The sequence below is a fragment of the Sciurus vulgaris genome (assembly GCF_902686455.1).
Source record: "Sciurus vulgaris genome assembly, chromosome: 2".
Taxonomy (NCBI): domain Eukaryota; kingdom Metazoa; phylum Chordata; class Mammalia; order Rodentia; family Sciuridae; genus Sciurus; species Sciurus vulgaris.
The window spans coordinates 150,465,411-150,537,499 of NC_136462.1; the positions used below are offsets into that span (position 1 = coordinate 150,465,411).

The 72,089-nt window shown below is 39.0% G+C and overlaps 1 protein-coding gene across 3 annotated transcripts; it reads right to left on the minus strand.

Moving 5' to 3' along the window:
* Nucleotides 1-19,335: 19,335 nt before the first annotated feature.
* BNC1 (basonuclin zinc finger protein 1) lies at nucleotides 19,336-47,521 on the minus strand. 3 transcript variants are annotated; one of them, XM_079126447.1, is made up of 6 exons: nucleotides 47,368-47,475; nucleotides 43,806-43,880; nucleotides 31,366-31,465; nucleotides 29,942-30,177; nucleotides 26,046-27,910; nucleotides 19,336-21,545 (listed from the first exon to the last, which is right to left on the minus strand). In XM_079126447.1, the coding sequence occupies exons 2-6, from the start codon at nucleotides 43,809-43,811 to the stop codon at nucleotides 20,861-20,863; spliced, it is 2,892 nt and encodes a 963-aa protein (XP_078982573.1). In that variant the 5' UTR covers nucleotides 43,812-43,880; nucleotides 47,368-47,475; the 3' UTR covers nucleotides 19,336-20,860. The 3 variants fall into 3 exon arrangements, with proteins under 3 accessions (XP_078982573.1, XP_078982574.1, XP_078982572.1); XM_079126448.1 differs by lacking the exon at nucleotides 47,368-47,475 and adding an exon at nucleotides 46,220-46,460; XM_079126446.1 differs by lacking the exon at nucleotides 43,806-43,880 and having other exon boundaries at nucleotides 47,368-47,521.
* Between the last annotated feature and the right edge of the window lie 24,568 nt (nucleotides 47,522-72,089).

A 72,089-nucleotide genomic window follows, 5' to 3' on the forward strand; every position in this document is an offset into this window, starting at 1 on the left:
ATTTATTTATTTTAATTAAAAATCATAAATTTACATAGGGCAATATTGTTTGATTCATTCTGTTATTTTTTTCCTTCCCCCACCCCTTTTCCCTCTATACAGTCCTTCCTTCCTCCATTCTTAACACCCTCCTTATCCCTAACCCTAAACCTAACCCTAACACTAACTCCTCATAACCCCCCTTATATGTCCTCATCCGCTTATCAGCGAGATCATTCGTCCTTTAGTTTTTTGAGATTGGCTTATCTCACTTAGCATGATATTCTCCAATTTCATCCATTTACCTGCAAATGCCATAATTTTATCATTCTTCATGGCACAATAATATTCCATTGTATGTATATGCCACGGTTTCTTTATCCATTCATCAATTGAAGGGCTTCTAGGTTGGTTCTACAATCTGGCTATAGTGAATTGAGCAGCTATGAACATTGATGTGGCTGTATCTCTGTAGTATGCTGATTTTAATTCCTTTGGGTATAGGCCAAGGAGTGGGATAGCTGGGTCAAATGGTGGTTCCATTCCAAGCTTTCTGAGGAATCTCCATACTGCTTTCCAGAGTGGCTGCACTAATTTGCAACCTCACCAGCAATGTATGAGTGTACCTTTCTCCCCACATCCTCGCCTACACCTATTGTTGCTTGTGTTCTTGATAATCGTCATTCTAATTGGGGTGAGATGAAATCTTAGGGTGGTTTTGATTTGCATTTCTCTTATTACTAGAGATGTTGAACATTTTTTCATATATCTGTTGATTGCTTGTACATCTTCTTCTGTGAAGTGTCTGTTCATTTCCTTAGCCCATTTGTTGATTGGATTATTTGTATTCTTGGTGTAGAGTTTTTTGAGTTCTTTATAGATTCTGGAAATTAGCGCTCTATCTGAAGTATGAGTGGCAAAGATATTCTCCCACTCTGTAGGCTCTCTCTTCACATTACTGATAGTTTCCTTTGCTGAGAGAAAGCTTTTTAGTTTGAATCTATCCCAGTGGTTGATTCTAGCTTTTATTTCTTGTGCTATGGGAGTCCTGTTAAGGAAGTCTGATCCTAAGCCAACAAGTTGAAGGTTTGGACCTACTTTTTCTTCTATAAGATAAAGGGTCTCTGGTCTGATTTCAAGGTCCTTGACCCATTTTGAGTTTTGTGCAGGGTGAGAGATAGGGATTTAGTTTCATTCTGTTGCATATGGATTTCCAGTTTTCCCAGCACCATTTGTTGAAGAGCCTATCTTTTCTCCATTGCATATTTTTGGCACCTTTGTCTAGTATGAGATAACTGTACTTATGTGGGTTTGTGTCCATGTCCTCTATTCTGTACCACTGATCTACCTGTCTATTTTGGTACCAATACCATGCTGTTTTTGTTACTATTGCTTTGTAATAGAGTTGAAGATCTGGTATTGCGATACCCCCTGCTTCGCTCTTTCTACTGAGGATTGCTTTAGCTATTCTGGGTTTCTTATTCTTCCAGATGAATTTCATAATTGCTTGCTCTATTTCTGTAAGGTACATCATTGGGATTTTAATTGGAATGGCATTGAATCTGTATAACACTTTTGGTAGTATGGCCATTTTGACAATATTAATTCTGCCTATCCAAGAACATGGGAGATCTTCCATCTTCTAAGATTTTCTTTAATTTCTTTCTTTAGTGTTGCATAGTTCTCATTGTAGAGGTCTTTCACCTCTTTTGTGAGATTGATTCCCAAGTATTTTATTTTTTTCAAGGCTATTGTGAATGGGGTACTTTTCCTAATTTCTCTTTCTGAAGATTCATCACTTATGTATAAAAATGCATTGGATTTATGAGCATTGATCTTATAACCTGCTACTTTACTGAATTCACTTATGAGTTCTAAGAGTTTTCTGGTGGAATTTCCAGGTTCCTCTAAGTATATAATCATGTCATCAGCGAACAGGGATAGTTTGAGTTCCTCTTTTCCAATTCGTTTCCCTTTAATTTCTTTGGTTTGTCTAATTGCTCTGGCTAGAGTCTCAAGAACAATATTGAATAGAAGTGGTGAAAGAGGGCATCCCTGCCTTGTTCTAGTTTTTAGGGGGAATGCTTTCAGTTTTTCACCATTTAGAATGATATTGGCCATGGGCTTAGCGTAGATGTCCTTTACAATGTTAAGGAATGTTCCCACTACCCCAATTTTCTCTAGCGTTTTGAGCATGAAGGGATGCTGTATTTTATCGAATGCTTTTTCTGCATCTATTGAAATAATCATGTGATTCTTAACTTTTAGTCTGTTGATATGGTGAATGACATTTATTGATTTCCGGATGTTGAACCAACCTTGCATTCCTGGGATAAAACCCACTTGATCATGGTGCACTATCTTTTTAATATATTTTTGTATGCGATTTGCTAAAACTTTGTTGAGAATTTCTGCATCAATGTTCATTAAGGATATTGGTCTGAAATTTTCTTTCCTTGATGTGTCTCTGTCTGGTTTAGGTATCAGGGTGATATTGGCTTCATAGAATGAGTTTGGGAGGGTTCCCTCCTCTTCTATTTCATGGAATACTTTGAGGAATATTGGAATGAGCTCTTCTTTAAAGGTTTTGTAGAACTCAGCTGAGAACCCATCTGGTCCCGGACTTTTCTTTGTTGGTAGGCTTTTGATGACCTCTTCTATTTCATTGCTTGAAATTGATTTATTTAAGTTGTGTATGTCCTCCTCGTTTAGTTTAGGTAATTCATATGACTCTAGAAACTTTTTGATGTCTTCGAGGTTTTCTGTTTTGTTGGAGTATAGATTTTCAAAATAGCTTCTAATTATGTTTTGTATTTCACTCCTGTCTGTTATGATCTTTCCTTGTTCATTCCGAATTTTAGTAATTTGAGTTTTCTCCCTCTTTCTTTTTGTTAGTGTGGCTAAGGGTTTATCAATTTTGTTTATTTTTTCGAAGAACCAACTATTTATTTTGTCAATTTTTTGTATTGTTTCTTTTGTTTCAATTTCATTGATTTCGGCTCTGATTTTAACTATTTCCTGTCTTCTACTACTTTTGGTGTTGGTCTGCTCTTCTTTTTCTAGGGCTTTGAGTCGTTTATTTGTTGATTTCTACTTCTTTTGTTGAATGTGCCCCATGAAATAAATCTTCCTCTAAGTACTGCTTTCATAGTGTCCCAGAGATTTTGATATGATGTGTCTTTGTTCTCGTTTACTTCTAAAATTTTTTTTATTTCCCTCCTGATGAAAGACTGAAATTTTTATCAAGTATCTGCTTAGACCATAGTGCAATGAAACTAGAAATAACAAAAAAAGGAAAACACAAAAATGTGCAAACTAAACAACACACTCTTAAACAAAAAGGAGGAAATACAAAAGAATAAAAAATAAATAAAGAAGAATTTTAGACAAATGAAAATAAAACTTATTAACTTAACCAAAACTTACATGTTGTAGCAAAAGCAGCACTATGAGGGAAGTTAATGACATTAAATGCCTATGGTAAAAATGAAGAAAGATTATAATTAAACAAACTAACTTTACAACTCAAGGAACTAGAAAAAGAACAAACTAAACCCAATGCTAGCAGGAGAAAGGAAATAATAAAGATTAGAGCAGAAATAAATGAAATAGAGAACAGAAAAACAATATTAAAAAAATCGGTGAACCAGAGGTGGAATTAGAGAACAATATGATAAGTGAGATAAGTCAAGTAGAGAAAGACAAATACTGCATGGTTTTACTTACCTGTGGAATCTAAAAACAACTGAACTCATAAAAGCAGAGGGTAAAAGTGGTTATAGGGATAATGGGTGGGAGGAATGGGGAGATGATGTTCAAAGGATTCAAAATATTAGGATGAAAAATTCTTTTGGAGATCTATTGCATAGTGTGGTAATATAGTTAAAGTGTACCATACATTTCAAAATTGCTAAGGGTAGATTTTGAATGTTCTCATTATAAAAATGATAAGTATTTGAAGTTATGAATATGTTAGTTTGATTTAATTATTCCACAATGTATTAATAAATAATATAAATTTCTACCTCATATACACCTGCATATACACAGACAATTATAAGTAATCAATTTGAAAAAATATAGAGTTGACAATGGCTACTTCCAGAGAATAAGAATGGGGTGGGGAGGCAGTAGGGGTCAGGGACTTTCAATGATCATAAAAGCTTCCTAGTGCTAGTTGACTTTAAGAATTATGTACATCTACTACTTCCATAAAGATGAAAAATAGATGATTAAACAAATCCTTTTTTCTTTTAGCAAAAGAAAGGAAAAATGACGGAAGGATGTTGGCAGGATGATAGCATTACAATGGGATCTTTTTCTAGTTTTGGCCTTTTCTGTGTTTCTGTCAAGTTTCCCCCGTCCCCACCTTCAACAAGTTGTATTACTTTGCATTCAGGAAAAAAAAAAAGTCACTATTTAGGAAAAGCTAACATCGTATTATTTTCTCAGGTACCTACTCTGGAGACTTGGATCCTTATTTCTTTAATGAAAGTCATACTCCCCTATGTATTTTTTAAAAATATTGCACAAAAGCTCCTTGCCCTTGTCCTTCAGGAAGCTACATGTTCCTGTCAGTGACCAGCAGAGTCCTCCCTCACCTGAAAAGCTCTAGAAGAGTCAAGTGGAGTTGCAGCTGTGGGCTATGGAAGTGGAGCTGAGGAAGGATACCTGGCTGGGTTGAATGCCCTGGGGCCAACAGGCCAAGGAAGATCCCTGATCCACAAACGCAAGAGAGCATCCATGACTTGGTCTTGTTGCGAGAGAATAGATGTCTCAGGTGAAGGGCGTGAGGAGTTCCCAGAGGAGAGGGGGAACTCAATTCAAGATCAGAGGGGTTCTTGGCACACATGAAGGAAAATAATCGCAGCATGAGCCAGACAAAGGCATAGACAGAGGTTTATTTAGGAAGGTCATTCAAGGGAGAACACAGGCTGTCTGCCCTGACTTGGGTTGGGGGTCCAATATTTATAGAAGGGCTGTATCAGGGGCTGGACTGGAGGTTGAGGGTGGAGCTGCATAATTTCGTTCCAGTTTTCCTGCACTTGTGTATTTCCCCCATTTTACAAGGGTGTGAGCCAAGGGCATGGACCAGGTTTACAACTGGGTTTTCTGCATGTCAGTGGTTTGATTCTGCATTTCAGTCACTTGAGGTTGTTTCCCTTAATATTCTGTATTTCTCTCTTCTTATCCTAAATCCTTATATCAGTCTCACTGGCCCAAATCGAGAAGAGGGGCAGTTGAAGATGAAGGTGGAAAGGACAGGGACTGGATCTGGAAACTGGGAGAACAGTTGGCTGAAGCTCTCTCCTATTGAGGCCAGAAGTCATACGGGATAGTGGGAGAACACTAGACATGGGAACTGTTTGAACCTACAGCTCTGTGCAAGTCTTTGCCTGTAAAATAGAGCTGCTCTTGCAGGGCTGATGCAAAAATTAACTGTGTTAAGTGGTCTGTAAATTATATGGTGCTTTTAAAAAATACAAAGAATTATTAATCAATGTAGTTTAATATTAATCAAGAAATAGTGTTGCTGGCTCAGTTTATCCTTGAGCTTTCTGCCTGAGATCTTTTAAGTATTTATCATTGTGGTTTTGTCTCATGATTAACACAAGTAGATTTTTCCCAGTAGCTACTATTGATTCAATGAAAGAATTTCAACAGACCTAATATTAACTTCAACAGAAGTTATTTCTTTAAAAACTCATCAGCCCTAAATCCTCACTTTTTTAATAGTAGAAAGAGAATAGATAAGGTCTAGAATGGAAGATTAAGCAACAGTGGTATAGAAATAGAGATAAAGGCATAAATACTTTCATAGGGGTTTGAACCAAATTTCATAGTGCCTAGTATTTAGTCAGCCATTATGTCAAGCTTAAATTATTATTATATTTTTGGGTACTGGAGATTGAACATAGGGAACTCTTTACCATTAAGCTACATCTCTACCTCCTTTTTATTTAAGGGAGGGTTTAAGTTGCTGAGGGTCTCACCAAATTGCTGAGGCTGGCCTTTAACTTGATCCTTGTACCTCAGCTTCCCAATTCACTGGGATTACAGGTGTGTGTGATCATTCCTGGCTCAGGCTTAATTTTTTTTTTTTTTTTGAGGTACTTGGGATTGCCTTAGGGTTTGCAAGGCAAGCACTCTACCAATTGAGCTATATCCCCAGCCCTTGGCTTAAATTTTAAATGTGAAACTTTGGGAAATGTTCTCACAATGGAGTGGACCAGCCTCCCCACAGAGGTTCCTGTTACACCAAGCCTTACTGACCAACTCCAGTGAGGTTATATTTGAACTGGACCAAACACAATTTCTTTATAGAGAAGACAGAATAAATTTGGAGTCCATGACAAGTTAATGAGTTTGTAGTGAGAAAATCAAATATGGAGGAAGCCACTATCATCACACACACTGAGCACCTGGATGGGATTCAGAGTAGAAAACTAGGGCACCCTTAACCCTTCCCATTCTTTTTTGCCTAGCTTGAAAAGCAGGGAATAGGGGAAGCACAACAGAGTGACTTAACACATAGATACACTTAAAGGGCAGGAATCAGAGAAAGCACTGGATGTAGAATTTTCAAAGGAAAACCTCTTTGTTTTAGTCAGCTTTTTCACTGCTGTGACTAAATGATCTGACCAGCACAATTATAGAGGAGGAAAGGTTTATTTGAGGGCTCACAGTTTCTAAGGTCTTAGGCCATAGATGGTGGGCTCCATTCCTCAGGGCTCCAGGTAGGCAGAACATCATGGCGAAGAGCATGGCAGAGGGAAGCAGCTTGCATTATCAGGAAGAAGAGAGAGTCTTCACTCTCCAGATACAAAATATATACACCCAAGCCATGCCCCAATTCCAATCTCCCCCAGCCACACCCTACCACTTCAGTTACTACTCAGTTAATCCCATCAGGAACTAATTCACTGATTAGAATAACTCTCACAACCCAATCATTTTTCCTCCAAGCCTTCTTGCACTGTCTCACATGTGAGCTTTTGGGGTACACCTCATATTTAAACCATTACTTTCTTTCTTTCTTTCTTTTTTTTTTTTTACCAGAAGATCGCAGAACAAAATATTAAAGTTTAATCCAGACAGTCCCTATCTTTTGATAGTTTGACTTAATTTTTTGACTTTCAGTACAGTATTCAATAAATCACAGGAGATATTCAGCACTTTGTGATAAAATGGATTTTAAGTTAGATGATTCTGCCCAATTGTAGGCTAAGCATTCTGAGTACATTTAAGGAAGGCTAGGCTAAGCTATGATGTTCAGTAGTGTAGGAGCATTAAGTGCATTGTCAACTACGTGTTCACCTTTTGATGTTTTTTTCAGGACATCAACCCATTATGAATTGAGGAATGTTTGAATATAAAACTGGAGAGCAAGAAGAATGAAAAGAGATTAGATAAGGGGCATCAAAACACAAATAGGAGGACTTTGTTCTGGTATTCTATAGCCTAGTAGGGTAACCATGGTCTACAACTAGCTATGGTATATTTCAAAATAACTAGAAGGGCACAAAGTTCCCTCCAAATAGATAGAAATGATTGAGAAGATGAAAATGCTGATTACCGTGACTTGATCATCATGCATTGTATACATGTATCAAATTATCCTACTGCACCCCACAAGCATATACAAATATGTGTCAAAACCAAAAAACAAAACCCCAAACCCAATGAGATAGAAGTAGAGTGAACTGTGGTGGCTGGTGGTTATCCACATGCCTACTCCTCACATCAGCTTTGGCTGAGCTTCCAAAAGGGTTTCTTTTTTTGGCATTTCTGCAGTTCCTGAGAATACCTCCAACTACAAACCACCATTTTACAGATGGAGGAATGAGGCCCCAAAAGCAAGGGATGTGCTGAGGAGATGAAGCAGAGAGGGCATATTCTTTCTACCACATCATTCCTCTGCCTGTGGGCTGGTTGGAGATTCTCCGTGGCTCTCAATTCAGTTTCTGTTCCAGGAAGGCAAATGCCAAAGTAGGGAGTTGTAAAGGGGAGCCCATGGGAGGCCTACCTTGAACCAGGGTGAGGAGCTCACCTTCTAGAATCAGGCTTAAGATCATTCAGGAAACAAGACCTCTTCTCAAACAGCCTTAAAATTGGAGGACATGGATGGGGTCCTGAGGGACTCTAAACATGTTTCCTTCTTCTGACAGGACTTGGTAGCACACAATGCCAACTGCAATAGCAAGAAATTCCAGCAGAGGGCACCATTACCCAACAATCGGAAATGCCCACCAGTGTCAGCTTGGAAAGCCAAGAAGTTTCTTTACAAAATGTTTTTCTTGCCCCCAGTATTCTTAGTTCTCTGAAAGAACATAAGAATAGTCATTCTGACTAATTAAAATGTTTCAATCACACAGAAATCTTCTAAAGTGTAGCTTTAAACATCAGGTGACCACTAGACATTACTTCTTCCACACAGTTTGCTTGTAGTCACTTTTCAACTTTCTTGACAAATCTGGTTTTAATGACTAGCCAGAGCTTACCTCTCAGAAGAAGGAATTTTGAGTGAAGGGAAGGTGAGAGCGGCTGAGCTACCTGCCCAGCTGGTGTCTAGGGACTGTCAGATACTTTTCTTCTAGTCCCACCATTGCCAGAAAGCCAGGAACAGAGTCTTGCTTCCCCAGGGGAAATCTGGGTTCAAAGGGATGCTCCCAGAGATCTCAATCTCCTTTGTAGATGTCCTATAGTCTAAGGGGTAGGAAGGAGAGGTGGAGAGAGGTTGCCTAAGCCGGTGGCTGACTCTTACACTTCACATGAATGGGACAAGTGACAGGACCCTTCCTTTTAAAGAATGGTTTAGACCAGTGGTTCTCCAGTGGGGGATATTTTATCACCACCCCCATGAGAAAATGTTTGACAATATGTGCAGACATTTTTGGTTGTCACAATTTGTCAGATGCAACTGACATTTAATGAGTAGAGGCTAGGGAAGCAGCTTAACACTCTACAATACAGGACAGTTCCCCAAAAGACAGAATGATCTGATCTAAAATGTCAAATAGTGCTGACTTTGAGAAACTGTTGTCTAGACTTGGGATCAGTAATTCTCAAAGTGTGGTCCCCAGACCTAGTGTGTCAGCATCACCTGGGGACTTATTACAAATGTAAATTCTTGGGCTCTACCTCAGACCCACTAAATCAGGAGCTCTGGGAGTAACCTGTGTTTTATGCACCTTTCAGATGATCTAATGCAGGCTCAAGTCTGAGAAACTTGTCTAGGGAATATACTGCTTGAGACTGGGAGTCCAACACTGTGCTTCTAAAATAATGTGCTTACAGTCACTGAAGGTTTGTGAAGATGTAGATTATGATTTAGTTGTAGTTAGAATTTACATTTCTTTTTTGGTACCAGGAATTGAATCCAAGGGTGCTCAATATTGAGCTACATCCCTTAGCCCTTTAAAAATTTTTTTTTTTTTTTTTTTTTTTTTTTTACATTGGAAACTGCGTTTCCCTAAGTTGCTTAGGGTCTCACTAAGTTGTTGAGACTGGTTTTGAATGCATGATCCTCCTGCCTCAGCCTCCCAGGTTGCTGGGATTACAGGCATGTACTTCTGCTACAGGTTAGAACTTACATTTCTTTTTAAAAAATAATTATTTTTTGATTATTGTACACAAATGGGGCACAACTTTCATTTCTTTGGTTGTACACAAAGTAGAGTCACACCATTTGTGTAATCATACATGTACATAGGGAATGATGTTTGTCTCATTCCATTATCTTTCCTTCCCCGGCCCCTCCCTACCCCTCATTTCTGTCTACACAATCCATCCTTCCTCCATTCTTCCCTTACCCCTCCCCCCATTATGTATCATCATCCACTTATCAGAGAAATCATTGGGCCTTTGGTTTTTGGGGATTGGTTTATCTCACTTAGCATGATATTCTCCAACTCCATCCATTTACCTGCAAATGCCATAATTTTATTCTTCTTTATGGCCGAATAATATTCCATTGTGTATATATCCATTCATCTATTGAAGGGCATCTAAGTGGGTTCCACAATCTAGCTATTGTGAATTGAGCCACTATAAACACTGATGTGGCTGTATCACTGTAGTATGCTGATTTTAAGTCCTTTGGGTCTAGACCACAAAGTGGGATAGCTTGATCAAATGGTGGTTCCATTCCAAGTTTTCTAAGGAATCTCCATACTGCTTTCAAGAGTGGCTGCACCAATTTGCAACTCCACCAGCAATGTATGAGCACACCTTTTCCCCCAACACCTACTGTTGCTTATATTTTTGATAATAGTCATTCTAATAGGGGTGAGATGAAATCTTAGGGTAGTTATGATTTGCATTTCTCTTATTACTAGGTGAAAGACCTCTACAATGAAAACTACAGCACACTAAAGAAAGAAATTAAAGAAAACCTTAGAAGATGCAAAGGTATTCCATGTTCTTGGATAGGCAAAATTAATATTGTAAAAATGATCATATTATCAAAAATGCTATACAAATTCAATGCAATTCCAATTAAATCCCAATGACATATCTCATAGAAATTGAGAAAGCAATCATGAAATTCATTTGGAAGAATAAGAGACCCAGAATAGCCAAAGCAATCCTTAGCAGAAAGAGCGAAGCAGGAGGTATCTCAATACCAGACTTCAACTATACTACAGAGCAATAGTAACAGAAATGGCATGGTATTGGCACCAAAATAGACAGGTAGATCAATGGTACAGAATAGAAGACACAGAGACAAACTCACATAAATACAGTTATCTGATACTAGACAAAACTACCAAAAACATACAATGGAGAAAAGATAGCCTCTTCAACAAATGGTGCTGGGAAAACTGGAAACCCATATGCAGCAAAATGAAAATTAAACCCCACTCACCCTGTACAAAACTCAACTCAAAATGGATCAAGGACCTAGGAATTAGACCAGAGATTCTGCACCAAATAGAAGGAAAAAAGCTCAAGAAATAAAAGCAGGAATCAATAAATGTGATAGGTTTAAACTAAATAGCTTTTTCTCAGCAAGGGAAACAATCAACAATGTGAAGAGAGAGCCTGCAGAGTGGAAGAAAATCTTTGCCACATACACTTCAGATACAGCACTAATCTCAGAATTTATAAAGAACTCAAAAAACTTTATATCAAGAATACAAACAACCCAATCAATAAATGGGCTAAGGAATTGAGCAGACACTTCACAAAAGAAGACCTACAAGCAATCAACAGATATATGAAAAAATGTTCAACATCTCTAGAACTTACATTTCTTACAAGTTCTAGATGATGCTGACAATGCTGGTCCTGGCCAACACTTTGAAGGTATAAGATAATGTTTCCAAATTTGTCTGTATAAAATACACCTGAAGTGCATTTTGAACTTCAGATTCCCAGGTTCCCCATAAGACCCACTAAAGTAGGACATCTCCATAGGAAGGGCCTAGGGATGTGTATTTTAAATAAATATCCCAGGAAGATATGATCAAGCAGATCTGAAAACACTGACTTCAGAGTCCAGTTTTAGGAGTTATTGATCAATGACATCATCTCTGAATCATTCATGTCTAAACCAAAAGTTCTAAAGTCTGAAGACAGTCACCTGGGGAACTTTGAAACTCCCCATGCCCAGGCCGCAGACAGATTACATCAGAACCTCTTAAGGTGGGACCTAGCAAATAGTGCTTTGAAAAGCTGCCCAGGTGATTCCCATGGGCAGCCATGTTTAGGAATCAGTGATCTTAGAAAACAGTCTGGCAGTTCCTCAAAAATCAAACATAAAGTTACCATATGATCCAGCAATTTCACTCCTAGGTATATACCCAAGAGGATTGAAAACATATGTCCATGAAAAACTCATATACGAATATTCATAGTAGTGCCATAAAGTTGAAGCAAACCAATGTCCATTGAATGATGAATGGATAAACAAATTTAGATGTGTTTTATCTACACAATGGAATATTATTTAGTGATAAGGAATGATATAACATGGATAAACCTTGAACACATTATGCTAAGTCAGAGGCCAGATGCAAAAGATCACATTTTGTATGAATCCTTTTATATAAAATATCAATAATAAGCAAATTCATGAAAGCAGAAAGTAGATTAACACTTGTTAGAAGTTGGTGTGTGTGTGACGTGGGGGATGTACAGTGACTGCTTAATGGCTACTGGGTTTAATTTTGGGATGATAAAATGTTTTAGAACTAGATGTGGTAGAATACTATGAATGTGCTAAATGCCACTGAATTGTACACTTAAAAATGATTAAAATGGTAAATTTTATGTCAAGCAAGTTTCATCTCAAAGACAAAAAAATGAAAGAAGTGATTTATGGACTTTCCTAATAGAGGTAGATTTTAAGAAATCAGGCAAAATCTAGATATATTAGTTCAGTCAGGAAAAGGTACTCTAAAATAGGCAATACACCATATCTATGCTCTCATGGTCATGGACCCTTGTTAGGATATGGAGTAAACATATCTTGATTTGGATAAATATTAGATCCTACAATAAGAGCAAAGAAGGTAGTTTTCATTTGCCAGTTGAAATTTTGTTGGTTTGAGTTTGCTTCCCAAATCTGAAAGGTTTGTTATTTTATGTTCAGAGGTTGATGGAGAAAATTATTGTTGAGACCAGTTTTTGTCAAGTGTAGGGTAGAGGCTCAGGTTATTATATTCAGGAGAAGCCCCTCACAAGGCTGGAGGCATTTGACAATTAGGTCACATTTAGGTAACTAGTCATCTGGGAGGGAGGCTGCAGTGCCCAACCTTGAGGACACATGGAGATCATAACCCCATGTCCTCAGTCATGCAAATGAGCCTAGTAGGAAGGGAAAATAGGGTTTTCTTCTGGAAATTCAGATTGTTTAATTTTTATTTTTTGTTTAATATCTGTCCCCACTTGCTGGGTTTTAAACTTCACAAGGACCATGTCTATTATATTTACCACCATATATTCAGAAGTACTCAGGCCATAGTAGGTGGGTTCTCAATATATCTGTTGATTGACAGCTGGAGGCCCTAAAATCAGGCCTTGGTAAGTAGTAAATGCTGACAGCAGGACTGCCAAACAGGTGGTAGGGTGGGTTAGGACAAATCTGAGCAAATCTTAAGAACAGTTCTATGGGTATAGAGAGTGGGCTTGCTCAAACCTGAGGGTGAAGGAGTAGAAGTCCCAAGAGGCTTCCTGAAAGTGATGGTTCCTGAGTTGAATCTCCAAGGAGAGCCAAGGGTTAGTGAGACTAGAAAGGCAGTTCCTGTGGAGCTGGCAAAATATGCAGGGCCACAAAGGTTGCCCAGCCCTGGGACTGTGGGGCTACTGTGGAGGTCAGCCTGCTGAGACCGGGTGGAGACATGAATGGTAAGGCTGGCCTTGTTGGGATTCTACCTTAATGGGAACAGGAAGCAACTAGAGGAGGGAAGGCATAGATGTATGCTGTTGTAGAACTCACGAGGGCTGCTGTAGGAAGGATGGGGTCTGAGAGCAAAGTAAAGTAGCAGACTGCTGAAATAATCTTAAAGAAGAAGGGAGGATAGGACTGTCTTGTTGAACTGACACTGATTACGCACATGAAGAGGGGAAAGATTTGTGTTTGGGGTCAATAGACAGTTGTTGAGATTTGGTGACTGCTGACTTTTGAAAGTGAGATAAAAGAAATTTAAAGATAGCAATGCTGCTGCTGCTGCTACTGCATCCCACCTAAAATCTGTTGAGTGCTTGTATACATAGCCCTGTGCCAAGTGTTTCCCATGTCATTGTGTCTTGTCAGTTGAACCTCAACACAACTCACTGAAGTAGAGACTATTTTTATCCTCATTCTCTCTCTCTCTCTCTCTCTCTCTCCATATATATATATGAGGAAACTGTGACCCAGAGAAGCAATTGCTTGGCCAGTGTCACCCAGTTAGTTTATGGAATAGCCAAGCCATGACCTTGGGCAATTGAACTTGAAAAGTCACTTTTTTTTTTTTATTTTTTTTAATTTTTTTTAATTTTATTGTAAACAAATGGGATACATGTTGCCTCTCTGTTTGTACATGGCGCAAAGGCATACTATTTGTGTAATCATAAATCCACATACAGTAATGTTGTTTGATTCATTCTGTTATTTTTCCCCTTCCCCCCACCCCTCCCACCCCTCTTTACCCTCTATACAGTACTTTCTTCCTCCATACTTGCCCCCCTCCCTAACCCTAACTCTAACCCTAACACTAACCCTTCCCTCCCCCCCATTATGTGTCATCCTCCACTTATTAGCGATATCATTCGTCCCTTGTCTTTTTGAGATTGGCTTATCTCACTTAGCATGATATTCTCCAATTTCATCCATTTGCCTGCAAATGCCATGATTTTGTCATTCTTTATGGCTGAGTAATATTCCATTGTATATATATACCACAGTTTCTTTATCCACTCGTCGATTGAAGGGCATCTAGGTTGGTTCCATAGTCTGGCTATTGTGAATTGAGCAGCTATGAACATTGATGTGGCTGTATCTCTGTAGTATGCTGATTTTAGATCCTTTGGGTATAGGCCAAGGAGTGGGATAGCTGGGTCAAATGGAGGGTCCATTCCAAGTTTTCTAAGGAATCTCCACACTGCTTTCCAGAGTGGCTGCACTAATTTGCAGCCCCACCAGCAATGTATGAGTGTACCTTTCTCCCCACATCCTCGCCAACACTTGGGAATCAATCTCACAAAAGAGGTAAAAGACCTCTACAATGAGAACTACAGAACACTAAAGAAAGAAATCGAAGAAAACCTTAGAAGATGGAAAGATCTCCCATGTTCTTGAATAGGCCGAATTAATATTGTCAAAATGGCCATACTACCAAAAGTGCTATACAGATTCAATGCAATCCCAATTAAAATCCCAATGACGTACCTTACAGAAATAGAGCAAGCAATCATGAAATTCATCTGGAAGAATAAGAAACCCAGAATAGCTAAAGCAATCCTTTGCAGGAAAAATGAAGCAGGGGGTATCGCAATACCCGAACTTCAACTTTATTACAAAGCAATAGTAACAAAGACGGCATGGTACTGGTACCAAAATAGACAGGTAGATCAATGGTACAGAATAGAGGACACGGACACAAACCCAAATAAATACAACTTTCTAATACTAGACAAAGGCGCCAAAAATATGCAATGGAGAAAAGATAGCCTCTTCAACAAATGGTGCTGGGAGAATTGGAAATCCATATGCAACAGAATGAAACTAAACCCATATCTCTCACCCTGCACAAAACTCAACTCAAAATGGATTAAGGACCTTGGAATCAGGCCAGAGACTCTGCAGATTATAGAAGAAAAAGTAGGTCCCGATCTTCAACATGTCGGCCTAGGACCAGACTTCCTTAACAGGACTCCCATAGCACAAGAAATAAAAGCAAGAATCAATAACTGGGATAGATTCAAACTAAAAAGCTTTCTCTCAGCAAAGGAAACTATCAGTAATGTGAAGAAAGAGCCTACAGAGTGGGAGAATATCTTTGCCAATCATACTTCAGATAGAGCACTAATCTCCAGAATCTATAAAGAACTCAAAAAACTCTACACCAAGAATACAAATAATCCAATCGACAAATGGGCTAAGGAAATGAACAGATACTTCACAGAAGATCTACAAGCAATCAATAAACATATGAAAAAATGTTCAACATCTCTAGTAATAAGAGAAATGCAAATCAAAACCACCCTAAGATTCCATCTCACCCCAATTAGAATGGCGATTATCAAAAATACAAGAAAAGTCACTTTTAACTCTGTCAGGTATTGACCTAAAGTTCAGTTTTTGTTGCCCGGTGGGCACCTCTCCTCCATTCTGAGGATATAGGAGGAAAATGGTTGATGGAGGGGAAACTGAGTTTAAGACAAGTTGAGCTGGAGACACCGTGGATTATTCTGTGATATCCAATGAGTATTTATTTGTTATTCCAGAGGGCTGGGGATGGAGTTCAGTGGTAGGTACTTACCTAGCATGTACAAGACCCTGGGATTAATCCCTAGAAACACTCATGGAGTTTTTTATTTTCATTTTTTTAAAGAAGACAACTCTTGGAGATACTGGAATACAGACAGTAGTGGAAGTCATGGGGATGAATGAAACAATCTAGGAGAGAGCATGAGAGTAAGAAGAGAAAAAGGTCAAGAATAGGACCAGGAGACACCAAAGAACCAAACACGTCTTTTGGCTATGCTTATCAGAAAGTTCCTGGGAATCTTGGTGAAAGTGGGGCCCTTAGTAGCATAAAGGAACAAACATAAGTTCAGTGATTAGGGGAGAGGCAAAAATATACTATTCTAAGGACCTTGGCAATATTAGTAGGGGGAGAGAATACCAAGAGAAGGGGATCAGGAGTATATAAAGCCTTTTCTTTTAATCATTAAGGTGAAAGAGATAGCAATGTTATAAAGAAATGGAGTTAGTAGAAAGGATGATTAATAATAAGTAGGAAAATGAGTACAACCACTTTGGAAAGCAGCTTGGAGATCATTCAAAAGACTAGGAATGGAACTATCATGTGATCCAGCTATTCCACTCTTTGGCATTTATCCAAAAGATGTAAAATCAACATACTGTAGTGATATATGCACACTAATGTTCATAGCAGGCAATTCATGACAGTCTCTTTATGGAACCAGCTTAGGTGTCCATCAACATATGGATAAACTGTGATGTGTGTGTCACACACACAAATAATGTAGTTTTACTTCAGTCATAAAGAAGAAATTATGTCATTTGTGGGTAAATGGATGGAAATGGGGAACATTATGCTAAGTGAAATAAGCCAGACTCGGAAAGTAAAGGATCAAATGTTTTCTTTCCTATGTAGAAGCTAGAGAAAGAGAGATGAAGATATATACACATACACATATGAGAAGAGAGGGACAGAAAGGTAATACTAAAAGAGTTGGGGGAAGCTCAAAAAATTGAAGGAAGACCAATAGAGTAGAGGAAGGGAAGGAGGAGGGGAGGGCATGGGGAAGTACTGGGGAATGTAATCTACCAAACTATGCTGTGTCTATGTATGAATATACCACAATGAATCTCATATATGTGTGTAATTATAATGCACTAATTAAAAGTAATAGAAAAGAGAAAGTAGAGTAAGCGAATCACTGGAAGATGGGAAGAAGGGGAGGGAAAGGGAAGGCACCAGGGAATGAGATTAATCAAATTATGTTAGGTACATGTATAAATATGGTATAATAAATACCACTATTATGTAGAATTACAATGTCCCAATAAAAAAATAACAACTGGGGGAGAAGAGATGGAGTGATATCCCTGGAGGGTAAGGGTATCAGTTTTCAGAAATAACAGGAACGATTTGAGTCCAGAGAAAAGTATAGGTTTGAACCCAATTCAAACAATACACAGGGGCTTCAGAAAGGTGATATTTGGTCAACAGCTCCAGGCACCATGTTCTGATACACATTGCTGTGCTTGCACTAAGACACCCTTCCCATGGGTTGCCCAAAGTCCATGACTGAGCATGGTAGGTGTACAATTCCCAAGGAGCCCACTTCTGGGAGATGCAGGGCTGACTCAAGGACTTCCTAGTGGCTTTGCTGAACCTTCTGTAGACTGCACAGTGATCTTGGGTACTTTTACCCAAACTTCCTCTCCTCTCCTCTTCACTGGGAGGTCAGAACTGCATTATCTGTTGGCTCACTCAGAATCTCTGGCTTTTTCTTGTTTATATCAAAGGAATTTTTCTTAAAATCCTTGTACATTTAGTCTGCTTTATAGAGAATCTAGACTCACATAGCCACTCATAGGCACAAATGAAAAAAACCCTAATGGTTGAGCTAGGGAAATTTGGATCCCTCAATGATAGATGTTGGCTACAGGGAGACTATGATGTGTCTGAATGTGAGAGTAAAACAGGTGGTACAGGATCCTGGTTACTTTATCCCAGAAGTTTGCACTGTGATCCAACACAGGTACAAAGTGGATTCTTAGGAGGTCTAGGCAGACATGGTCACATGAAGATGGGTGGGAATATAGATATGGTGATAAGGGGGTGACAGGCAATTGGGGAGAAGCCAAAGGTGTTCCTACAGAATTATCTGAGTAGGAAGTGAAGTCGCTACTGAGAAGATAGTCAGTGGGGTGGTATCTTGCGAAGTGGAAGAAAATGGTTGACTGGAGGGGAAATGACAAAATGAGTTTAGGACCAGCTGAAGTGGAGACACTGTGGATTATTGTTATCCAATGACCATTCGTTTGCTACTTAAAGAGGATAGGGTTCCTCTAGTTTTGAAAGAATTACTGTGGGGAAATGAAGCCAAAGCTGATAATGGATATAATGAAGGAAGGCAAGTGGGAAAGATGGAGAAGTAGCAGGGTGGGAAAATACTGCAGGGCCTTTTATAGAACCTGGGATGATCTTTGGATTTTATATTAACTGATAAGGGAAGTAACTGGATGATTTTGAGGTGGGACACTACAAGATCTGGCCTACATCCGAGAAAGGCCATTTTGGTCACTGTAATATATAAGAACAGAAGAGTGAGGAGGCTACTGTAGTCATGTAGAAAAGAGATGATAAAAAGAGATGATATGGTTTGCAGTAGAGTGGGACTAGTACTGATGCTGGTACATGAGTAAATTTCCCTCTAATGACTTCTTTTCTGCCAGTAAAATATGAAATAAGGGCATCAACTTAGAGGGGAGCTGGATGCATAGATGGGATTGTGTTTTTATCACACAATGGACACTAGCCCACTGTTATTCACTGATTATCAGAAGTTAGCATGTACCAGGAAAGCCAATAGTCGTGGAAACTGGGAGTATGCAGTTCTCAATTTTACCATATGACTGACATGTAACTTCCTGTGCCTCATCTATAGAGAATGGCCAGATACTTATATTAGGCCAGTTTAACTGGGACACTGGACCTATAAAGGTAGGGAAAAAAAGGGGAAGAAATTAAAAGTTATAAAAATTAAATTTTAAAACTGCATATTTAAGAAAAGGCTTAAATGTTTCATTGCATTCTATTTTGAGCACTGGCTATAAGACTTATCATTGACCCCACTGTATTTTTAAAAATCACTTTATGTACTTTCTTTGGTTAAAGATCAGTACTCAGTTTATCTTCCCAATAAAGTAACTACTTTCTTTCTTTTTGAACTCACTAATTGCTGCAATTTCTATTTTATAGTAGTTGCTGACACTATTCCCTGTTCACAGACTGTCCCTGGTTTTTCAGTTCTGTCAAATTCTGTGTGTGTGTGTGTGTGTGTGTGTGTGTGTGTGTGTGTGTGTGTTTGAATATACAGGCAAATGCACTCATAAAAAGACAGTCCATATAACTGTTTTCTTACAAATATTTGCCTTGTTAAACAAAAGATGTGCCATATATTTTTATTAAATCATAGAAAACATTTGTATACAAAAATTTCCTTTTGGGAAACTGGAATATTAAACATCTAGGTAACAAAACAGCTGAAAGATACATCTTGCTTTAATCTGAGACAAATGTTAAGTGGTCACGTATATTAAAATTTTTTTAAAAAGTTGAAATAATCCATAACAGGTTCTTGGCTTTTTCTACTTTTAGGCTAAAGGAATATTATCTATTATAACCCTCAATTTTCTTTAAGGATGTTTTCATTACTTAAATCAGCATGAGTTTAAAAGACAACATGAATTCTGAATACAAAATCTATTTTTTAACCTATGCAGGCTTTTAGAATACTATAAATGTTAATTTCAGGAGATGGTCTCATTCCACAGGGCTAAGTTTCCTTTCTACAATAGCAAAAATGTATAATGTGTAGAATATATTTCAGAATAAGTTAAATATTAAGACACATAGTATGGCAATAATGTCCTACTTTTTTTTCTACCAAATAAATTTCAAAGTTCATCCTAATCTTATACATTTACAAAATGGTGAAGACTGAGGGATCCACTGATACTGAAAATATACAAAAACCATCAGAACCATGTCCTGTAAATGCTTTGGCAGAATATATTCAAATAGTCCTGCCAAAATCATGCTTATATTTATTCCACAGGGAATCAAAATGAATAGACTCTGAAGTTCACCAAATGAAAACGGGCAGTGGTTTTGAAATGTTAGTTGTCACTTGTTCTGATTCTGAGACCCAGAGGTGACACTGACATATCTGCACTCACAGCAAATAATTACATAACATAAACACAAGTTAAATATTATCAAAATCATTTTAAATTAAGTTGAAGACTACTACTTTTAAGTGCATGAAATACTCCCCCCCCCAGCTTCTTAAATGCACATTACAGATCAAGAGTCAACAAGGAACACATTAGAAGTCAACCTGCTTCTGCTGAGAAGTCCCAGGAGTAAGATATGAGATCTTTGTGGGAGGGAGGGAGGAATTATCCACTCCAAATGGAGGCATGGTCTCAGAAAGTCATTTTTCCAAAATCAAGTCTGGATTTCAGACTCATTAAAGAAGGAACTGAAAATGGAATCTTTGGGACTGGTGTCTTGCCCATGGTGGCAATCTTTTCCAGGTGAACATTTCTTCCTCAATGCTCTTAAAACTGCAGGCCTCATTTGAAACCACCCCCAGATCCTGAGCCCTCATTGTTGATCTGCAGACCTAAAGCTCTCACAGGAAATGTGTAAACAAATTTGGGGAATACTGGGTTTCTCCAAGGTTTCCTTCTATTACTGAAAAACCTCTGAGCTAGGAAAAATTATAATAGGAAGGGCTACCCCAAATTGTTGACTTTCCACAAGGTTTGTCTTTTGTTTATCCTGCTACAGAAAAAGACATAGGCAAATCAAATACTTTTAGAGTATTAAACAGTTAGAAACATTTCTTTGGACTACCTTATCCCTGAACTATGACAAATGCTTATCAGAGATTTTGGTCTACCACTTTGTTACTGGAGGTGACTTGGAGACAAGGCCAGACTCTTGTGCAGGTTGGGATTCTGGCTGTGTCTGTTTCTACTGCGAACAGATGAAAACATGGTGTTGCAGCCTGGCACTTTGCATTTGTGGAGCTGGCGGAGGTGCACAGTTTTGTAGTGGGCCCTAAAGGTTCCTTTGTTACTGTAGGTCTTTTGGCAGAGGTGACAGGTTATGGGCAACCCAGAAGGCAAGCTGGCAAGGCTCTGGTCAGCCTTCTCCATCAGGACACAGATGGGATACTCATCTTCCCCGGAGACAAGGCCTGGTCCTTCACAGTTCCCATCACTGTCTTCCATAAGCACAGTGCCTTCCTCACTCACCCCGTCGGAGTCCCAGGAGGAATGACTGCTGCTCTCCGACTTCATGCTCGAGGTAGTGCTCAAATCCAGGATGGTACCCTCGCTAGGGGGGCCAGAGTTATAGCTCTCCAGGCTGGCACTGTGGACTTGGGTTATTGGGTAAATCAGACTGCCCATTCGACTTGTTCCCTTGAAGATGACAGATGTCTGGGATGCTTGCTGTGTGAAAGTCACATCCTGATAGGTCTCCTTAGCCACATCTTTTATAAGGTAAGCTGCCCGGAAATGGTCTTCACTGCTTTCCAGTGCTTCTTGGTTCAACACTTTTTGGTGGAGGTTTAGGTTTGAACTGTGTCTACAAGAGTGAAAAGATGGTTAGCAACCAGTTGGGATGTTTCAGAAAGAAACATCATTCTGAGTAGAGAGACTTAGTAGACATCAGAAAAAACTTGTGGAGCAAGAGGGTGATGGCAAGGAGTTAGGTTCCTTTGGGATACACTGTGTTTAGTGGAGACTGGCCCAACTGTTATTCACTGCTTGTCAAAATTTGGCACTCACCAGGAAAGCCAACGGTCTGGAAACTTTGGTTTTCACCATCTGATTAACCTGTAACTTCAAGTACCTCATCTATAGACAATGGCTAGACTACTTCAATTAGGCCAGTTTAACTGGAACATTAGAACCAGGAGATCCTAGGAATTCTCAAAAAATAAGTCACAAAATATAACAAGTCACAAAAAATAAGGAACTAAGCAGAGGACTTTATTTCAATAAAACCAGGAAATATTTCTTTCTTGAACTGTACTAATGTAGTCATTGAGTACCTGAAATGTAGCTAGTGTCATTTATTGAAATGACAATATTTTAGAAATTGAATTAAATACGTTATTAAAATTCAGTTTACCTGTTTCCTTTTACTTTTTTAATGTGGCTATTAAAATGTGGAAAATATTAAAATTTTCCTATATGGCTCATATCATCTTTCTGTGGAATAGTGCTGGTCTAGAGCATTTGTACACACTTCCCAAGAATTTCTACATGTACAGGTTAAAATCTGGCTACATATCGTGTGTGTATGTGTGTATGCATGTAGATTAGTTCATATTTGCAGCGTTTCATAATATACCAGACAGAAGTTTTGCAAATGCAGCAGTGTGAGCATACCACCAATCTTCTACCCAATGATTACTCCTAAAGGGCAGATAATGAACATCTATTACAACACATGCCTTTTACTCATATGCTATAATTTGGATGTAACTTGTAAATCAGTGTTGTTCTTGCTTGGGGAATCCCGTTAACTTCTGACAAGCAAAACTAACCTCTATGAAGGGTTACACTCTTACAGGGAACAGAAGAATAATCCCAAACAAATCGAATGCCTTTCCCAATACAGATCAGGGTCAAATTGGGAAAAACATTCTACTAAAGTGACTAAGAATGGAATTTTCTCTTTCAAACCTCCCAAGATATGTGTGTATGCTGGAGGCTTAATAATATTTCACAAAATGTATAACATTTACTATGTAATTTTTTATTCCCCTATACATTTTGAGGGCACATAATCAGAATTTTGCTTCCAGTTTACCCACTTTGCAAGCAGCACTTATTAACTGCAACTCTGCCATGTGATTATGTCAGTTTTCTAGGTTGAAGGGTTGGTGTGTGTTGGTAGAAAACCAGACACTAGATTAACATAAAGGTTCCGGTATATACAAGTGGTTACAAAAGTAAAAAATCAGACAAACAAATTAACTGGAACCTTTTACAGAAAGGTCTCTACTACAACAAAGAAAACCTCTGAGCCTCTGCCCACTTAACTCTTGATTATCCCACGAATATCAAGAGCTAACTTATGAGCTCTCTTTCCCCTTCTTCAGCCACAGGTTAGATACATTTCCAAGTTCCATGTCCCCTTATGACCCATAACTACCACAAATACTACACTCTGGACCACGTGCCAGGTTTCTGCCTGCAGGACTTTGCAAACCCTGTGCCCTTACCTTCCATTCGACCTCTAGCTTCCCCTTCAACTCTTCAGCCTGGCTTCTATTTTAGTTGATGCCAGTGGTTCTCAAAGTATAGTCTGAGCAATCTTAGTGGTCCCTGACCCCCTTTCTTCAGGGGGTTCCCTAAGTCAATTGTTCATAATTAACATATTATATACCCTTTTCACTCTTACTCTGAGTGTACAGTGTTTTCCAGAGGTTACTGATATGTGATATTACAATAAACAGAAGCAGATTCTTAAATCCAGTTGTCTTCTACTAAACCAGGCTATAAAGAGATTTGCAAAAATGTAAAACAGCAACTCATCTCCCTGATTTTGTGTTTTGGAAAATGTAGTTATTTTTTTCCTAAAAATGTTACAGTAACATATTTATTGTTATTTCAAAGTGACAATTTGTTTTACCTCTTTCTTAAAAATGTTATAACATGTTTATTGTTTTTTCACAGTGATATAATGAATTTTTTTTTAGTTTCAATTTCTAATATGGTAAAATATTGATAGCTATAACTTGAACAGAGAAAAGCTCTTGAGGGTTCTTTGCCAAGTGTTTGTAAAGGGCTGTGCAACCAAAACATTTGAGAGCTCCTGGTTTAGATGTATTTCTTTTTTCAGGAAGCCTTCCTTAACTTCCCAAGGAATATGGTGAGGCCCCTTCCTGTGTGTCCACAGCAGTCCACATTTCCTGCACTGTAGCAGTTTTCATCAGATTCAGCTGTAAACCATTTTTTTTTTTTTTTTTTTGCGGTGCTTGGGATTGAACCCAGGGCCTTGTGCTTGCAAGGCAGGCCCTACCAACTGAGCTATATCCCCAGCCCTGTAAACCATTTTTACTGGTTTGTCTCCTCTACTACACTGAAGGTCTTGTGGGTACAGATGTGCCCCTAGCACCTAACAGGGAAGATTCTTTGTTTTAAAATATTTTTTTTAGTTGTCAATGGACCTTTATTTTAATTAATTTATATGCTGTGTTGAGGCTGGGACCCAGGGCCTCACACATGCCAGGTAAGCGCTCTACCATTAAGCCACAACCCCAGCCCCCAAAAGATTCTTAATAAATATTTGTTGGCTAAATAAGCATTCACCATGCTTACCCACTCCCTCCCTGATGGGTCCTGATAAATGCTGCTGGTTTAAAGAGCTTTCAGAAAGTTAGCTGTCCTTGAAGTAACAATTCTCACCTTTGACTCAGAAGTGTTGATGGGCTTGGGCCTGTCCACAAAGTCCCATTTAAAACGGTATTTTAATGATAAATTCTAGGTGAAATGAATTCCAAGTTCTAGATTACTGGAGTTAGTAGTTTTAAATTTAGAATACAAGATACTTTCTTGTTATGGTGGGGGCTCATATTTACAAATAGGCCAGAACATAAAAAAATTAAATACATGAAAAAGTAAATATCAAATGAAAAAGTATCTTGAATCAATGTGCATTCTAGTCTAGTAGATACTGAAGGCTAAACAGTCCTATTCCTATCAAAGATAATCTGACTGATATGATTACCTCTTCTTAACAACAGCTTATTCATGGACAACACTTCTCCTTTGAAAGATGAAGGAGGAGGACTGGTTCACTAATTAGGGTACCTTTGTGGTTTGGTTTAACATCCTAGCAACAGAAACAGAAATTTTAACTAATATCTCCTGTGCTCTCTCCTATTTGCTAAAGACAATGAGTATGTTCTTATGAACCCTATCCAGGAATGTGCGTGGGAGCCTGTATATTTTCACCCTCTTAATAAATGAGGCATTACAATTTGGTCTAAGTTAGTAGTAGTGTTGAATTGCTTCATATATGGGAGCTTGTTGAGCCAGTGTAGCATTTTAATATTCTGAGAGCCATTTAACATTTATAATATTGCATTTCAGCTGATAGCTGACCTTTTCCTTAAGTCTCTTAGGGTTGTCTTTTGGCATGTTTGCTCTTCCTTTCATGGGCTAAGGAGGAGGGTGACCTGAAGAGTGGTTAGGGACCCAAATTCATGAAGAAAAGCATAAGAAAGATGGTAACATCAGTTTTGTGCCCCTAGAGTGATGAGATATGCTTCCTGGTTGGGCATAAACAGTTTGACTCTGTATCTGAACACCCAGCATCTTTCAAACATACACCACAGCCCTCAATTTGCCAATCACCTTTATTCTTCAATATCCTAGCATTTTAAAAACTTTAATCAAGCAGTTATTCTTTCTTTCAAATATAGCTGTTTAACTAGAAATCAGAGAAAATGTTCACTTGATGGGCTTCATATTATGAAATTAAAATTAGATAAGTTTTGACAAACTACAGTGATAATTTTAAAAGCTACTTTCTCTGTCCTCTGAGTCAAATGGTTACTTGTCTTTTAACTGAGCTTCTGATGTGAGAACTAGGAAAAGATTCCTTATCTCACACCCTTGGGCCAGATGTGTTTCTGAATTCAGAAATTCTCAGACTTCAAGAAAGGCAGAGTGATGTATATACTGAAATAGTATGCTAGTGCCCTTATAATAAATTTATTAATATTTCTGTACTAAATATACATAAAAATCCACACTAGATAGATTTTAAAAAGATTACCAATAGCTTCATGTCATTTCAGGTCAGGTTTTGCAGCCAAGGGAGTTTAGATTTTTGAAAGTTTATGAATGTGGAAATATGAAAATTCATAGAACAATGATTCTCACACTGTGATTCCCAGAATAGCAACACTAGCATTACCTGGAAACATGATAGAAAGACGAACTTGCAGTTTTCATCCCAGAAATTCAAGGGGTATGATCCAGAAGTCTGTGTTTTAACAAAATCTAATAGATGTTAAAGTTTAAAAATCACTGCCTTAGAAAAAATGATTACCAAAAGATGCCTTACCTGTCTCTGCTCCTGCGGGATGGAAAAGTGGCACTACAGCCCTCTACCGTGCATGTGTGTGTTTCTTTGGCATGCATATTTTTGTGGTGCATTTTCACACTGCAAGCATTTTTAAAGGTCTTCTTGCAGATGTCACACTGGAAGCGATTTTCTTCCTTCTGCCTTGCTAATGCATGCTGTTCCATGTGCTCCAATTCTTTAGAATCTTCTAGACAAGGAAAAGTCATTCCCCTGTTTGACAAAGCACTGAAGAGTCCCCCTGCCAGCAGGCGCTGCTGCAGTTCCATGTAGTCAGGAAAAGGAACTCTGGGCTCCATTTCAGGTGTGAAGTGGTGTTCATGGCCACCATCCTCAACCTCCCTTGGCACCATGGTCGATGATAGCTTCTGCTCAGTCTCCCTCTCTGAATTGTGTGTGGCCTGTTCAGGGGTCTGGCTGATGGTTCCACAGGACTCAATCACTGAGTTAAGATGGCAAGGCCTCTCTCCTTGAGGGAGAGACCTCCCTAAGCTTCCTGAGTGTGTGCGCTGCTCCTCAGGTGTTCTATCTGTCTGAGGACTGCAGGCCTCTGGCTCATCTTCACTGACCACCTGCAGGGGCATGTCTTCATCTGAACTGAGGTTATGCCTCTTCTCATTAGTTATTTCCACAGCTTCCTTCTCTATTTTGATTGGCATACTGGACTTCCGGGATTTCTTCTTAGGAAGAACATCAAATGGCATTTCATTGGAAACCAGTTGTTCTGGGATTGAAGAGGACAATAGAGGGAGAGAAGGCAGCATTCCTGGTGTGTTTGCCAGTTCAGCAGGAGTAGCTGGACTGCGGTAGAAAGGAAGGACTGGTTGGACTGTCTTTAGGTTGGGGAAAAGCACACCATTTTGTCCAGTGTTGGAGAAGGCTGGTTGGCTTTTGGAATCCTCCCCTGAGCCAGTGTAGTTGGGTAGAGGCCCACAGTCTGGAGATATCACTGTGAAACCTGGACGCTTGTAGTTCTCAGAGCTTGCCAGGCTCAGGCTGTTCCTGAGATCTTTGTCCCGGTTATTTCTGTTCATTGGCATGTGCAGTCGAGGGTTGGGGTTGGCACTGTGGCGGTTCCGGCTCCTCAGGGAGCTAAACACCATATTACACCCTTCGATGGTACACTTATGCTTGATCTTTAGGTGGACAGCGTTGTAGTGAATTTTCAGAGTGCCTTTGTCATAGAAGGTCTTCTCACATGCAGTGCAGAACACCCGGCCCTTCTTTGTGCTAAGGTTGGTCCTCTCGGGCTTCATTTTGGTCTCAGGGGATAACTGTGTCCTTTCAAGCTTAGTGACTATGCTGTATGAGCTGGAATCACTTGAACGGGCACTGTCTTCTTTTTGAATAACAGCATCTGGACAGTTTAAACATTGCTCTTTTTCAACTTGAAATGGTGTGGAATTTGAGGTTAAGAAGCAACTATCAGAGAAGGGCCCATGGATTTCTTGTTTGGGGTCCTGGCTTTGATCCTGACCCTGCTCCAACATATATTGTTCAGGCAATGACCCTATAAGTGCAGGAGGCAGAGGATTGAAGAACTGGAAAGGTAGCATGAAAGTCATGTTGCTTATGAGGTTCTCAAAAGGGTGTATACTGGTGGGATTTCCTTTGTCCATAGGAGTGGGGAGGCTAGAACTCCTGTGGCTACAGCTCTCGATGAAAGCCCTGATATCCACATTTGCTGTGGAAGGAGGTATGATGATGGACTGCTCTTCTTTCTCTTGAATTGCCATGAGCTCAACTATGGACTTGGTCTCTCCAAAACGAAGGAACTGCTGCAAGGTAGCCACTTCTTCCTCGCTGGTCATGATGCTCCAGTGATCCAATACCTTCCCTGATGCATCCTAAATCCAAATAAGAATTTAAAATTATTATCAATTTATTACTCTTTAAGCTTTCCTTTAATAAAGTAGTCATTTGATTAAGGCCTCCACTAGACTACAGAGGATCTTTGTGCATTATCAGAAAAAGATGACCCCTCCAGATGAAACTGTACAGGGCTTGTGGACTTTAGCCCCTGCACATCCTACTCTTCTAGGCTAGAAACTTACTGTAGAACATAAACTGCACAAATTTAAGTAGTGAGCCTATGACTGGTCCAGAAAAGAGAAATAAAATTATATTACTTGAGCCCAAGTAAGGGAAATATGGTTGTTATTTTTCACCTCAATTGGTGTCTTCCATTAGGCATAATAATTTTCCCTGCTAAAATTAAAATATATATCATTTGAACAATAGTAACTTCTTTATCTAAAGAGTACAGATGAAGAAATCAGACTATATATAGCTCAAGTATTCATTTGCTGGAAGTTTAATAATCTTCCAAAGCAACTACAGAAAACAAATGAACCTGTATTGATCTATTGCCCATGCTCACAAAGCAGAGCTGTAATTACACTGGAGTTTTGGAGATCTTTCAAACTCTAGCAAGGCCTAACTTTTCCCAAAACTACAATAAATATTTTATCACAGAACATGTATTTGATGGCCTACTGAGATTTTTTACAGTGTATGTAAGAGTTTTGAAGATGATGAGGAACGTAACATTATAAATTTTTCATGTACTAGAGGTTCAAGGTAATTGATTCCATATTTTTAATCCTAACACTAGAAAGCAAGATTATTAGGATCATTAAATATTGATCTACATCATAATGTAAGATCATAATGCTACTCTACATAAATGGCTGTTTCTAGACTTCTGGGGGTCCAGCACTAGAGGTGAGCAAATATATTTCCCAGGGTAAGTTTATGGGCTTGAAAGTTAAGCAGAACTGAGTTAAAACTCTGGATCTAACATATACTAGTGCAATGACTTTCAGCAAGACCATAAAGCACTCTGAGATTCTGATTTTTCAGTTAGAAAATTGTGATAATATACCTACTTCACAAAATTACTGGAAGAGTATCAGGTATTTAGTTTTTGTTTTTAATGATACTGCCCAAGACTTAAGTTTATATTGGCAATGAAAATATATTCAACTCCCATTTCACTGAAATTTTCACTAGTTATCTGAATTTTCTAGTATGGTAACAAGAAAAAAAATAGTGCAGCTATTTCATATCTCAAAAGATTAATGTAATTCATCTTAGGAAATATGTTCTTTGCTTATAAAAACACCTTGATGGACTCTGAATATGAAACACGAAGCCTTATACCTAAGGCATAGTCTAGGAAGAGAGGTTAAATTATCCTGAAAATAAAGAACAGAAAAAGATATGAAGGGAATGGAACATTGGAGAAAAGATGAGAAAATGTGAGGAAGCCAAAAGAACTGCAGGGGGTGGAGGAGGGAGGGAGAGAAAGAGGAGAGAGTGCCAGCACACACACAAGAATGCCAGAGTGAGCGAGTAAGTGCACAAGTGAGAACATGTGAACAAGTGCAAGAACACAAATATCACAAGAAGTAGACCCTAGGAAGGAAAATCAGTATTGGCATGCCAGAAGTCTTTAAAGAACAGGAAGGAGGTGCATGAAATTGTAAGCTGCTTGCTGTGTGGTTTTGGAATGTAAGTTCCCTTTCTGACCCCAAATTCTCAGTAAAATCTGACATAGATAGTATCTTATGTCAGTAAGTAGTTTGGGGATAATAAAAGAACAGAAGGCAGCACCCAACTGGGACATATGGTTTACTATGGAAGAGGTAGCTTAGTGAAACCCACATCAAAATAAATGTCATGCTCCCACAGCCTGAAGTTCCACAGATACCTTGAGGAGAGCACAGGATTCTCCCCAGAATATGAGGTGGGGCATAAGTCATTAGAAAAAATATTAATGGAAAGGATGACCACCAATGACCATATTACTGGTAGGCAAACAGGTCATATCAGTTACCCGGGTACTAATTTCAGAACAGTGACCATGGTCGCTGTACCTGCAGCACATATCCACGGATGTAATCCTGAAGGGTCCAGTCCAAGGCATGCAAAATCTGGAGAACCTCATCTTGCTTCAACACACTGAAGAGCCGGTCCAGGAGGATTTTCAGGCGAACGGGGATGGCCTGCGTCCCATAGAGCATGAGGCTACTGATATCAAACACCACATTGGACTGGACAATCTCCACCTGGCTTGTTGGATATATGGGGGGTATCCTCAGCTTACTTAGAGCTGAAAATCAAATTGAAGAAATAAAATTATGAAAAGTTCTAAATTTAGGAGGACTGTACAGAAAACAGGCTTGGGCTAATTCTCAGTTATCTGTCTCAACATAAAGAACATGCAAATGATTAATAGCCTTAATAGCTATCAGGCTTCAAATTATTCACAGGAACTTGTAAAATAAAATTGACTGGCTTTAAGGTTTTCTCCCTTTCTTGTGGCATCTGCATGAGTGAAATCATCACAAATGGGGAAGGGACAAGGGAAAAACCAAGGTGGCAAGTGTATAATCAGGATGGACAATTAGGAAGCAAAATCTGGAGGTGAAGAATCTGAACTTGGGAATCTGAAAGATCTGGGCTCAAGCCCTAATCTGCTGTTTTCTACTTGTGGGGCTTGACAAATTAAGTCACCTAAGTCCAAGCTGTTCAATGCAACAGCCACTAGTCATATTTGACTATTTAAATTTAGATTAAAATAAATTAAAGTCAGAAATTCCATTCTTTGGTCAAACTACTCAATAGTTACAAGTGGCTAGTATAGGGTTGTCAGATTTGGCAAATGAATAAGCAGGGTGTCCAGTTAAAAATTTCAGATAAACCATGAATAAGGGATATGCTTATATTAAAATTTTCATTAGGGCATATTTAAGCTAAAAAAATGGAGGTTACATATTAGTCTAGAACATTCCTATCACTGCCAAATAAACAGCACTGAAGTACCAGTTTGCACATCTTTAGAATAGGGTTAATGATGCTGGACAGGGTGATGCATGCCTGTGACTTGGGAGGTCGAGGCAGAAGGATCAGAAGTTCAAGGCTAGCCTCAATAACTTAACAAGGCCCTAAGCAACTTAGTGAGACCCTGTCTCAAAATTTAAAATAAAAGTGTGTGTGTGTATGTGTGTGTGTGCGCGCATGCTGGGGATGTGGCTTAGTGGTAAAGTGTTTCTGGGTTTAATCTCCAGTTTATAAAAAGAGAGAGAGACTACAATAGAGTGGAGTTAATGAGATATCATATAAAATTGTTAAAATTCAAAGAGATAACATGTAAAAGCTGTCAGCTTATTACCTGGAACATACTAGATACTTAGTAGGTAGTTCACTAGTTAGCTGCTTAGATATTAAATCAGTCCCTGAATAGTAAGTTATTATGATGGAACACTATAAGCCAAGAAAGTGGGAAAAATAAAGTTACCATGAGCCACCCATCCATGTCTGCACTGCTCACATTGACGGTGGTTTATTTTTCCAGGTTTGAAACTTTGGCAACTACAGTTCAGAGTACAGCTGATAGCCTACAAAAGAGAACACATGTATACATAGCAATGTAAATGCTGTGTGGAACAAAACACTGTATTTATAAAACAAAATGTTTACCTCCCTTTAGCATCATTTACTGAGCAATAGTGCCCACTTGGGCAAGCCCAAAGGTGTATGTAATACCACAGAAAGACAAGCAACTGACCCAGCACTCGGGAGACTATAAACATTATACAGATTTTCCTGCATGTGAAAATAGGCAAAAAAAAAAAATTGTCAGGATTTATAAGGAAAGATATGGCTTGGGAGGAAATATGTTGCTTTGTTATTAAGAGCATAGAAAAGGTCAACAACCATACTTTTACCAAATCTCTAAGCTGGCCACAGCAGTAACTAACTCTGCAAGGTGTACAGAGTCCATCTTGGGATAAGTAAAAGGATGAACAATCTGAACCAAAAGTAGTATGTGTATGGAATTTGTTACCCCCACCCCAACCCAGGATGTGGTAGAGGCTGAAAAGAGATATAGAACATATAATGAGGACGTATAATAGTTGACTACATGAGGATGATTCCCTGACCCCACTCACTGGATTATGTGGCTGTCAGAGACAGAGACAAAGGTTGGAAGATAGAATCCCTGCACTGATGCCCCAGTTGCATGTTATTGTGCCAGCTTGGTGTGGATGTGTAGACTGTACAAAAATAAAACTGAATCAGAAAACAGAGATGTGTGTATTCAACAAAGTTCTAGTGTTAAGAGTGAAGCTTCATATATATTTTTAAAATGAATTCTTGAAAGGAGATAGAGGCCTGAAGAATATAATCTATTATTAAAGAGAAAAAGCCTCAAAGGAACTCGGTCAGTGAGGTTCCTGGGAAGAGCCTCTGGGTAGAATTTACATGATTCAAGAGAGCCTTGAAACTGGGGAGTGTGAGTATGTTTGGAGAAGGGAAGAAAAAGCCTTACAATTAAAGGTTTAGACCTCTAATCTGTCAATTGATGGACTATGTGGCCTTGCATGGAATACAGGGAAGGATAATCTGGCCAAAGACTTGGAGAAACTTACTCCAAGGATTATATTACCAGTCTTCATGTAAAAATCAGTTGATGGGGGCTGGAGTTGTGGCTCAGTGGCAGAGTGCTTGCCTAGTATGTGTGAGACACTGGGTTCAATTCTCAGCTCCATGTATAAATAAATAAAAAAATAAACATTCACCAACAACTAAAAAAAAAATATTAAAAAAAAACAGTTAATGGGATTTAAGATGGTATAGGAACTTTGGAAAATAGTCTGAAAGCTCCTCAAAAAGTAGAGTTACTATAGACCCAGAAATTCCACGCCTAGGTATACAGCCAACAGAAGTGAAAACATGTCTACATAAAAACCTGTGCATGTAGCATATTTCATAGCAGCATTATTCACAATAGCAATATTATTCAGCATTATTTCACAAAACGTGAAAACAAACCCAATATCCATCAATGGATGAATGAATAAACAAATGGCATATCCATATAGTGGAATATCAATTTTCAATAAGAAGGAATGAAGAAATGATATATGCTACAATATGGGTAAAAACATTATGCTAAGTGAAAGCCATCAGGTACAAAAAGTCACAGATTATATGATTCCATTTACATAAAAAGTCAAGAGGAGGGCAATCGATGGAGATAGAAAGTAGACAAGAGATTACCAGGGGGCTATGAGGAACTGGGGAGGAAAGGAAAGTGACTGCTAATGCGTGGTGGTGGGAGAGTGTGTTGTTTTCTTTTTACAAAAACAACTTCATTGAGGTATTTGCATTATCATACAATTCATGCATTTAAAGCACACAGTTCAGTGATTCTTTGTGTATGCATAGAGTTGTATACCCATTATCACAATATAATTTTAAAACATTTTATCATCTCCAAAAGGAATCTTGTGTACAAGTTTATAATGTTTATGTTTTCATTTCTTGGGTAAAGTCCTATCAATGGAACTACGGGATCATATACAGGTATACCTCATTTTATTGCATGTTCATTTACTGTGCTTTACAGATATGCATGTTTTTACAATTAGAGTTTGGGGTGGCCAGGCGAGGTGGCTTGTGCCTATAATCCCAGCAACTGAGGAGGTTGAGGCAGGAGGATCGAAAGTTCCAAGTCAGACACAGCAACTTAGCAAGGCCCTAAGCAACTTAGTTAGACCCTGTCTCAAAATAAAAAATAAAAAGGATTGGTGATGTGGTTCAGTGGTAAAGTTCCTCTGGGTACAATTCATGGTACTTAAAAAAAAAAAAAGTTAATTCGTGTCAATTCTATAATCTAGTGTTGAGCAAGTCTATTGGTACCATTTTTCCAACAGCTCAGATGTTATTAGTATTTTTTTTTAGCAACAAAATGTTTTAATTAAGGCATGTGCATTGGTTTTTAAAAACAATACTATCACACACTAGTGTGGCATAAACCTAACTTTTGTATGCACTGGGAAACTAAAAACATTTGTGTGATTTGCTTTATTGTGATATTTACTTTAATCCAGTAGTCTAGACTAAAACTCATATTTCTGGTATGCCAGAAACAGCACATTTACCTTTTTAAAGAACTGCCTGTTTTTCTAAGCACCTTTACCATTTTAATTCTCACCAGCAATGTGTGAGGGTTCTGATTTCTCACCAACACTTGCCATTGTCTTTTTTTTTTTTTTTTTAATTAGAGTCATCCAGGTGAGTGTGAGTGGAATCTCATTGTGAATTTTATTTATATTTCCCTGATAGCTAATGGTTTATCATCTTTCTGTTATTGACCATTTTGTATATCTTCTTTGGAGAAATATCTATTCAGATCCTTGGCCATTTTTAGACTGGGTTGTCTTTTTAGTATTGAGTTGCAAGAGTTCTTTATATTTTTGAGGTACCAATCCACTGCCAAATAAATGATTTGTAAATATTTTCTCCCACTCTTAGATTATCATTTTACTTTCTTGTTGATGTCCTTTAAAGAACAGAAATTTACAATTTGACCAGGGGTTCTTTTTGAGGCAATGAAAATGTTCTAAAATTAGATAGCAATGATGGTTGCACAACTCTATGAATACACAAAAAGTGACTCAACAGTCACTTTATAAGGGTCAATATTATGGTATGTGAAAAAGGTGAAGAGAGAACCTACAAAATGGGAGAAAATCTTTGCCACCTACAACTCAGATAGAGCATTCATCTCCAGGATACATAAAGAACTCAGAAACTTAACACCAAAAACCAAATAATCCAATTAATAAATAGGCAAAGCAACTGAACAGGCATTTCTACGAATGGTCAACAAATATATGAAAAAATGTTCAACGTCTCTAGCAGTTAAGAGAAATGCAAATTACAACTACAATGAGATTTCATCTCACTCCATTCAGAATGGCAATTATCAAGAATACAAGTAATGATAAATGTTGGTGAGGATGTGGGGAAAAAGGTAACTCATACATTACTGTTGGGACTGCAAATTGGTGCAACCACTCTGGAAAGCAGTATGGAGATTCCTCAGAAAACTTGGAATGGAATCACCATTTAACCCAGCTATCCCACTCCTTTGTATATACCCAAAGGACTTTAAATCGGCATACTACAGTGACACAGTCACAACAGTGTTTATAGCAGTGCAATTCACAATAGCTAAGTGATAGAACCAGCCTAGGTGCTCTTCAACAGAGGAATGGATAAAGAAAATGTGGCATATATACACAATGGAATATTACTTAGCCATACAGAAAAATGAAATTATGGAATTTGCTGGTAAACTAATGGAAACAGAGACTATCATGCTAAGTGAAATAAGCCAATCCCCAAAAACCAAAGGCTGGATGTTCCCTTTGATATGCAGATGCTAATTCACAATAAGGGGGTGAGGGAAGAATAGAAATTTATTGGATTAGACAAAGGGAACAGAAGGGAAGGGAGAGGGAATGGAAATAGGAAAGATAGTAGAATGAATGGAACATTACTTTCCTATCTGAATATGTGATTATATGACCAATAAAAAAAAAGAAACTAAAAAAAAAATAAGAATTCATCCAAAAAAATAAAAATTGGTGAGCCTGTTTAAATATAGGTTAAAATTTCCATGATTTGACTGTCTTCTATTATTTCTTTAGGATTATGAAGGGCCTGAATAGAAAGCTGCAACCAGGTATATTCAGGTGAAGTTACTAGGGCTGCTCATAACTGAGGTGTGCCACAACAGCATTGCCTTATCTAGTCAAGAAGCTATCAAAAAATAGGAAACATACAACAAAAGGTTTTGCTTTTTGTAAAGTCATATACTATTAAAACACAAACTTAATTCAATCACTACTCTGAATTACTCTAATAATGTGTGCATTCTCTAGAGAGAATGACATCATTCCCAAAGGAGTGAAAATTGGTTCTTGAGAGGTAAAAAAAAAAAAAAAAAATACCATTCTTTTTATGTAATAACCACAGATACACATATATAATATACATAAAAAGATATGTACTGTGTGGTACGGTGCTAAAATTTCTTTGGGAAGGCACAATTAGGAAAAGAATTCTAAAATCTCCTTAGATGTGGGAGGTAATGTAAAGATTGGGAAACACTGTTCGAATGCTAGAAATTATTTTGTTCTTTGGCTACAGAGTTTCTACTTGTATATTCAAGTAAAATGTATGAAATACATAAGTATATACATCTATAACTACACTTCACACATTATATAGTTATTGTGAATGCAACTTGAAGTGTAAAAGTGAGTGAAGGTTTAATTCACATATCATCAAAAGCTTTAAAGCCACCATTAGCTTAGTTTGTGACACAACTTTTATGTTGCCCAGCATCTCAAACTTAGCCACAACCCTATAAATATCAATTCATGGATGACTCAGTCATCCATATGACAAATGTATACAGTCAACAGCACTCAGTATGAAACCTCTGAAATATTTCACTATCTAGATTCTACAAATATGACTGTCAAAAGGAAATTTTAAAAGATGCCATTCACTCTTTAAAAATAAGATATTGGAACTGTAAAAGTAAATGCATATTTCATTTATTTGAAAAATAAGATTTGCTTTATCCAGAGAAAGATTTTTTAAGTATATGCATCCTCCAATCCCTGAAGACTGCTCAAAAGGCAAGGGCTTATGTAAAATCCCAGAAAATGTTGGGTGACCCTGTTTAAGACTCAAAAAAAGCAAAACTGTAGCAAGAACAATTCCAAGTACACTTCATAGCCTAAGACTGAAACTCATTTCTTATCTCATCACCTGTTTCTGAATTTTTTAACTTGGGCACTACTGACTTTCATGAACAGATAATTCTTTGTGGTTGTCATGTGCATTTCAATGTCTGGTAGCATCTACCCACCAGATGCTAGTTACACCAAAAATGTCTTCAGACATTGCTAACTGGCCTTGGGGCCTTATATGACCTCCAGTTGAGACCAGAGACCTAATTTGACCATTCAGTTCCAGCAGCTTTCAGTTTGGAGAATAACAATTTTATCTATAGTTCCAACATATAATGCTGCTTTATAAGAAACATTCATTTGTAAGAAATATTCATGTGGTTCTACATGAACCCATTTGAATAAGGCTTAATAAAGCTCATTAAGCATCTATGGAAATAAATCTCAGAGGAATTATTTATGAACTAAAAATTCTAATTACAATGTCTAAGAAAACTTCCAATATTGAGGCCCTCAGATTTTTCCACCCATCTCAGAATTCCACAATGTTGTAAAATTATAGTACCATTATTTAAAGATAAATTAAAACTTCTAAAAGGAAATAAAACCAAAAATTCTAATTACAGGAAGAAAAGTACTCCCATAAATCAAAATGGAAAACTCCTAAAATTTACATCCTTTCCTTTGGAATCCTAATACTTATTTCATTCTTCAGAAACATAAAGCAGATGTTTATAACATTCTGAACTCATCAAGACATGATTATTGCTTCTTATGCACTCATCTTAATCAGACTATTTCCAGAATTGTTATTAGTCACTTTGATGTGCTACAAATCAACATTCAAAATTCTGGTTTACTTTTTTTTTTAACTATCATTTTCTCATTCATTCATTCAAAAACTACTGACACACCTAGAATGTGATGAGTTTGTTTATTTGCTGTCTTGGAATGCAAAGTTATGACCTAGTTTTCAGGTAGGTTGGGGGACTCACTTCATCTCCCAGACACCCCTGATCTGCACTCAGATTGGGGAGATTATTCTATGGCCCTCTTGCCAGAGAGGCTGAACTGAATTCCTGGCAGTGGCTGGCACAGGCTCACAGTGGGCTGGGTGCACAGGCATCCAGCACTGAACAGTATAGGCCTCTGATGGATTTTATACTATTGAGCCCAAGAATGAAAACTGTTTTCTTCAAAGCTGTTTTCATGCAGATATTTTCATACAACAAAGATAAATTCAGGAGGACATTATTGAAGGACTAGAAGGAAGAAGAGAGAAACAGAAGCTTTTGGGGGTTCTCAGTTTTATAACATTGGCCCTCAACGGGTCATCTGTGATATGGCAGAGGCACAAAGTTGAATTGCATCCCACCAGATATTATTTCAGGGTCAAGTTACTTAGTCTGTACTATACAGCACACTAGTCACATGTGGCTACTTAAAGTAACCAAAGCCAAATAACATCTAAAAATTCAATTCCTTGGTCACACTAGCCACATTTCAATGGCTCAGCTGTCACATGTGGCTTCTGTATTGGACAGTGGAAATATAGAACATTTCCTCCATCACAGAAAGTTCTATTGCACAGTGCTGAGTTCAACAGTGAGACTAGCTACTGTCCTTTGACATGTAATGTGCATATTTAATATGTGATTTCTTATAATCCTCACTGCCTTCCTGTGAGAAGGGAATTATTTTCAGGAAGCTTAAATTTATGGAAGGGTGTAACTTATCTAAAGCCACCTAGTTGGTAAGCTTTACTGAAAATTTATTATGGGCAAGACACTGTACTAAACAGTGCATATGTACTTTTTATCTTTTTCCCTCACATCCACCTAGGGAGGTAGGTATTACTAGTCCAATTTTATAGTTCAGGAAGTTCAGAAACTTACAGGAAGTAAGGCTGGTCTCAAATCTGCATACCAGGGGTGGATTATATATTGAAATATCAATATTTGGCATTACCTGTGGTTTCATTTAATCTTTACAACTCTCAGAGGTAGGCACTATCATATACTTCTGCTCATAAGGACATTAAAGTTCCACATAGTAAAGAAACTTCATCCATTGAATAAATATTTACTGAACATTTATGAGTAAGGCATTATTCTGAATTCTAGAGGTTAAAGTGTTGAACAAGACTGATGAGGTCCCTGTCCTTAAGTTTATATTCCATAGGAGACAGAAAATGAACAAGTAGCCTATGGCCATACCACCATGAGAGTTGGGCCTGATTAGTTGGTACTTGGAATAGGAGAAAATGAACAAGTAAACAAACAAGATCATTTCAGAATAAGGCAAGTATTATCAAATAATTAATATGCAGAAAGCTATGCTAATGATTTCACTAGATGGCACAGAGAAAAAGGGACAGGACTATCTTCTTAGATAGGGTTATCATTAAGGGCCTCTGAGGAGATGGCATATGAACTGAGTCCTAAGGGATAGCAAAGAACTGGCCACGTGAAAATATGGAAAGGGAGGGAGTGCTTAAGGCAGAAGGCACAATTAAGTACAAGGATTCTGAGGCATGAAAGAGGCTGGGGTGTTCAGAGAATAGAAAATAGGCCGGTGTACCTAGAGTGGTCCTAGTGTAGTGAATGGTAGAAAATGAGGGACAGAGAGGCAACAGAGACCATTTAGCATAGAACCTTTTGGGGAGGCCAAGGAGTCTGGGTTTTGTTCTAACAATGAGCCTTTTTGAGAAGGTGTGAAATCAATATGATCTGCCTGTTGAAAAAATACCTTTGGTTGTGGAGCCAGAAAGCTTGAGTTCCTTCCCCTTTACCTTACTGAACTTGTTTCACTGAGAGATAGTAAAACCCAGGATTGGCCAACCTATTCTTATTTCTGTTTAAGCCATATATACTTCAGCTCCATGCTTTGGCACCTTTGTCTATAAAACAGGTTGGGTACATATTCCTTAGTGGCCTGTTAGCACTATTTTTTAAAAATACCTTTTTAGATGTTGATAGACCTTTATTTTATTCATTTATTTATATGTGATACTGAGAATCGAACCCAGTGCCTCACACATGCTAGGCAAGCACTCTACCACTGAGCTACAACCTTAGCCCTAGCCATATTAATGTGGACACAAAGATGGCGAGTTGAAAAGACCAATTAGCACCGATAGAATGTTATTGCCACCTGTCCATAAGTAGGTTCTTAGGTTCTCTGGGCTCTGGTGATCTGACTCTGCATAGACATAGCAACCAAAACAATATTAGATAAAAACCTCCTTAATAGCTGCTCCAGGGGCTGGAGTTGTGTCTCAGTGTTAGAGCACTTGCCTGGCATGTGTGAGGCCCTGGGTCTGATACTCAGCACCACATATAAATAAAATAAAAAGATCCACTGACAACCAAAAAAAAAAAAAAAAAAAAAAAAAAAAAGTTGCTTCACAATGAATCATTCCTAAAAGAGACAATAAAACAATTTAAACTCTAACACCTAGTAACTAGCACTGGACCTAATACTTGGTAAATCCTCTGATGGTATCACAAGAGAGAAATGACTGAATGAACAAATCAATGAGAGAGCTTAGGATTACAGATGCCTTCCTAGGATCCTTTTTCCTGATTTGCCTTGGTAGAAGAACCTTAATTTCTAAGTCTCAACTGGTGGCCAGGTAATTAATGGCATATAGTAGAAGTTACTCCTGGATGGAGCATTAGAGAAAACTCTTTGATAAATTAGAGCTGAGTGAGCAGAGATTCCTGTTTTCCTTTTTCCTCCTTCCTGGAACAAGAACGTGATGGTTCAAGCCCAGAGGTAATTTTGTGACCATCAGGCAACCTTGAGGTCATACCCTACGGATGACTAAAAAGAAAGGATGGTGACTATTTAGGAGACTAGCAACCACATGTAGCTCCTAGTTCACACGGTGATCCTCCTATTGACTTTGGAGAGGGCCACATTAAAAGACACATGGAAAATAACTCACTAGTAGAGAACTGAGGTCAAGTTTAGTCTGTGGCCCTTTCTTATTTTTGAAATTCTAAGGTTGTGCCAGATTCTCAGTGGTAAGAATCATTAAGTCCCCAATTTGAAATAAAAAAATCCAATCTGCCAGACCACAAATCATATTTTATAAGTCGCTAAGCTTTAGGAAAAAATGCTTCAGGTTTTTACAAACTGTATTTTAAAATGCTGAATATAGACAATTACTATTAATATATTTGAGTCCTGGAAAATTGCAGTGCATATCAAAAACTGCCAATAGGACACCATACAAGACATCTTTTAAAGAAATGGGGCCACCCCTAGCTGTAAGGAGAAGGTTTGGTTTCTCTTCACTTGTAGTCAAACTGACATTCTCATTCCCTCCGTGCTGCATCATTCAAAGGCAGAACTTACTGCTCTCTGGAGGTGCTCTGCCTCTCACATTCTATACATCTTTCACGTTTTTCTTATTAGAACAAGTTTTTTTTTTTTTTCTTCCTTTCTTTCCTCCTCTCACTTTTCACTAATTTCTTTCATTTTTTAAGTTCACCACTGTTTTTCTCACATATGTAAACTTATAGAAGTACAACCAGGATTCTGCAAATAGTACCACCATTTGCCAGGAGGGCAATAAAGACAACTGGAAAGAAAGAAGAAATCTCATGAAGTTCTTTTGTGTGAGATAGCTTTTCTGCGGCTATTAGCACTGGAACTGAAATTCACCTGGAGAAACACATATGGACCAGATGTTCACCTCATCAACCCATTACACTATCATCTTCCTTTAATAGTTTAACAAAATGATGACAATGTATTTTAAAAGTTTTTTGTTTGAAAAGCTACTACCATGTCTTAGGATCTAATGGGGAGCTTTGTGACCATACAAACATGAGTAACTTTCAGGATTACTACACTAAAGGAGCACATGGCTTCACTGGGAAGAAAAGTCACACAACCCAGTTGGCCAAGAACAGCAGAGCAAAGAATATGATTTGTCAAAAATTAGCACAAATCATTAATTATGTTAAAATCCTAACTTAAAATATACTCAAACACAAAACTTACTAGCCATCTTCACAGAATGCTAGCTATTCTGAAAACTGGCAAGCAAAAGGAAAGAATCAAGTATGAATCCTTTTCAATACAACCTATATTTCAGGGTAACAAAATCACTGATGAGACAAAGATTCCTTTTGAATGTAAATCAAATGCATGAAGAATCCAAATACCACTGCTCCACAACTCCTAATGAAAAAGACAACAACCAGGCCATTTGCCTTTGGATGGAAGACTACATACCACCACACATCTGATGTTCCTGCCAACTCTGAGTCAAATCAAGTCTCTTGATCAATTCCAGTTTAAGGAAATATGGGGTACAGAGGAATATTTAAATAACACAAGAAAGCAACCATTAAAATCTAGACTGGGGAGCACCACTATAGGACCAATGACCTGGTTTTTTTTCAACACAAAAACTGCAAGGGAAAAAAGTAAACCTGTACATTAAAAAAGACAATGTGCAGACCTGACTTGGATCCTGATTTGAACAAACCAATGGTGATATAGTTTATAAGAAAATCTAGAAAATGTCAATACTGAATGGAAATTTATTGACACTGTCATTAAGAAATAATAATTTTTTTTTGATGCTGGGGATTGAACCCAGGATCTTGATCATGCTAAGCTGTCCTCTGACATTAAGCTATACCTCCATACTATTTGTGTGTGTGTGCTTGACTGTATATTGCTTTTGTTAAAAAAAGGTGTCTTTATATCTTAGAGCTATCTAATAAAATATTTATTAAAAAAATTATGATACCTAGGATTTGCTTCAAAGTAATCCAGTGCTGGTAATGTTAGAGGGATAAGGAAATATAGATTAAATGAGATTGGCTAAGAGTTGATAACTGTTGAGTTCCTAAAAACATGTCACAGATCTTCACTACTTTAATTTTAATTGTTAAAAAAATTTTCTGTAATAAAATATTAAGAAATAGGTCAAAATTTCCATTTTCTCCAAAATTTTAGTTTGAGCAAGAAGAGAGCAGTGTTATGCAGAGACCAGAGGAGGCTGCCTCCAGGGGGAAGCAGGCATGCTCTCAGTGCATGTGGGAAATGCCATGAGCCTGTATACAAAGAAAGGATCACCATACATGCATGACACCATGTATGTCAGGCTCAGGAGCAGAGCACAGGTTTCTGTTAAGGGGAGTGAGAGTAATCTTGAAGGGCAACCTAGGGTAGGCATTGGGGCTGACCAGATGGGTACTCAGAAGTCTCTCTATTGGGTTCTGGGAACCATTAGGGTTCTGAACAATGGGGAGCCAGTGTTTACCATGATCATGATTGAAAGAGGGGATTTGGGGAACCTCAGAAACCAGCATTTGCAATGTAAAAATGACACCAAAGGAGAATCTGGTTTCTCACTGCAAGTAAGGAATGATAGGAGAGGCCAAAGACAACTAAGGGCATTGAGAAGGGCCTGGCTGAGAAAGTCCAGGTGGGAGGTAAAGACTTTTTAGTTGACAGATGTTGGGCCAAGTCCACCTGTGTACAAAATGCATGTGTGACATACCTGCAGTGTTCTCTTGCTGCTTAGTTCAAAGAAGGTAATGGGGAAAATACTTGTTCTTTTGAAGTCTATAAATCAAAGTATAAATCTTGTGCCAAAACAATTTAACATCTGTGCGTTTCTTAAAATTATTAGTTTTGAAAACTAAAAATATAAAAAAGTTAAAAATATGCAAATATTACCTTAGAAATCAAACCAAACCTCTCTAAATTTTTTCAAAGTTATATAGAAGTAAAAGTGATATGGATATATAAAAAATTCCTTTGTAACCTAAATTTGGAAAACCTCAGAGCTAATCTTCAGAAACATTTGATAACAAAAATCAAAGATGTTAACCGAACATATAGAGAACTTCTGAATCAACCAAGTGCCGGCGGGGCAGATAAACAAAACACTTAGCTTTAGGACATTAGCTAAGGTGGTCAGTTACGTAAGGAATACAACTTTGCTACTGTTGTGATGCAAAATAAAGGTGAAACTGTAAACATTTCTAAGTAAAATCTAAACATTTCTTTTAGGCACTTAATGAAAGTTAGATTTTCAACACTGAGTTTTTAAAAAGACAAATTCAAATTAGTTAATTATGACATTCTGATCTCCATCTTAAAATGCGGCACAGTGTATCATCAAATGTTAGAGCTGGCAGTATAAAAATTTTACCTTCATTATGAATAATGCAAGAAACAATCAGAGGGCTACAGAATAAGGACAATTCTTCTGGAAGCTGGTGTAGAGCTGGAAAATAATTTTCATGTTTGAGTATATGGTATAATTACACAAATGGTCTGCAAGAAGGGACAATTTGACTAATATAATTGTATGGAAAAGTTAAAAGCCTGAATGAGAGTTTATCTGAGGGAATCATTTCCTTCCACCCACATCCGCTTGGATCTGGTCTTCACATTTCATTTCCCACCTCTCTCTTCCTTCACACTAACTGAGTGAAATTATCATCCCCCAGAAAGTAGAGTTCTCTTATTTGTTAGACTGATTTATAATAATGAGCCCATGTGTGGACAGGAACAGTGATGCCTGTTTGCTTATAACTATGCAAAATTTGAGAAGTACCTAAACTGGACCCCAGAGAAGCAAGGCTGCTGTTTATACATCTACCCTCTGACTAAAGTAGGCCTGTGTCTATGCAGAGAAATGATGCCACATTGGAATCCTGGAGTTTCCAGAATTAGGAAAAAGGACTTCAAAGAACGACAAGATAAGCAGAAATAAGGTTTTCAGGTAGAAATCAATTGGGGGGTGGGGGACAGGACAAAAACCAGAACTTTCCAGATGCTTCTTTTGCAAAGAACACAGTCATTTTTTACATGTCATATAATTTGTCAGAAATGAATGAATGAAATGAAAACTCTGAATAGGGTAATTTTATAAAAAAGTATACTGACTCCCTAAATCTTATTCTTAGATACCAAAATGATGCGTGGCTCAGCACTGATATTTTACTGCAGTTAAGTTTATAGTTCTTTTTAAAAAGGGCTGTTTCTGGTAAATGTAACTCATTCTAAGTGATAGCTGTGGAGGAGAAAATTCACCCTGAAGTGAAGCTCACTCCTCCTGCAAGTAATTTACCTTGTGGAACCTTCAGGGCAACTCTTAAATGACCACCGTCAAAATGACTTCTCAAGCTATATACAAAAACTGAAGACACTTTTGTCTCCCACCCTATATACTGCAGCTTAATTTTACTGACAAACCGAACTTTTAAAATGTTCCCCTGTATATATTTATCGTTTGGTATTCATAAATGACAAGTGTATGTTTAAGAGATAATTATCTGTTCCACAGGGAAACATATATAGCTTTTCTCATCCATGGAATGGATTCTTTCCAAGCTGATGATCCTGAGGTATAGAATGTTGGCATAGACCTTATGATATGCAGGCCTAACTGCTGTATGGGAGAGATGTAATAAAAATAAAATAATCTTCTATGTAAACCTTATGTTTCTAAGGCAACTACTCCCCATTGGTTAATATTTCTAATGGAAATTATAACTACAGCAAACAGATAATTGTTTCACATCCTGGTAGACATTGGCTGCCAAATAGCAATCTCAAACTTGTAACCATTCTCTCTCTAAATGAAGGAGAACATGTCACTAAGTCCCTAGCAGTCCAAAGGGACTGTATGGGTACAGACAATATTACAAATTAAATCATGCAGATGTCTGAACATAATTATGAGTTTCCTAAGTATGAGTAGCACGTATGTTAAGATTTCAACACCTCTCCTCAGAATTTATAACAGGAACATGTTCAACCAACAGTTCAGTTGAAACAGTAATAGTTTCAGAGTAAAATTAAAGTTTTCAAACTTATTAGACAAGAAATCAAACAATGACTCTAACTGTCAGAAAGTATGCCAAAAAGAATAAAGTTATTCACCAAAATTTCTCATAGCAAAAGAGGCAGCTATCTTTTCACACATATTTAAAGGAAAAAATCAGATCCAACAAAATTTGTAACATTCAAAGTGTTGTTCTTTTATATGCTGTACAAAAATTTTATTCTGACATATAATTTTAATGAGGTTTTAATAATGTGTATCAATAAATCTCGGAAGGAATAATTGAGAAGGCAGTATATTTATCACTGAACAAATTTTAACACATAAACACATTTGTAAACTCAGTCTATGAAATCTGTAGAGATCCCATAAAATCTAAAATAATCATATTAAGACAATACAAGAATGAAAGGATACTAGGGGAAAAAATGTGCAAATGCTGTTTTTCAATTAAGTTATATTGTCAAGCCAAAATCTTGTCGCTTTGATGAGAAGAATGTAATTAAAAAAAAAAATTGTTGCTACATCTGCTCCGTGGTCCCATGCAGTAACACATGTCCTCCCCCCACCCTGACAGGGACTCCCAGGACACAGTGGGCCTCTTCAGGCCCCTTAAGTGTTAACAGCAGGGGCCTGGCTGCGACCAGGCGTCTGGTCCGATTTAAACGCCCTGTCTTCGGAGGGCCCTGGTAAGCAGGGCCATAAAACTAGGGGACATCACTGCACCCCAGTGTGTCTGGTCGCCCCGCAGTAACACACAGCTCCACTCATACCATCAAGGTTGCTAGCTGGCATTCCATTTAAACTGTCAAACCCCAGGCCGGTGGCAGCCCGCAGCCACAGAGATGCCTAAAATGAGAAGAACATGTTTCCACACCGCATCTGAGAAAGTTTGGCTCGGAGCGACGCACTGATTAATATCAGATCTCCTCCCTCGCTCCTCTCGACAATCGTGTCACATCTGGCTGACAACTTCTCAGGAGCTGACGCGAGCCAGGCCGGGGGCGCGCGACCCGCGGCGGCCTCGCCCGCGCCCTGCTGGCAGAGCTGAGCCAGCCCCGCACAGGGCCCCGCGCCTAGCGTCCGGGCACGCACAGCCCCGCACGCGGCCCGCGCTCCCGGGCAAGCACCCGAAATGAAGGCAGAGGCACTGGCGCCGTGGGCACCAGCACTCGCTACCGGTCCCTTGCAGGTGGCGGTCTCTCTTAGGTGGCCGACACCCCCTGGTCCGCTCCCACGTCGGACACCGACACCCCCACCCACCCCCGTGCTCTCCGGAGGCAGGGCCGCCTCGCCTAACGTCCCGGGGATGAGGTCAGCAGTGACCCTGCACCTCCACCGCGATCTTATAGTTCCACAAGCTTTTTGACCAGACCCGTCTAGTTGTCCATTTGCAGTTGTTTGGTCGTTTCGGTTTTTAAACGGCATAGACCTTGTCCGCCGCCGGACAGGGCCCTCACTACCCCCGTCCATCTTCGCAGTTCTCCTCACAAAACCCACCCCAGGCTACACACGCGTAGCTTCCACAGAAACAAACTTCAGGTAGAAAACCGGCGGCTTGAAATAGCAGCTGTCTCATTAATTCTGAGGTAAAAAGGGGTCGAGCCGGGGTGGGGGACGGCTCTCTCACAAGTCCGAACAGTGAGTGAGAACGTCCCGGCCCAAAGGCGGGAGCTGGCGGAGCAGGAGCTTGTGGGCAGCGGCAGCCGGCGAACCCCGTGAGTCTGACCCGCGCTTGCGACGAGCTGGCGGCTCCGGGACGTCGGGCGGCCACGCGCGCGAGCGCTCCACGGCCCTCCAGACGGAGGCGACGCTCCCCCCCAACGCCTGCGCCTCAGCCTGCGCCTCTGAGCAGGTGGTCCTGCGCCCCAGGTCCCGAGCGGCGCTCGTCGCCCCGTGCCCTGGTGGGCGCTGCGCTCACCTCAGCCATCCTGCGGTTGCAGCGTCGGGGCTCCCGGCGCGTGTTCCCGACACGGGCCGCCCCGCGTCCGCCCCAGCTCGGCGGGCGCCGCCGCATCCAGCTCCGCCGTCGGGGCCCGACGCGGCGAAGTGGGCGGCTCCCCGCGCCGCGTGTGCCCGCGCCACCCTGCGCTGGGCCTCCGCGCCGCCCCGCCCCACCCCGCCCCCGGCCGCCGAGCCTCGGAGCTGCTGAGCAGCCTTAGCCGCCTCCGGCTCCGGAGGCCGCTCGCGGGCTAAGTTAGTGCAGCTGGTGCGCGGCCGCGGCCCAGACCCGGAGACCGCCGGCCGCCGTGGGAGGGGTCCGCCCGCTGGGCTTGAAGGCACTTGTCGGTGTCAGACGCAGACGTGTCTGCATTTGCCTTTTTGGGGAGGGCAGACGCTCTGAAGTTCTCTGGCTGTCCTCGCTGGGGCTGACTACCTCCCCAACCTGCCCGGGGCGCCCTCGGGTCCCTCCCTCCTTGCACCAAAGACTCTTTCCAGCGAAGGTGTGCGGGCGCGCCGCAAGAAGCGAAAAAAGGGCTTGCCAGGAGGCTCTATTAAAGAAACCAAACAAGCACCCGCTTTTCTTCTCCAGCAACTTTGCTCTCTGAGCCTCAGTTGTTTCAGTTGTAAAATGGGGTTAAATTTTCACCTCTCTTGTTGGATGCTAAAGACAAAATGAAATTAAGTGTAGTGGGAAAGCAAACTGGAGTTTATTTCTGATGGGCAGATGGGGATGGGTCTTCCCCCAAGAACCTGCTTTCTGGGGCTTGAGGACAGAGATGTCCCACAGCTACTGAAGCAGGACTCCACTTTCCTTTTGCCCTGGGCAAGGCAGAAAAGAACCTAAGGCAATCGGGTCTTCTCTCTCCTGTCTTTCAGAGGATGACTGGTTCTGATTCTGGAAGACAAAGGCAGGGCTCTGAGGGGACGGAGAATGAGGAAGAAAGTATGTGTATCTGGGCTGCATGGGGTCGAGAGGGGCTTTGCTGTCTCTTCATAGGCTGGCCACACATATCTGGCATTCTGGCCAGGTGAGTGTCCTCGGTCTGTAGCGTGGGGCCCTTTTTGCAGTCTTGAAGTCACGTTGCCTCATGTGATGAGCCTTGCCCTGTGGGGAAGATTCAGTTTTTCATATGGCTAATTCATCATGAAGCCTTGCTTTATTAATTTCCAATCTAAACTGCTTACCTCCCATTCCTCTACCCACACCCAGGATTCAGGACTTACTTCCCTTTTGCTCTTCTCTGACTGTTCTTACACAATGCTTTCTTTAACAGAGTTCTGAAATGTCACCACCTTTCAGAGGCCTTCCCTGACCCACCAAACTTTTGCTTCATGTACTTTTGTCCTCTTCTGCCCCTGCCCCCATCAAGCACTTGTTTCTGATTCTCTTAACATGTTTATTGCATTTCGAACCCTAGTTGTGGTGTGTCCTTGTCTTAACTCCTTTGGTCATTACTAATCTTAATAGCTTCTCTGCTATGAGTTGCACAGACTTGAGACAAAGCTCAAGTTTAGAGTTAGAATGACCTGGGCAGAGCCTGTTCTGAGCAATTGGAAACTGGCAGAGGAAGTCAGCTTTCTTGGCTTCCCTTTCCTCATCTATAAAAACATGAAATCCTGTCTCAGGCCAGATTGGCAAGGCTAAATGAAATAGCCTCTGTTCTGCAAATGCTGCTGTCTTCCTTTCCTTTCTGCTGTATCTACAACTGATTTTTGAATTAAATTTATTACAAGAGGGGTTCTTGGTTGCAGATTATTGAATGGCTATATATGTGTATTATAAATACACCAAAATGTTTAAGTCCAAGGTAATGGCCCACTTCAATGTCTTTAATATATCCAAAGATTTGGTTCAGTATCTTTGTGTTTACTTCAACTGGCTTGTTTGTTTTAGTAAAAAAATTATCACTTGCAACAAATATTGGGATCAACTTGTTTAACTCTATTCCTGCTTATGAACACAAGGAGGATTTCAGCAATACAGAGTTTGAACACTTGAAAACAAGCTACCTCTCTCAACACACATCAGTAGAGTCAACAGCTATGTTTTTTCAAAGAAGACAATCTTGACCCACATATAGGGAATTAGTAGGTCTAAGTGAAAAACACTAATTAATCTTCTGCAGTTTCATCTAGAATCATGTTCCCAACAGCACTGTGTGATTTCTGAAATCAGTTCTCACATTTATTCCCTAGATTTGATGGTTTTCTCTGTCATTTCTTAGAAACACATAAGAAGAAACTGGGACAAAGAAATCACCCTGGCATATACCAAAGAATGTGGTACTGGCTGGGTCAAGACCACACAGACCATGTTCCTGTTCTTCTCAGGTCAGCAGTGGGATCTGGCATGGCCTTCCTATTTTCTAGACCTCAGTTTCTTCATCTGGTGAATGAGGGCATACCTGAGAGCCCACCCTGCTCTTGAAATCTTCACTTTTTGCTTCTGGGCTTCATTCTCCTTTTGTGTCAAGTTTCTTGTCTCAGCAAGTGATCAAAACAATGTCTTTACTAACTTTACAGTTGTTTAAACACAGGGATTAAAAAATATATCTTTACTAAAAGGGAGAAAAATTAAATCACTGTGACCTAATCTGATCTTAGGGAAGTGATAATCAGTTCTTTGGAGAGGAGGGACTTGGTTGGATTCCTGTCTCTTCATGAGACCTTTCCTAGGGTGGGTATATTGCGTCTCCCAGTTCCACAAGTGCTGAAGGACTGGTCTGGTGGAATTGGGGAAATGGGCAGGTGGGGACTGGAGAAGCCAAGGCCTGTCTGAAGTGGGCAGTTGTTACTCTGCTTGTCATCAGCTGGGAATGTGGGCTCAGTTTTGTCAGATTTCCTGAGTTTTCAAGAGAAGCTGTAAATGTTCTGATATTTAAAAGTTGGCAACTAATTCAAATTTTTGATAAATACAGTATGAATCAAACAAAATGCTTGTGAGCTGAATCTGGCCAACGTGCTGTTCATTTGCACTCTGCTATGTATTTTTCTCTTCTGGAGGCTTAGGCTTGTAGTACATAGTAGGTGTGCAATAAATATTTGTAGAGTGACTATCAATCACTCTTGATGGAGAATAGCTCACAGCCCACCTGAGTTCTAAGCAGAATTCTCAAAAGCCACACTGAATTTGTAATCCAACCTTGTGTTGAATTCGTAGTTCAGAGGATCTGATAAACCTTTCTAGAATTTACATCCTAAAGATTGTTCAGTTGTTTGTAATTCTGTTAAATACAGAATAGCTTCTTTTAGGAAACTAATTCTCACAAGCAGTTTTCCCCTAGTGGGTACAAATGAACTTGGAAAAAATTTTTAATTAAAAGTATTTTTAATCATAGGAATCATTGTATTTAAAAGAAAAAACTCCACATCTTTTAGCTAGGAGGTTTGGGTACTGATGATGGGAACATCTTATTGCAGCAGGGCAGGCAGGCAGGCAGGTAACTTGCCCGAGGAAGTAGCTACCTCTCACCTGAGCCCACCAAAGGCCCAGAGGAGGAGCCAGCCCTGGGGCTGTTGGCAGGTCTGGAAGAAAGTAGGCAAAGGCTTTTGACATAGAAAGTGGGCAGAGAGCTGCAGCCCTATCAGAAATTGTGCTGTGTGGCTCCTTCTGAGTCCAGTACATTCCTCTAAAGACAGTGTCAGGAAACACCAGGAGGCAAGTCACATTTGTACCATCACCTCCTGGCCCAGACACGGACACCTGGTGGTGGCAGGTCTGGGCATATCTGTAGCTCTGCTCAGCGTTGGAGCCTGACTAAGCAGCACTTGGGCCAAATTGGCCCCCCCACGCAGCTGCCTGCGGAGGGAGGTGGGCAGGCTGGCCTGCCACAGACCTGGCACAGGTGTTGCAACTTCCCCATTGTAGTCCCAAAGCTGCTTCCTATTGAGGGAGAAGAGATAGAGAGACCATTCCAAAGGCAGTACTGGGCTTTGATGGCAGAGATTTTTTTTCCTGTTTCTCCACTCTCACATAGGCCTGGAGTTAAAAGGACCAAACCTGCAGGTTCTGCTGCACATTGGTGGATGCACTCTGCCTGGAATTTTAGGTTTTCATAGAGGTTGCCAGATCTCAAGGAGGTGGAGGGAGGGGCTTGTCAGTGAGGAAGAATGATAAACATAATAGTAAATTTCAAAGTGAAAACAAATCCACACCTGATATTAACTGTGTGTCTTTCCTCAATGTGTCTGCCAATGATATGAGTTGTGAGCATCAGCAGTTGGCTCTGCACTCAAGAAAAAAATACTCATTACCAATGTGAACAAGTTGAAGGTTTATTATGGTTCTTTCAAGTATAATGCTTGGGGAAATATTGCAAATTTAGCTACCATTATTTTGGTACATCTGGGAGTGTGAAGTTAGCCTCTCGTTTAGTCTGTCCTCCATGGCCTTTAAACATCAACAGTCACAAAAAAAAAAAAAAAAAAAAAAAAACCAACCAAAAAACAAACAAACAAACAAAAAACAATGAATGACTGTGACCTGCCTTCCGAAGAGCTCATTCTCATTGCCAAGGCAGTGGGAGGAAACTACCTCCCTGGACACTTTTATTTAGTACTACAATTACATCTCTGAACTCAAGGAGCTCTATTTTTAATTAGCATGTAGAAGAGATACTTAGTTGTTTGAAAATACCTTAGATTGGCACTTTACAGGTTGAGTTGATGAATTTTGGGTGAATATTCTGAGGACAGAACAAGTACTGCTTTGATATGTTTTGGGAGGCTGGTGAGCATGCATCTGAAAACTTTTAAGGTACATTATTAAGATGTCTTGTGTCTTCTGCACATTATCCAAGGTGAAGGAGAAAATAGTTGGGTTACCATAACTGAGAATTCCAAGTGAGGTCATACTACTTTTGGAAATTGGAAGAAAAAGTTAGAGAAGATGGGCTACAGTATAGAGATTTTAGATCATTCTATATTACTTACTGATATCAAGTTTAAAAAACATTTCTTTGGAGGCCACACTTTATTTTTAAGGGAAGAACTATGGGGGAAAAAAGCAAGCTTAGAGTTACCCATTTTGTTATGCTTTTTTAAAAAGTTAAACCATCTTTGAATGTCTGAACTGGCAAATTTAGAGGAAATAGATTCTTCTTAATTCAACTTATCCCTCATCTTGAATATAAGTTAATTAGCAATCCAGAGTCTATTTAAAACAAAGAATTATAGTAGGCGCTATACAGCGATTGCCTCTCACCCTCCATTTTATTCTTTCCCCACTGTGTAGTGGCCAAGTTCTCTGGGTGGTTACCGGACACCAATCCCACAGTGATTGGCTCAGGTAATCCACTCTTAAACCAATCAGCAAGATAGTTTCCTGGCCACAAGAATTGGTTCCAGGTGGTCCAATCAGCTTAAAGCTCAGGACTTTGGTGGGTATGAGAAGGGAGATTCTTTCCCTATAGGCCTCAACAAGGAGATAATGTGCTCCATGTTGTTTCTGGAAGTCATCTTGTGAATAATAATAGAAATCGAGATGGAGCTGACATGGAGATGAGTAGAATTGAGAGAATTGTAGGGAAATTCAACTGAAGCTCTGATTAAACCATTCCTGAAATCTTTTGCCTTATTAGATCTCAGAAAAATTAAGACATCTTTATCATTTAAGTCATTGAGATGGCTTTTTTTCATCTTATTTTCAATTGGAAGCTTCTCAACTTATAGAAACTTACGTTAGTTTTAGCAGAAGATTATTCTGGGATGAAGAATAAATAAACTACCAAGTGTCCTCTGACACAAAAGTCTTTTGTTCATTCTTTGCACTTTTAGATGATATTGGTGATAGAGGATTAAGAATTTCCTAACATGTCCTCAATCCACAAACCTTGGACCAGGTGAAGAGATTTTTCCAATCAAAACACATTGATGCTGTAGTTATGATTTTTCACCTTGATCTTAAGTAGAATATTTTCCAAATATGCTCTGACCACATACTTGAATTAAAAAAAAAATTTTTTTTAGTTGTTGATGGATACAATTTGTTTATTTTATTTATTTATTTTTATGTGGTGCTGAGGATTGAACCCAGGGCCTCACATGTGCTTGGCAAGCACTCTACCACTGAGCTACAACCCAAGCCCTTAAATTATTTTGAAGATATTTTTTTCTTCAGTGATCTTGAGACTTTAGATAGGCACTGGTGATTTTTACTATTGCTAGCACAATGCATTTCTGTACACAGTAGGTGCTTCATAAATATGGGTTTTACCTATATATGTACAAATGAAGCGACTTAAACACACGTTCCTGACTTGTAGCCTCTTAAAATTACCTTCTTATAGATGGCATAATGGAAGACTTCTAAAAATGTAATTGCTAACTGCACTTGGAAATCCACTTTGTCAAACTGTGGCTTCTAGCACCTTGTCTTCAACACCAAATCAGTCTTGATGCCCACGTTTCCCAGAGGTGTGGCTTTTAATCCTCAAATTACAGCACAAGTTTTAACAGGCCAGTTTTGTCTGTCACCAGGAGTTTAGTAATTAACAAAATGTTGCAGTGCTAATGGTTTATCAAAAGGCCAGTAAGCAAGTTGGAGACAGTATGCAGGTAAAAGACCCGGTGTGCTCACTGAGGGAATTCATTTAAGGAGCACCCCCATTCTCTTTGTTAGGCTTAGTTCTGGGCTAGTTGCTGAAACAATATAAGACTTCCAAATGGAGGCTGGAAGCAAACTCTGACCAAAGATTTTATATGTGAACAAAATCAAGGGTCCTGAATGACCATTCTAGGAATCACATACATCAGAGTCATTTCACAGCTGTGAATATTTTGCAACAGTCTTCACTACAAACGATTTAATAAAAGTTAGTGGTTTTCTCATGAGTCCAAAACAGGGCACATAACTGCCAGTGAGTAACTTGCAAGTAATGCCCATGGTGACAGTTTTGCTTTGTTCTGTGGGAGCATAAGAAGCCGAGTCAGGATACAGATTGCTCTCTGTGAGTGTTGGGAAAGTAAGGTCCGCACATTCAAAGCAGGGAGTGTTCTCTTTATCTGAGGTGGCTGCCAAGTCTTAAATACTAAAACATGTAGGTGTAGTTCAGGAAAGAGAAGGCGTTTCAAAGATAGCTTGTTGGAAGACAAGAAGAAAAAAAAAAAAACTGACTTATTTGACGTAGATGTAAGTTTAGCCCTGGAATGGTAACCTTCTTTAAAACTTTGGTGTCTTCAGATCCTGACAAGAAGGGTCTGACACATTCTCAGGCCAGTGCTTCTACAGGGCAGAATTCTTGCCTGAACTTCTCCTCTCACTTTCCCTCTTCAGGACACCCCTAATGGATTGCAGATGTCCCATTTGGTTAGAAGCACGTTTCAGATACATCTGCCCTTCTTGCTTTTATGCATAAAACACCTGCAAATCTTTATCTTTGGTTAGATTTACCACACATTTGAACCTTTGAAATTTTGGTCCAGTGGGAAAGAAGAGCATGTCACCACCCTCCTTCCTAAGTTGAATTCCATACCTGACAATAGCCTTTGGGGGATAGGTTTTCATTTTTCTTTAAGGATATTAGTCAGTAAGACTTTAACAGCCTCAGACCTATTCAGTAGAAAGCCAATTAATTTATTTAATCCTGTTAAGTTTGTGGAAAAATCCATGGTAACTATGTAGGCAGATATTTTGTGTGCATGTGAGTGTGTGTATGTCATGTGTATATTCCTGATTTTCTGAGTGTTAACAGAGAAGATGGACCACAGCACCAAGCAAAGATCGAACAATAAGATGCTGGCAATCTGGCTAAGATGTAGTCACAAGACCTGCTTCCTTAAATGTGCCTTGAAAATACCTGTGATGTATTTCTGATAAGTGAGTAAATCCCTCTAAGCCTCAAGGAAGATTTTAACCACTCTCTATACTCATTCATCTTGAGAGTATTTCATCCCTTCATCTAAGGAATGACAAATGCCATTTAAATTGTTGTGAGATAATAAAATAATGAGCTGCCTCTGGGAACATTGAGAAGGAAATCCCATTCGATGTGGTTTTTTTTTTTTTAAGTAGGCAGGAAGTTTTGGCTAGCTGCATACTAGCTTTGTGACTTTAAGCAATACTTTTATTCTTTTGGGGTCTTAGTTTTCTCATCTGTAAAATGAGGGAGAGGGATTAAAATCATTTGTTATTCCACAAATAATAATTTTCTTCTATGTGTACTCTACAGGTACCAGAATACACAACAGACCCAGTACTTGTGCTCTTGTGCAGCCCCTCAACAGTACTGTCACTTCTTGGTTACTTCCATATCATGCTGGCATTGGGAACTGGCTTAGAACTTTCCTTTCCACCTCAGCCTTCATTAATTCCTGGATTTTAATGTTCCCTATAGGTCTTCAACTGCCTCTGTCTTCAAACTTCTTTACCCTTTCCCAATCCTTCTTAACACTTAAGTGTATTTTGAACCTGTAGAGCCCTCCAGTTTTCTTACTCCTCTGTTACCTGTATCTGTTTCCTCATTCTCATTTTTACCGAGGGAGTCAGGACCCTGTTTCTATCATATAAATTACTCTCTCCAGGAATCAGTGCTTCCTGGTAACACACTGTTCTTCTGCAGCACCCACCAACCAAATTCTAAACTTGGATCAGTACTATAATCAGCTTCAGTTTCAATAGGCACACCGAGTGTTGATGGAGAAGCAAAATGATGTCAGTTGATGTTAACACAAATTCTACCCCAGGGCCACATTTCTGTAGACAACTCCCTCCCCTATTTCTCTCAGTGATCAAACCAAAATACCTACATGCCTATTTTTAACCTTCCTTCTTTCTCCAGTCTCACAGGATGGCATTTCTTCTCCCTCCCCCATCAAACCACCCTTTGAAACCCTATTAGTAATAACCTTTCTTTATTGTATTTTCAACATCTCCCCTTCAATTAGTTCCCTTGGGCTCAGCCAGTAAACATTTTTAACTCCATTTAAAGGGGAAAAATCTATCCAAATAGTGGACTGTCATGTAGATAGGAGCCCCCTTTCCCCTTTAATTCTCCCACTGTTCACATCCTTGAGTAATTCCCTCATTCATGGACTCTAGACTTGACTGTGTAATTTGCTTTAGCAGGTGTGATGTAAGTAGAGGCTTTGGTGAGTGCTTGCATACTGAGCTTCTCTCTCTTGGATTATCCCCTTTTGGAACCCAGAAGCACATACTATCCTGATGGAGAGAACAGCCATGTGGAATTGGCCCTACAGCACAAGAGACCATTTTAACAGAGAGGTTTAAGCACATGGACAGAGAGGTCTAGAGTCCCAGTTAGTTCAACTAGATAAACTGACAGCTAAAAAGAGTGACCAAAGGAGAGACCAGCAGAAGTCTCAGTTAACTGATAGGAACCTAAGAAATAATAAATACTTATTTTAAGTCACAGGCTTCAGAGTGATCTTTTATGTAAAACAGATAACCAAAATAACACTAAAAAAAATAAAAAAGAGAAACGAAACAAAACACCCCCAGAACATTCCCTTAACTTCTACCCTCTCCACTCTTTCTTGTTTTCCTGTCCAAGCTTTTCAAAATAGTCTGCTGTTGTTGCCTGAACTCTTCAATTTCTAAGCTAATAGGTGTGTTTCAGTAAGGGCCCTCTCTGCTGTACTAGTCTTGCGGATCACTTCTTTGATTTCTGTGACTCCTCAAACTCTTCATTCCTCTCTCACCAGATACTTTCCATTTATTTAATGGCTTCTTCTTCTTCCATCTGCCCTTTTCATGCCCTCAGTGTCTGTCCTCAGCCAGTTCCTTTTTTTTTGATATTTCATATTCTGCCTGGGTGATCCCTTTTACTGTGTGATTTTAACTATAAATTCATGCTACCGATGATTCCTAGATCAAGGTGCTAGATCTGGGTTTAGACCCTATAAACTTATATGAGAAAATGGCATAGTCCTCCGCCTGTAGACCAGGGAGTCTGTATTAGTTTCCTGTAAGCATCAAACCATTTTCTGCCTTCATGCCTCCTCTTATCTCTTCTGTCCTGGACTAGTCTCACCATTGCACACTGCTCCCAACACAGACCTTTTAAAGCACACTGTCCTCCAAGATGTCTTTGCTGATTGTTACCTATTTTCCCTTTCCATGGGTTAGATGTCCCCATTTCATGGCTGTTCTCTGAGAATAGATTTCCTTTGTGTTTAACACATTTTAATAGTTTGTTGATGTGTCCCCTCTCCATTTAACTGAGCCCCTTGAGGGAAAGGACCACATCTTACTAATAGAGTTTCCCTGGGGGTTTTACAGTGTTCAGTGTATCATTGATGCCCTGACTGTTGAAAGACTGAATTGTCGATTTTCCCAATGTGCTCATTAAGGTTTTCCTTTTGATTCCTCTGCATTTTAACTTAATTTTTTTTTGTGTGTGTGTGTGGTTCTGGGGATTGAGCCCAGGGTTTCACATATTTGGCAAGTGCTCTATCACTAAGCTACACTCCCAGTCCCTTTTTGAGGTTTTCATATCTCTATTTTTAAGGGAAATTGGTCTATACTTAATTGTGTCTTTATAAGTCAAGTAAGTTTGGAGTCCATGGACGTGCTTACAAAATTATAGAATCAATTGATAACTCCTATTTTCCTCAGTGTTCTGGCAAAGATTTTCTAACATGGAAATGACCTATACTCTTAAGCTTTGACAGTATTCCTGATCCCTGGTGGTAGGGGTAGATTTTTTTAAATGATTGTTTTTTTTTCTGTTTATTGTCCTTTATTACTCTTAAGTTTTCGGTACTTTTCAATTATTTTGTTTATTTTTAGGGAGAAAAGTGCATCTACTTGCTATTTTTAAATTTAATAATGTGCTTATTTACAACTACATAAATGAAAATATATTTTAGGTATTGTTATATCATTTTTATCAATTCTAATTTTGCTTTCTTATTTTTATCCTAGATTTACCACTATGTTGTTTATTTGTTCTTTAACAAATAAGCTTTCATCTTTATTATTCAGCTATTCTTATTTTCCTTAGGATGTGCTTATGTGTTCTATTTATAGAAGTTCAAATGGAACACTAAGTTATTTTAAAAAAATCACTTTATAAATTCAACTCTAGAAACATCTTTAGCATCCAGGCATGGTGGCACATGCCTATAATCCCAGCAACTCAGAAGGCTGAGGTAGGAGGATTGCAAGTTTGAGGCCAGCCTCAGCAACTTAGTGGGGCCCTAAGCAACTTAAGGAGACCCTGTCTTAAAATAAAAATAAAAAGGGTTGGAGATGTGGAGATATAACTCAGTGGTAAAGCACCTCTGTAAATCCTTGGTCACCCCCAAAAATAAAAAGAATGTCTTTAGCTACATTTCCTATGTTTGCTTGTGTAAGTCTTTATAATTGTTTTTCTAAATTATCTTATTGTATTATTAATATTTTCTTTGAGCCAGATATCATGTAAGGCTTTCTGACTTATTAACTTTTTTTTCCCTAAACTTTATGATTTTGCACTTTATTATGCTGTGATCACAGATTATGATCTACATAATTCCTACTTGTTTGAATTTATTGAGAGGGTCTTACATGAAAGTTTTTTTTGCATTTCTGTTAATAACATATAATTTATTAATTGTGCCTTAAAGTTATATTGTTCATATTCTCTAATTCTTTTCTGCTACATCTTCTATTTAATCTATTACAATTTAATTACAGTGGATTAAAATTTTCACTGCAGTTGTGTGTGTGTGTGTGTGTGTGTTTTAAGGTCAGGGACTGGGAGTCTTGGAAGACTGCCTGGAGGGATGGTGCTGATATATGTACAGTCTAAAGCCCAAGGAACTAAAAATATTAAGGTAGGAAAAGTTATACCAGTCAACTTTTCTTTTGTCCAATATGTCTGTCTCTCTGCAGTTACTATCCTGTGTTATAATTGCTTGTTTGTAATCTCCATTAGATTGAATTAGCCTTGTCCATCACAGTTATCCCAATAGGCACTCAATAAATATTTGTTCACCAAATAGATAAATAAAATATCATTGGATTCTCTCTTTTGAAATGAATGTGAGATTCCATGGTCTCTACTGTGGTACCAGTCTAATTGCTATATTTGCTCTGACTTCAGAGATTTCATGACATGCTTTCTCAGAGTTTCTTTTCTATTTTTGTGCTGACATATGAAGTACATTCTGTTTACTTTTAGCTATTTGGAAGTTAATCACCATATTGTGGATCCTAGTAATAATTTTCTTTAAACATCTTACAATTGTTTTGTTTGGAATCTTTTGACTCATTTTTTTTTTTTTTTTTTTTTTTTTTTTTTTTGTGCTGGGGATTGAATCCAGGGCCTTGTGCACTCTACCAACTGAGCATATCCCCAGCCCCTTGACTCACTTTTATGGCAAACAAAAATATGGCACTCTTTGTACCATGTATGTATTTACTCTTCTTACCTCTTCTTTTTCCTCCTTTCCCTATTCTTCTAAAATTTAAAATATCAGATGATAGGTATATTAGTTACATATTGCCATATGACAAATAATCCTAAAATCAACTGACTTAAAGCAACAAACATTCATTATCTCCCAGGCCATCTTAGCTGGGTCCTCTGTCTCAGGGTCTCTTATAAGTCTGCAATCAAGGTGTTGTCTGGAACTGCAGTCAACTCAAGGCTAAACTGGGGTAGGGTTTGTTTCCAAATTCACTAATGTGGCTGTTGGCAGCCTCGGAAGATCCACTTCCAAGCTCGCTCACATGGCTGTTGGCAGGCATCAGGTCCTGGCTGGCTGTTGGCCAGAGATATCACCTTCTTGCCATATAGGTCTATCAATGGGACAGCACACAACATGGCAGTGTTTAGAGCAAGCAATGGGGGGTGGAGAGGGGGAGAGAGAGAGAGAGAGAGAGAGAGAGAGAGAGAGAGAGAGAGAAACCTTGTGACCTAATCTCAGGAAATGACATCCCATTTACTTTTGCTATCTTCTGTATGTTAGAAGAGAGTGAAGGTCTGGTCTATCTTGTGGGGGAAAGCCAGAATACCAGGAGGAAGGGGATGTGGGAAGCCATCTTAGATACTGCCTGTCAAAGTAGAAAACTTTCTCTCCTTATCCTTTTGATAGCTGTATTGATTATTTAGACATCAAGAACACTCTTTGTCAGTTACTTGTAGAAACCTAATATAGATTTTATACTTATCTCCATAACTTAATTTCAATAACAATCATTTGTTTTCAGTCATGACTTCCCAATAGTTCTTGTTAATTCTGACCACCATGATTCAAATACTCTTGAACACTGCATAAACAGCACTAAACTTGTTAATGTTTTCATTCTCCACAAATCTTAGAATATTGCCTTTTTACATGAACATCCCATAGCCAGGAATCGAATCCTTGACTGTCACATCTCAAAATGCTATTTTTTTCTTTTAATCATGATAGTTAGAAAAGTAATATGAAGCAAACCTGATTTTAACTTATTTATATATGACCTCCCATCTCCCAACCTATTATCAACTTAAAGGTTAATTTTTTTCTTTGAGTTTTAAGAATGCACAAGGATTTATATTAAGATTGTTTCCCTTTTGATGGACTTATCTGGGATAAAGTCAGTCCTCGATTTCTAGTGCCAGGTTCCCTCCCTTCCCCCAAATACTGTGAGCTTTGATAATCAAGCTTTAACCATTTGTTCCATTTTTAACCTTGTTTATTATGAATATTTTATTCACAGGTTGACTGTTAGGTCAGTGTCCTGTTCTTCAAGTCTATTGTCTTCTTTTAAATATTTTATTGACTTATTTTACTTTTTGCATATTATTCTTGACACTATCATTTATTTGGTTGAATAGATTTTAAGTAGTTTTTGATCTACTTTTAGTGAAGACCCAATTTCAGCTCTGAGGGATTCAATTTTGTTGTATTCTCTTTTAATGCTGACCTATTCACTGATGTGATGAAGTCCCTTATCTCATTGGAAATATAAAACAGGTTTATCTTAAAGTTAACCTACTTCAGGAGGATTTTCCTTTGGGGAAATCTTACATACTCTTTAGTGCTGCAAATTTTTTTCATAGGTCCCATGTTCCTTCTTCCTTTGTTTTGTTTTTTTCTAAAAGTCTTTACTGTATTTGTCTGGAAGACCCGAGGGAGTAGATTGCTTAAAAAACCCACATCCCATGATTCATTTGAACATGGAGAGCTCTCTCTGGGACTACTGCCAAAGGTTCAATCAAAAGCTGCCAACGACTCCCTTAGGAAGTTCCTGGATCTGAAAATGAAGGATAGACCAGGAATAGCTGCAGGTTAGCTAATCTAAATCTTTCTTGGAATAAGACTAGTGTATAAATCAATCAATATATGCAGGTCACTCATCTCTCCTCTGCTAAATGGCTGAGCAAAGAGAATTTAGAGCAGACCAAGTTCTTTCTTATTAATACTGGTGAATTATTTCTTTGTTTTGGCACATGTTTCAACACTTCCTTTTTATATTATGTTTTTTTTTTTCAGGTAATTTCTGGTCCAAATTTATACTCTATATTTAATCTACCAATATATTTCCCCCTATTTTGGGCTTTCTGTCTTTCCTCACATCCCATCCCATCCCTCTGGGTTCATTTTTCTTCTTATTGAAGTAAATCCTTTGGTAGTCTTTTCAGTGAGGATCTATGCATTGCAAATGCCTTTAGACATTGTAAATCTGGAAAAGCCGTTATTTTGCTCTCACACATGAATGATAGTTTGGTTGTGTGAAGACTTCTGAAGTGATGGTTTTTTTCCTTCATCACGTTGATGATATTTCATTAGAAATTTTCTGACTTTTGGTATTTTTGATGAGTGGTTTGCTGTTGGTCTAAACATCATTTTATTGCCAATAATCTGTCTTGCCTGTTACATATCTTTGATTTTTTTCTATATCCTTGATTTTTTGAAGTTTTGTAATAATGTAACTAGGAATAATTTACATTACTTTTCCTGCTCAGAATTTGGAATGTTATTTCATTCATTCAGTGAATATGAGGAAAAATTCCCAGTCAACATTTCTTTAATTATCACTCTCTCTCTCTCATTTCCTCTATTTTTTTTTACACCAAACTACTCTTAGAAATATACTTAGAAAGATCTAATTATCATCTAGTTTTCTGAACTGCTCTTGGATAATTTTTTTATCTTTGTCATGTGATGCTTGATTCTGAATAAATTCCTGCTGCTTTTTCTCAGTGTGATATTTTTCTTTTTGTGTCCATTATAGATTATTTTTTACATTAACAAACACATTTTTCATTTCTAAGATTTATTGTAATTATTTTAAAATTTGTTATTTCACTTCTGCCTACTTTCATTTTATAATTTTTTATTCTTTTATGGATGTTATTTCTTCATTTATTTCTTTGAAGACTCAAATAGTTATTTTAATATCATTTTTAGAGAGCTATATTATTGTCATTTCATCTGGAATGAATTTATGTACTGCCTATTGATTTAGAACTTCATGAAAGAGTGGAGATCAAACCTAAGATCGCTGAGATAAGGTAGGACTCCCCTACTCACTAATGAAGCCTGAAAAAAAATACTGCCACCTAGACCTATAGTTTTGAAAAAGTGACATACCTAGGGAAAACTCTGTTTTGCATCCAGGGTCTGAGAAAAGTCATCTCCTTTCTCAGTGTTTGAATCTGTGCTGTTCGGCAATGATTCTAGCTTTGGTTCTCCTTCGCTCATGGGATATTTTTAAATCCATCAACTCTGCTTACCACTTGTAACTTTGTATATCTGATGATTTTTTAGTCCATGAATGTGCTTGTTTTCTTTTTGAGTATGACTATTACTGGCATTGTGTTTATACATTTTATCTTTCATTATCATATATTTAAAGTTGAAGAGGAACTCAGAATCTGAATTTAACTTGATTTTGACTGTAAGTCCTGCTTCCAAATGTATAGTTGATATTAGAAGTTCAGTACGAATTTCATGTCTTTAGTGTTTCCGCTTTTCAATAAAATGTTCTGGTTTCCAATAATAATTTAAAAATTCACTTATAACAAGCATTAGATATGATTCTATAATTTTGAATCACTACCTTATTACCTGCATTAAAAATTAGCACAATCATATATACATTATTCTCCCAACTATTGCTTCTCTCAAAACTTAAATGCCTTTGAACCTGGACGTATGCCAAGGGATGTGACCACTCTATTAAACCACTACCAGTGTAAGTTATTTCTGGCTCACAGTTCTTGTTTATACAAATTTGGTTGACTATCTTAGGCAGAGGTGTTTGATGACTTTGCTCCTGGACCAGTGCAGTACTGGAGTTTGGTGCTAATCAAGTGCACTAGTCATAGGTCAGCAGAGGCCCTCTCTGCATCCAGGGTGGTTTTGGACATTGGTGAACACTTGTGTTATTCCAATAGTGTCCAGTATCCACTAAACATCTGATGATTGCCAGAACAAAGTGGAAGTGGGGAGGATGATGTCCCTGCCGATGATCAAGGGAAGAATTTGAGGATATGGTCAATTCCTTTCATAGTTGCTAAGGTACAGTTGCGACCTCTCCTCTTTGCTTCTTTGATCCCAGGTTGTATGCACATGTGTGCCAGGGTGCAAGTGTGTGTGTGTTTGTGTTTGAATACGTATGTCCTTTCTGACATATGTATAAGGTAAAAACTTTTCAAAGAACTGTCTTTGGCCTCTATTGTCCAATCTAGAAGGACTCCTGTCTTGGACTTAATATGAGGTGTTGGCATAAATATGAAGGGCATTGTGAAAGAGCGAGCTCTGGGGCTTATACTAGAAGCTAAATCCACATTACTATGGACAATTAAACAGAGTAGCAGGCATTCTGTTTTTGAGAGCCTCTAGGATCATGCAGTTGAAAAGATTGGTCTTACCCCACCAGCCTGTGCATATTCTGAGATAGTTAATGCCATGGAATGAAAAAATGTTTGAGTAAATGTGGTCAAGAGAAGTAGCACTTTATCACTCTTCAGTTCACTTCCATTTTCTATTTTGATGGATTAAGCTTAGAAGGGTCAGATATATTAATTCATCAGTGCCTGCCATGGCACTTGCACTATATGAGGAAAAGAAGGAATTTGGTTCACATCCCTAAATTCTCTTTCCTATTTTGCTAATCTTATTATTGGAGTTCTGACTAGTGACTTTCTCGACTCTTGTCTTCACAACAAGAAAACTTTGATATTTGTATTATATTCCACTCTATTCTACACTGTTCTATCAGAGTTCATTTTATTTAGAAAAAGTCTAAAAGTTACCATCAATGGATATATGGATAAACAAGATGTGGTATATACATACAATGGAATAGTATTCAACCTTAAAAAGGAAATACAATAACATGCTAAATATGGATGAACATTGAAGACATTATACTGAGTGAAATAAGTCATTTATAAAAGAGACAAATAATGTATGAGAGGGAGAAAATGGTGGTTGCTGGGGGCTGGGAAGAGGGAGAAATGAGGGGTTGTTGTTTAGTGGGTATAGATGGTTATAGATGGAAGCATCTGGAAGAATCGTTGCCCAACAGTGTGAATACACTGAACACTACTGAATTGTACACTTAGAAATGGTTAAGATGACAGAGATACAGCCACATCAATGTTCATAGCTGCTCAATTCACAATAGCCAGATTGTGGAACCAACCTAGATGTCCTTCAATTGATGAATGGATAAAGAAACTGTGGTATATATATATATATACAATGGAATATTACTCAGCCATAAAGAATGACAAAATTATGGCATTTGCAGACAAATGGATGAAATTGGAGAATATCATGCTAAGTGAGATAAGCCAATCTCAAAAAAACCAAAGGTCGAATGATATCGCTAATAAGTGGATGAGGACACATAATGGGGGGAGGGAGGGGTTAGTGTTAGGGTTAGAGTTAGGGTTAGGGAGGGGGGCAAGAATGGAGGAAGGAAGGTCTGTATAGAGGGAAAAGAGGGGTGGGAGGGGTGGGGGGAAGGGAAAAAATAACAGAATGAATCAAACAACAATACCCTATGTAAATTTATGATTACACAAATGGTATGCCTTTACACCATGTACAGAGAAACAACATGTATCCCATTTGTTTACAATAAAAAAAAAAGAAATGGTTAAGATGGTAAATTTATATTATATGCTTTTTAAAAAAATTTATAACTTAAAAATCCCAAAACAACACAGTAGAGTATTATGACAGAGTAAGTGGGCTTGCATAGGAACATCTAGGAGGGGGCTTGGTCAGGAAGATCTCCCCTGAGAAAATGGCATGTGCACTAAGACCTAAGGGATTAATGAAGTTAATCACAGAACGTGTGCAGGGTAGGAGCTGAAGAGAGCTCTAGACAGGAAGGGGAACCATGAATAGGTTAAGCAGCCATTGCCCAGCTCTTATCAAACACTGTGTGGGTTACTACAGTCAAACAGTTTCCTACTTTCAGTCTCTTTCTACCTATAGACCGATGCCAGATTAATTTTTTCAGAACACCACCTGAATCATGTCACCCTCCCACCTCCTGGCTAATCCTGCTAAATTTTTTTTTTTTTTGCCTGCTGAATAACCCCTCTGCCTGGCACTCCAGGCCTTCTTCACCCAGCCCCACCCTGGCTCTCCAGAGTCACTCTTCCATTACTCCCTTGTGTGAACTCTTGCACCAGTCATATCCCTCTATTATTGTTCCCTGAACACAGTTCATTAATTCTTGCCTCAGCACCTTTGCTTATGTAATTTCTCCTGTCAGGAGCACCCTCCCTCTTCTCCTCAGGCCTTGGTTCCTTTTGTTCCTTCAAGTACCATCTTTCACTCTTCAGGGATCATTCCCTTTCTGGATTCTGCAATATATCATTTTGCATTTGCTCTCTGGTCTGTTAACTTTATCCCTCTCCTCACCACCTTCACGTGCATTACCTGGGAAGCATGTCTTACTCATGTCTAAGTCCTTAGTGGTACATCCAAGGGGCTAATAACAGCACTTAACACATAACAGTCACCCACTGATAATTATTCCTTATGATCAGTACCTTATTGCTTGCCAGTGGGAGTTGGCAGACCTGAGGCTGATGTTCACCAGGGAAACAACTTATTTACCCTCAACACTGCCCCCATCTCACCTCCAGCACCATTCTATCTGCTTCTGACATTCTTGAGCTGCACATCTCTTGACCAGGCCCTCCAGATGCTTAACAGGATTATCTGCCTAACAGCACAGCCCTCCCAGGCGAACAACTTCATCTAGGGAGATGCAGGGGCAGGAAGAGGCACAAAGACACATTTTCCTAAAGCTCAAAGCTAAGAGGGACAGACACACTGAAGAGACACTTTAGGGTGGGAGATGGGCCAGGTGGAGGACCTGCACTGATTAGAAGAAAAGTGAGTAATTTAACTCAGGAGACAAGTCAGGTCCACAGACCAGAGTTGTGCATAGCAACTCACTGCCCAACTATTACATTGGCAAATGCAACCAGTAAGTTGTGGGTTGGAAAGGAGTGGGGGCGGAGAGTGAGGAGGCGGGGTGTTGGGAAATCCACCTGGATGCCATCAGTCTTGCCAGAGTAAACAGAGCTGACAGGAGTGCTTGCCGGCAGCCTGGTACAGGTTAGGGGGGGTCACTGAAGCGGCCCAGTGACCCGCCTGCCTTAAGGTAGAGACGCTCTGGAATCTGTCACAAAGGACAGAGCTGTTTCCTGGCATTCCACACAATTGGGAGTGCATACACTTTTAAAATGTTTTAAATGTAAATCTGAGCTGGGATCAAAAACACACATTTAAAGCAAAACAAACAAAAAGATTCCCTCCCCCTACCTCAGAGTAGGACCCATATTATCAATGTCACTAGCAATAAAAAATAATTTTTAAAAAGGTCCCTTTTCAGTTTTCTTGAAGGTGGAGGATTTAGAAGAATCGTCAGATTTATAAGGAGAAAACTACCACTTAATTATCCATAATTTTGTGGTACAACAGCAGAATCTAATTTAGTTGAAGGTCCTTTATTAAATCCTGTAAGAATATGGAAAAAAAACCTATGATAATGTGGGTGATGGAAATTTACTTCATAAGAACAACAACAACAACAACAAAAAATCCCCAAACACTCAATTCTTAGTACAAGTATAGTAGTGGTAACAGTGGCGTATTTAGCTTACTTCACAAGAGAATTCCACAAGATACACAAAGTGAGAGAGAAATTGTGAGTAAAAGCGTTTGAGTAACCAAGAGGGAATTTTTTTTTAATCGAAAACCCCAGTAAGAATATTGTTTATTCTTCCCTTTAGCTGGTACCAATGGGGGCCTTTTATGTACATTGACTGCCAGGAGTGAATGAGAGCTACCCAAACATTGAAATTCATGGTCAGACCTCTTTAGCCCAAAAGATAACAAAAATGGTATCTTGTGAGGCTGAAGAAAAACACTGCCTAAACCTGCCTGTGCCCTCCACGATGTCCCGCTGGTTTGTTATGTCACCTTGGGCAAGTCACTTCACCAGCCCCTGTCTTGTTTCTTCACCTATAAAACAAAGATAGTAAAACCCTGGTGCCTCCCGGGTATTCCTGGCACTAATGAAGGCTCATAAAGTGCTTTGAGATCCTTAGGATGAAAGTCTCTTCAGAATAGTAAAGCTTGATTATTATGCTGCAAACATGACATTCCCATGAAAACCTTGGTCAGATTCTTACCCCACCTCTCAGGAAAGATTTAATAGTGGAGAGTTGTAATAAGTTCTTAAAGGATGGAGACCTCCATTACTGGTACAAAATACACTTTAGTGAACTAGTATATTAAGGGCTATTATCATGAATAATTAAGGCCAAGTTCTACTTACAGATTAATGAACCACGTGTATGTTGTGATGCAGTGGATTTTCATTGTGGCTTTTCCCAACTGGCTGATGTCAAAACATTTTATTTATTCTCAGTGGATACTCCAGTTTGCATAGATTAGCAGATTTGCTTCACATGATAGGTTGGCAAAGTGAACTTCTGAGGGCTACTTAGTTGCCTACTCTAGGACACAAACCCAATTAGAGGTCTTTTCCCTTCTCAGTACAGAAGAAGAGGTTCATTAATGATAATGAGGGCTTGAGCTATACTAGGCTTGAAGTTTGTAATTAATCTTGTACAGGCCTTCCCGCTTGAAAATATTGAAGAATATCAAAGTCATGAACATTGCCTTGGGCTGAAGCATATGCACGTGAAAAAGGGAGGGCAGGCTCATGCACAGGCATTTGGCTGATCTTGGACAATGCTACTCCTGATGATGCATTTGCTTTGGAAGGTACAACCATAATTAGCTCAAATGAAAGCTTTTAGATAACTCACCAAGTGTGGATACTAAAAATCCATAATTTCTATGTTCAATGACATTAAGAAAGATGTCTAGAGTAAGGGACAAAGTGTGAGTTTTAAAAGGCTTGGCTAAGAGGAATTATAGGTACTGATGCATATTAACTAGTTGATGTTTAACTGTCCCTGAGACAATTTAAAACAAATATATAAAGTGTTAATGTTACATTGTGTGCTCCTTTTCTGTGATTTCTATATCTTCCTGTGACTTTTTTTTTTTTTTCCTCCCAATCATACTCCCATTGGAATCGGCCAATGTAAGATAATTAGCTATGGTTGTGTGCTCATGACTATATACTGAGAGAGGAAAAAGAGATTATTTTTTACTAGAGATATGGGTCACTTTCAGATTTCTGGAAGGTTATTGGAAAAGGGAAAGGTGCTGGGAAATAGAAGAGGGATGTTGCCACCTTACTGAGCTCTGTGTTTGCAGCTGGAAAACTCATGAGCAACTGACCTGATGGTCCAAATATTGAAAAAATAATTAAGGCCATTCACAATCATAAGGTTTATAGATAAGCAGGATAAACTAACCTTCAAAGGAATCTTCAGTTCTTTTCCTGACCTGAAGCCAAGTTTTCCAAATACCTGCTGTGCTGTGGTATAATTCCATGCCTTTGCTCAGCAAGTACTTCCATCCTCCCACCCGCTTCTCTGCCTGGGAAACTCCTACCTATCCTTCCATATACAGGTCCAAATATCTCTGGCTCTGTAGAACCTTCCTTGATGTTGCAGAGGTAGAGATAGATGCGTCCCTCACCATGTTCTCATAACACTCAGTTTCTGACTCCTACTATGCTATGTCATATCTGATTACAAGTTATTTCAGGGTCTATTTCCCCCTCGAGGCTTAAGCCCAAGCATTGGGACCATGTATTAATCACCTTTGTTGTCACAGGGTTGATATGAGAAAGTGCCTGGTGCCCAGTACTCTAAATTCTAATATTTTCTAACCCATGTGACAAAGGCATGAACCAATCAGAGCTAAGTGGGCTGTAAACAATTATTAGGGCTGTTTTGGAATATAGCCCTCTACCAACTGCAGAAGAGCTACTGGAAGTTTATTGAAATAAAGTAAATAGTAGCCTGAGTTACTGAGTGTACAATGGGGCTTTTATGCCTGTAGGACTAGTTGTCACCATTTTCCCATCAGTAAAACGGGAGAGTAATGCCATCTTCATGATGTTATTATATGCCTAAGATGTATATAAATAGATTGACTCTGTGCCTGTGGCCAAATCATTTGTCAACTACTAAAAGCTCTAGAAAGATGGCCTTTACCCATCATTTAGAAAGAGATAATTATCTCCCAAATCAGCAGGAATGGCATGGGGAGTTTGACCTGCAGCATATCAGACAAGGTTGAAGGTGAGGGTCTTGGTGAGGTAGGTGGCCCTTCCATTGGCCAGGTGATCTGGCAGCAAGTAAAAAGAGGCAGCTAGTTTGAGGCAGGCAATTCCTAGGGGACACATGCTGGTGCCACGTTTCCAGGGCAGTGGTTCTTACATTTAGCTGCACATTAAAATCACCTCGGGTACTTTAAAATCTTGCTTTGCCCAGGGTTCATCCCTGGTGAATTAAGTCAAAGCATTTGGGGTGAGACTCAGATATGGGTGTTTGCTAAAACTCCCTTGGATGATTCCAGTGGACAGCCAAGATTGAGAATACAGTCTAAAGCCTAGAGAGGTCCCAGACATAGATGCCCAGCGAGGCCTGGCAATTCATGTAACGGAGTCCTGTGTAAGACAACTGGGAGCAGTGAGGACTGTGGTAAACTGGAAAGCACATGTCCTAAAGACTTCCAACATTTTAAAAATGAATTCACTGTTCAAGCCAAATGAAACACAGCTGTGAGCTGGATTTGGCCCATGGACTACTGATCTGCAAACTCCTGCTTATGCTAATATTGCCTGAGAGGTTACAGAAGTTTCTCAGAATAGGTCAAAACCAGGGCTCAGGAAGTGCTGCTGAAGCCATCAGCTGAGTGCTTCCCAAGGATTTCCCCTGCATTCCATTCTCTTTTCCCCAAGTGGCAGCTCCCCAGATGCTATTGTTAATTGGCATTTATTTATTTATTTATTTTATATGCCCTTACATTTCTCTTCAGGTGCCCAGAAAATACATTTTAAAGTGCCACTGCAGTACATGCCCATGAAGGCTGAATTTCATCTTGGCAAGAAGTTTTTCATGGGGATTATTGCTGACATGGCTTTTGTTGAAACTATTGTACAAGTTCTGCTGTTCAAAGGGAAGTAGATCAGGTCATTCACTCATTCTCAAAACAAAATCATCAGGTGTTCTTTAGGCCAGCTCTTTTCTTTTCTTTTCTTTTTTCTTTTCTTTTCTTTTCTTTTCTTTTCTTTTCTTTTCTTTTCTTTTCTTTTCTTTTCTTTTCTTCCCTTCCTTCCTTCGTTCCTTCCTTCCTTCCTTCCTCCCTCCCTCCCTCCCTCCCCTTCCTTCATCCTTTCCTTTTTTTCCCATTCTCCTGCCTCAGCTTCCTGAGTCACTGGTATTATAGTTGTGCGCCCCTGCGCCAGGCTCAGTTCTCCTTTTCAAGACCATCCTTTTGTAGCCTGGGGTCTCTCTTCCCTGGTAGAGAGGATTGTAGTGTATTCACTACAGGAACACGCTCATATTTCTAGGTGACTATTTTTCCCCCTCTGGTTTGGGGTCAAACCTGTAGCTTTGCTTGCAATATGCTAGCAATCACTGTACCCTATACCACTTGAGCCTCCTCCCTAGCCTCCCTCCCATCTACCTGCCACTTGTCCCAAATACAACTTCCAGTGTGTTCCTTTCACATTTTTAGGGTTCAGAAGTCCTTGACTAAATAGGGTGTGACCTGAACAAGGCTGAACGAGTCTTGTCACATTTTCCTCCCAACTCATCTCCACCCGTTATTAGTAAGCAATTCCCTTACTGAGCTGAGGCCTCAGCAAAGTCCTTATCATAGGGTTACAATAATTCTCATCAGATTTTACCTGGATGAGGATGACCCAAAATCTATTTCCTTTTCCATTCCTTTTGCAGGTCTCTATAGTCACTATAGAGGAATTAAAATCATCACCTTCCCATCTGTAATATATGAATTTTTTTCAAGAAACTTCCCAAAAAAAGAATTAAAAAAAAGAGCAATTGACTAAAAATACTTCCATCAAAAACAAAACAAAACAAAACAAAACAAAACAAGAAACGTCCCTGTTTTGTGTTGAATTGTTACTCCTCTCTCAGATTTGCAATTTATCTCTAGCAAAATGAAACTACTCAGATCAATAACAACCTATCACAATGAGAGTTACATATGAATAAACAAGTACATATGGAATAAATGAATGATTGATGTTTTGCTCTGGATCATATTTATCATGGGCTGACAATAAGCAGGGTTTTAGGGGGAATGCTGAGGATAGTGAATGATTCCATTTTTAGT

Excerpts from the sequence above, each read along its gene's own strand:
- BNC1 (XM_079126446.1), bottom strand. The coding sequence starts at position 47,463 with ATGCGGCGGCGCCCGCCGAGCTGGGGCGGACGCGGGGCGGCCCGTGTC. Across the intron at positions 27,911-29,941 it reads TCCGTGGATATGTGCTGCAG|GATGCATCAGGGAAGGTATT; the intron begins GTACAGCGACCA and ends ATTTGGATTTAG. Across the intron at positions 21,546-26,045 it reads TCCCGCAGGAGCAGAGACAG|ACACAGTTCAAACCTAAACC; the intron begins GTAAGGCATCTT and ends TCACTCTTGTAG.